The 72089-nt window shown below is 43.1% G+C and overlaps 1 protein-coding gene across 9 annotated transcripts; it reads left to right on the plus strand.

The window, feature by feature from the left end:
- Positions 1-3060: 3060 nt before the first annotated feature.
- Positions 3061-57700, plus strand: SEMA6D (semaphorin 6D). Of its 9 annotated transcripts, none has more exons than XM_045812050.2 (20): positions 3061-3491; positions 4447-4641; positions 43253-43415; positions 43813-43924; positions 44486-44546; positions 44657-44719; positions 44829-44930; positions 45154-45244; positions 45681-45800; positions 46501-46589; positions 47303-47520; positions 47630-47761; positions 48072-48227; positions 48319-48492; positions 49271-49411; positions 49505-49582; positions 50084-50184; positions 50542-50598; positions 52046-52213; positions 53980-57700. In XM_045812050.2, exons 3-20 carry the CDS (start codon positions 43307-43309, stop codon positions 55266-55268), a joined length of 3261 nt encoding a protein of 1086 aa, XP_045668006.1. In that variant the 5' UTR covers positions 3061-3491; positions 4447-4641; positions 43253-43306; the 3' UTR covers positions 55269-57700. The 9 variants fall into 9 exon arrangements, with proteins under 9 accessions (XP_045668006.1, XP_087715374.1, XP_045668005.1 ...); XM_087859248.1 differs by lacking the exon at positions 3061-3491 and adding an exon at positions 3515-4152; XM_045812049.2 differs by lacking the exon at positions 3061-3491 and having other exon boundaries at positions 3515-4641.
- The last annotated feature ends 14389 nt before the right edge of the window (positions 57701-72089 follow it).

Genomic DNA, 72089 nt, shown 5'->3' on the forward strand with positions numbered 1-72089 from the left:
TCATAGAATTGTTACGAGTTAATATTTGTAGAATGCTAAGAACAGTTGGGCGCGCATTAAGCACTAATGCTTTGTGCTGCAGTAGTTAATGAGTTGTACTCGTTGATGATTGATATACTTTCATTGACTATCACACACAGATTCTCTCTAATTTTCAGAGAGCTTTTATTCTGAAAACAGATTGGGAATGAAACATGGAAATTAAATTTGAACTTTACTCCTAGAGGAAACAAACAAACAAAGGATTGTGAATTAAATTACTACTTATCACTAATGGGAGATGTATGCAGATAACACTAAAGCATCATCACTAACCATCTACAGCAGTGAGTCCTTTAGGTATGAGCCAGGTATCTTCCTTACTTTCTTCTTTCTTTCTTCCTTCATTATTCACGCATTCAACCGACATCCCTACAGCTGCTATGCTTGCTCCGGGATATACGGGATACTGGTGAATAAATCCCTACTCTGGAAGAGCACACAATCTAGAGATGACTATACTCTCTGGTTTAGCACATAAAAGGGTATGAGAAAACTCTAGGCTCCCTTACCTGACCTGTTTTGAGAGTATTTATTGAGTGCCCAGTAAATGCCAGGCACTGTGCTAGGCACGGGGGCTATCCAGGTCTAAAGGCAAGATCCCTGCACTTCAGAAGCACCCACTAGGGAAAACATCCTAAACAGATATTTTCCCTTTAATGTGGTAAATTACCGAGATGAACTTGCTGGGAGAGCATAGAAAAGAGGTGCTTAAATCCATCCCTGGGCTAGTGGGAGGAGGGAAACTCTGACACCTAGACAAAATTTTTGGTAAAAGTGAAGAAAAGCAGAAATTAAAGTACCTGACATTATGGGGAAAGAGCAGCCCTAAAAGCAGAGACACCACAAGTGAAGACAGGGGACATGAAGCAGAGTGACGTGGTGGGGAGCTGCCAGGCGCCACGCGATGCTAGAGCCTAATGCTGACACAGGGTGGGACGTGGGACGACCGAATGTCGGAATGTCGCACTAGAGAAGTCAACAGGGCTGAAAGGTTGAAAGCCTATAAAATCAACTGAAAGGACCAAATGCTAACAAACCGCATAGAGTGAGCACTTTCCTTAGACTTCTTTCCACTAAAATCAAATTAAAAGAATGTCATTTTCCTGACTATCAAGATTCTGGGAACCAAGGAGATGATGAATCCTTAAGAGTAATGTCTTGGTCCCAACCAAAAGATAAAGGGTGTCTTTCTTTCCACGTCAGTGGATTGTCCACTTCCCTCCTTCTCTTCCCCAGCGAACCAAACATCGAGATTGGCTCAGAGGTCTAGACTGATATTTAGACTGAAAACGTCTAATCCTTGGCTCGAAATAACCTATTAGCACATCCTTCTGCAACCTCAAAGTTTTTTGTTCTGTTTTTTTTTTTGTTGTTTGTTTGTTGTTTTTGTTTGTTTAATTCCTGGATTTAAGGACTCAGCCGGGATAAACTGTACTCCCAGGGGTGGTGCTCTGTAAAGTTGGCCATCACAGAATTTCAGCAAAGAATTCAGGAATCTGAAGAATTGAACAGAACAACTCCTAAGCTTTCTGTCTCCAGGTGGATGGCAATTTGACTCTCATGGAGCCACTGGTCACCCCCTTGCATCTTCATGCAGTGCACAGAGCGCTCTGCCTGCAGCGGGGCCTGCTCCCTTGATGGAGAAAATACGGGATGACTGGATGCCAGTAAAACAGGCACAGCTTTCTGGGTCAGAAGTTGGCTGGGGAAGGGCCCTGACTGCCAAGTAACTTGCAATGATGTCAGAGCCCAGCACAACCAGAAAACACCAGCCAGCCAGCCAACAAAAGCCTTAACAACAACAGAAAAATCACAGAGCAGAGTTGCCAAAGCTGTTCTTTCCGCCCCCTACCCCTTTCTTCGAATAGGAAGAACAGCAGGAAGAGAGTTTGTATTTTAAAAGACTCTCCCTCCTCCTTCCTCCTTCTTCCTTTTGGTAACAAAGTGTTAACTAGCAAGGAAACAGTTCTCCGGATGAGCCCTGCCTCAGTTCCTTGGGGTGTCTTTTTTGAGTTCCTTTTCAAGGCTGTCAGTGGAAGTTTCAGAAACAACTCAGAACAGGGTATTTTTCCTAAATGTAAACATGTAACTTTGTGCAGGGCAGAAAGCAGGAACCATTGAGGAAAGGAAAATCCTTTCTCTGCCCCCTTTTTCTCTCTTTCACGGCAATTAACCATACTCAAATGAAAATTAAAAGTTTGGCGAAAAAGCTCTCTTCTTCTTCTTCTTTTTTTTTTTTTAAATAGGGATATCGTGGTTCATTCCAGCCATGTAGAGCCCTCAGTGATTCATAATTCGACTGGAAATTAATAAAACACAGCCCCCGTTCTTGGAAATGAAGTTTGGATTAAAATCCTCTTGTTTTGGAATATATGGCCTTTCCCCCCCTTTCATTTGTGACAGTCAATTTTAAATGATGTCACTTCAAGGACATTTTCATTTCTCCCACAACATATTACACGAAACACTTGCCTGTAAAACCGGCTCATTAGCCTGCAAAATTATACTGTACTGAATGGCTTTCATTCAAAGTAGAAATGGGGTTTTTAGTAGGCAATTTCTGTATTTTATAAAGATAAAGCAATGTTTGATTGCTTCTTCCCAGCTGTTTTGCTTAGTAGTTATAAAGAGAAATTGGAGGGGGTTGGGGGACGAGAAAGGTAATATGGGGGCGGTTTTGTAAGGATGTGCTTAAAAAAATAAATCTTAGATTAGGAAACCGAGGCCGAACTTTACAGAGCAACTGCGCCTGCAGCTCCTCCGGGCTGCGATGATTTGTCCTCTGGATGGATGGAGGAAAGCTCTGCAAAAAGTGAGGGAAGGAGAAAAAAGAGGGAAAGAGGGAGGAACGAGAAAAGGCTGCTTCGCAGGCTGCTGCAGCCACCGAGAGCTGGATGACTGAGGCTCTGGGAGTTGCTGGAAGGAGCAGCCCTTGAGAGGTGGGGAGAGGGAGGGTGCGCAGCAGAGCGCCTGGGAGGAGGGACGCGGGGGCCACCGAGGGGTCAGCGGGGCCGCGGCGCCGGGCTGGGGGCCTCCAGGCGGCGCTTTCCGCGACTCTCGGCCGAGGGTGAGCGCGCCGGGCCGCCCGCGCCTCCTGCCGTCCGTGCCCGGGGGTGGGCCCCGCGTCGCAAGCGGCCTGGTGCGGGGAGGGAACCAGCTCGGCTCGCCTGATGGATTGACTTGGAGATGGATCGAATTACACCATTTGCCTTGCCTCGATTTGTTTTGCTCCCGCTCCGTCCCGCTGCTGCTGCTGTCGCTGCTGCAAGGACTGGTGGTGGCGAGTTTCAGGATTATATCGAGGAAGCCAAAACCTAAAGAGAAAGACGGATTTTTTCTTTATTTTATTTCTTCCCTGCGTTTGACGAGCTGCTTTTTTTCTTTTTTTCTTTTCTCTCTCTCTTTTTTTTTTTTTTTTAACCAGCCGACCCCCACCCCCACCCCATGAGGTAAGAGACGTCTTATAATCTGCTAATGCTCTGGGCGCCTGGTGGGGATCGGACCCAAATGCTCAGAGCCTGAATCGCAGCCCGTGTGTGTGCGTGTGCCTGTGCGTGTGTGTGTGTATGTGCGTGCGTGTGTATGTGCGTGCGGGTGTGTTGTCACTGGAGAGTTGATTTCTCGTCCAAGCAGCCCTGTCCGCCTGCCGTTCAAGGGACGCGCAGCGGGCAGGAGAGGTTTGGCGGACCCGTCAAAACTGGCATTGCTGGAGGCTTAGGGGGAGGGGCATGTGGACTTGGAGGCCCCCCTCCACTGTGCACCCCGCCCCCCCAAAAAAAGCGGAAGGAGGGGGCAAGTAAAAGTTTCTTGCCAGGCAGAGCCGTCTCCGCGCTCTCCCCGCACATTATCAGCGGGAACCCGGGCTGCTTGGCTGCTCGGGCACGGCGTCTCCAGCCAGCGCGAGAGCCGAGCCAAGGCCGAAAGAGCCGGCCGCAGGCTCGGCCGCCCCCTTCCGCCCGCCCGCCGGCCCCGGAGCCGACGCTGGGACCGTCGGGGTCGCGCAGCGCCAGCAAGGCTAGGAGTGGACCCGCGGGCATTCGCCCGCGCTCGAAGAACGGGCGCAGAGCCGCCGCCGAGACCCCAGCTGCTCACCGTGGACGCCGGCTACCTGTCAGTGCGCCCCCGGCTCGGAAAGCCCCCGGCAGCGCCTGGGGGCGGGGGTGGGGGCTCGGGGTACTCCGCCACCTCCACCCCCGGGTCCAGCCGGGAGGGCAGCCACTTCCCACCCTCCTTCTCCCCCTGCTGGCCTAGAGCGCCGCGGTCGGGCTCTGGGGCCGGGAGCTGCCCACCGCCCACCCCCACCGCCCACCCGGCGCCCGGGTTTCTCCTGCTGGCCACTCTCCCCCGCAACTTTCCGTGCTTTGTTCTACGGCTGGAAATGATTTACGGAAGCGTTTTGGACAGGGTCTCCGCCAGGCGGCAAGAGCCCAGCGCTGAGATGTGTTACGTTCTCATCTACCCATCAATTATGGATGGAAACAAATAAGGAAGAGTCAATTTTGCATGAGCCCCTTCTCCGGCGGCGAGAGGAGTCCTGCAGCCGGGAGGGAGCCGCCGCTCGCGTCGGCAGCCGCTGGCAGGGGGATGGTGAGGAGGAAGGTAGGGAAACTTTTATTTCCCGTCTTGACAGCGATGATGTTTGTTCCTGGTCTGCAGAAACTGATACAGCAGCCGCCTTGGGTAATTTGGGAGGGCTTAAAGCTTCCTATCGTGTATAAGTCTTGGATTGAAATAAAAGGTCATAAAAGACTTGGTGTGGATGAGAACTGGGTTTTAAAAATTTCTGCTAAATCGACTCTCGGGACCACCGCTGTCAGGAGATTGTTGAAATCCTGAACCTGGTAAAGAGCTAAATGTCATGGAGCTAGAGGGGAATGAAATAGCAATATTAATTACAGCTTTAGAGGAACTCAGGGTAATACTCCCTGTTCTGAGATGACCCGTCAGCAACCCAAGTTCCAGCATCCCAACCCCTCGCCAGTCTCAGCTGGGTGACTTCCACACAGAAGGGACACTAGATCGTTATTATAGATATATGGACTTTGTAAACAGTAATTGGACCTTATGTCCACCACTATGGGCGGCTGCTTTCTGTCAAAAATAACGGTAGTGTTTCCAGTTACTTGGGAAAAGAAATGTCTAGGGTAATTTTACCAAGAACTTCTGGCTACTGAGAATTTTAAGTCTGCAGTAAGAAGTCTAGTTGCTTTTTAAAGATTGTACTTCCCTCTGCTTGATGTTTGGAGCAATAAAGTGGATTCTTTTATTTCAAGGCTAAAGTCCTAGGGAAAGGTTTAACATTTTTCTACACTGGTTTGGTCTCTGTCCGTCAGCATAGGAAACATTTTTGTTTGGAGAAATTTTTCCAGATTTTGTCCTTGTAGAATTGAGAAAAATCTCAGCTCCAGGTGAGGATTTTACTATCCTTTTGGTTTAATAAACAGTAGGTTTCGATGCTGGTTTATTCAAGTTGTAAAAAAAAAAAAATCCTATTCTTCTCTTAGCTATCTAACTCAGGAAATTAAGTTGTGTGTAGTCCTGTTCAATGTAGTGAGTGACAGGCATATTCTGTCAGGCTGGCAAATATTACACAAACATTTACCTGGCTTAGATAAATAGAAATTGTCAAGTAAGTCCTGAGATTTGGGCCTATATTATCATGAACTTAAAACATCTAAGGTAAATAAACTATAGCCCAGCCATAGCTGGGTTTTGTTTTTTGTAGTTACTGTCTATGCTCTGATTTAGGTCCCTAGAATGTGCTCTTAGAAAGACAGTTAAACAAATAACCCTAAGATTTCCAAAATGTGTTGTTTAGCAAACCATTTTCTTCTACTGGCACATTTAGATTAACAACAAGTTACTATGTCTTATTGGACCCTACAGAATATTGCTACCTATCTTCGCTTCTATTAGAGATACTACATAGATGACCTTTTGGAGGAATATTTCTGTGATGCAGGACAGTATGCCAGGAATATTGTGACTTCTCCATCACCAAACAGCTGGTTAACTCAAGTTTGATTTAGATTTGTGGGCATTCTGCCCTGTTTTTTCTTTCTTTCTCTTTTCTTTCTCTCTTTCTCTCTCTCTCTTTCTGTCTCTCTTTCATTTTTTTGGTGCCCACTAATAGCACCATCTGGTCATATCTCCCCTGGTTTGATGGCTTTGAAAGATGGCTCTGACGTAAACCTATTAGTCCTTAGAGTGAGGGCAACTTAGAAGTCCAGTAGACTTCAGTTCACTGGCTGCTTGCTGCACAGGAAGGATCTGTCCAGTAACTGTGCTCTGGGTAAGTGGGCCCGTGCATCCTCGAGTGGTGGTTTCCTTTGCTTGAAAGGTACACAGGCAAGGAAGCAGGAATCAGAGCTTTAATTTACAAAGATGCCCATAATTGTTAGGGACTTACTGAAACTGGAGAAGTTCTTCACTTCTTGCTGCTCCATCATATTAAACGCTGGTAATTAGCTTAGTCATTGTTCTTGCATGTGAGTTTCACTAAGTTACAAAGAGTGAAAAATGCATCTGAAATGGGGTCATTTTTCACCCTTCTGATGCATTTTATGCAGAGTTAAGAGCCTGGCTGAATGCCTAACCATTATTGGTGTAACCGTAGGAGGTGAACTCCTTCCCTCACACATTGCAGGATAAAATATTACCTTTTATTTCAATTAATAGACTTTAAGCCTGCACATTCTAGATTCATTTCTAGAGGAAGCAAGAGGCACTTGGGGTATGCCAAACACTCAGTATTTATTGAGTATCTATCATTTGCAAGAAGCTCTACTAGCCAATGTTCCCACACCAGGTGAGGCAGGCATGTTTCTGTATGTTCAACTTAAATAAGAATGCAAAGAACTAGAGCGTGGCAAAATGGATCACTTGGCAAGAAATGTAAATATGCACCTTTTTTGGAAGCATCTCGTTGAATCCTAAATTATGAGCACTAATGATTCGATATACTATTAGTGTAATTCACGAATTGAAACTGTCATTAGAACAGGACAACTCATGTGAATGGAGACTTTGCATTAAAATCTACCAAAGCCCATGTCTTAGGTTGCTGCTTATTTCATGAACAGCTGCCAACTTCTAGTTGGGGGGAAAAGAGCGTGTTGCAATTTATTCCCAGGACGCATAGAGAGAATAAAATGCATATAACGATATTAAGCCTAGCGTAACCTTCTTCAGTTAAGGCGGCTATTGTTGGGCTGACCTTTCCTCCTCAGACCCTGACAACAGTGGCAGTGCCGCTCATAATTTGGAGCCACTCCCATTCATCCAACAGGAGAACTAGGAAACGTTTTTACTGTGAAAAGCCACCGTTGGTGTAACCAAGGGCGATCAAATCCGTGGTCCACATAGATACCACAGGAGGCGTACTTATTTCTCAAACTTTTCGTTTCTATTAAGCTTTTGTTAACTCACCCAGATTAGCATTTTAACAGCCCTGAAGTGAACTTCTGCCATTCTCTCTACTTGGACACAGTATGTAGATCGTCCATCATCCTGTCCTTGGCTACAACAGGCTGCTGGCTCCGTCACCATTTGGAGCTACACAGAATCCATCCGACTGTGAACAGCACAGCTGGCTACAGCAATTTTTTCTTCCACACCACTGGCAGCATTGTCTGGCTGTGGTAACTAAAGTTAACACCCAGAACGGGAAGTTTCCATTGTTTGGCAACCTGTGCTGGGCCCCTCAGCCAGTTCCGGGGGCACACCTGCAGAAAGGCCCCGCCGACTTGCAATGGCGTGCCCCACTTAAGAGAGGAGTTGCCCCAGCCTTAGACAACCCACGGGAAAGCCTCTGTAGGCTTGATGCAATTAAACCCCCAGAGCTGCAGCATTAGAAGAAGTCATTCAGACACCACTCATCCTAGACCTTCAGAAGGCAGTCTTTCTGAGAAGGGGAAGGGAAGAATGAAGCAGCCTTTAGCCTGTGATTCCAAATGACTGAAAACAAAAAAAGACCTTGTCTAAGTTCCTTGGAGAACTGGACAGGTCATTGCTTCCTCCCTTTTCACAAAGAATATGTGATGTACCTAAATCTAGGACTCGTGTCTGATAGTACCCAGTGCTTTCTATCAGTATTTTTTTTTTTTGGTGGGGGAGGGGTCTTCTTTTTGCTAAGAAGGTATCTGTTACAGTAGTCATTGCTTGATAAAACAAGAATGACAGGAGTTAGGTGGATACATTTGTTAAGTTATGTTGCGAAGCTTTAAAAAGGAAACCTTTATGATTAGAAGTACTGTTTCTGGAGTTTGATGTGGGCGGGGGAGTCTGCCTTGTATTTTGGTGGGAGGTAGTCTTCTTGCTTCTTCCCCTCATATTGACTAATGAAATCAGCCACAAACCAGCTGGGATGATAGGACAAAGATGATGATGATGGAGAAAGGGGAAGAGGGGGAAAACAGCAGCAACCACACAATACCCAGCACTTATTGTTTGTCTTGATCATAATTATATCATGTAACCTTCAATTAACTGCACAAGGTGAGCTCTGTTATTATCACTGCTCTATCTAAAAAGAAAACTCAGGGACCTGAGAAGTCAGGTCACTTTCCTGAGGTCTTACCAGCAGGGAGGTGGTAGAGTCAGGATTTGAACTCACATCGGCCTAGCGTGTCAGCCCACACACTTTCATTGCTACACTGAATTGTTTCTGGGAACATGAACGACCCTACAATTTTGTGACTCCCTGTTTTCTTTGACATTTGGTCTTCAATAAAAGAGTCCTATTTTGAGGGAAAATTTTATACGGAATGAAATGCTATGTACAGTGTGGGTATCCTCTTAAATTTTAACCTTTCTCCAAACTAAATCATATTGTTATACACTTCTTTCACTTTTATTCCTGGTGGCCAAATAATTATGACACACACTTCTTTTCAAGTGTCCTAGAACAGCTTCTTCTCCCACCATTTTTCTCCATGGTAGGCTTTCCTGTCCAAGATTACAGTGGCATAGGACAAATGGCAATATTCATCACTCTCCACCAAAAAGTGCGTCTGCATCAGGGTGCGATTGACATTCATTTCCCTGATCTTGGCAGGTGAAGATCCATTATGTATCCTTGTCCCATTTCCCAGGAGTATTTATGGGCCCCATCAACAAAGACAGTGAGAGCTGCAGCTGTTCAAGCATTAGTGGCACCGGGATGGAAAGTGTGTTATTGAAGTTTGACTATGTATTATATTGTAATACACATTTTTCTTACTTACGGTTGCAGGAGAATCCTTTTGCCTATACGAGTAATCAGACACATTGTTGAGAAATTGTCACTCGCACATCAGCATTTCTTTCGGTATCCTCTTTTATTCAGGATTCCTATGGGAGGGAAAAAAAAAACAAATACACATTACCACTACATAGAATGCTGAAATTTAAGGTGTTCAACATATATTTACGGGAAAGAAATATGGGTTTGAAGAAGGCCAGTATGTTGGGACGTGTGTAATAAGGCCTCGGGAAGATCTGCGATTACTTAGCCTATTATTGGAGTAACTATTTAAAAATAAAGTCAGGAGTTTCTAGTCAGACGAGGAACTGGCACATATGAACCAGAGCAGATGAAGCTCTTTGGGAAAATAACACTTCCATTCCCAGGAGCCGGCTGTCAGCAGACCAGAGACTCAGACTCCCCCAACGTCTACGTTGGCCTAGGCTTCACTTGTCATTATAGGGGTCTCTGGAAGCTTTTTTGGTCTGCGGAGTTGTCTTCATCTATCAGTAAGTCCCCAGACCTCCTCCCCTGGGTAATTGGTGGATCAAATACATATATTTTTAAAAGCTATGGAAGAAGGAAGAGGAGGAGGAGGAGAGGCAGAAGGAGGAATAAAGAATGTTGCAGTTGTTTCTGTTTTTGTCATTGCTGGGGTAACCATTTGTTCATTCAGCCAACTTTTACCAATGTCTGCTCTGCACAAGTAGGTGCCAGTTGGGGGTGGGGGGCTGGTTCAAAGAGGAACTGACACGTAGTTCCAGAGCTCCAGGGTCTTGCTGAGTGGTGTAGAAAAGACAAGGTAAACACATAGCCCAAATAAAATGGCGCGCCTTTTTAGCACCAGAAAACATACACACAGACCTGTGGAAATTGAGAGGAGTGAGAAGTTATTTCTGGCTAGGGTAGTCAGGGAAGGCTTTGTGGAGCCGCTGATATTTGAGCTGGTCCTTGAACTAGGTAGGATTTGGACAGGTGGACTGTGAGGGGCAGTGGGGGAGGTGGTGAGAGGGAGGGCATTCCAAGCATAGAGAACAGCTTAGGCAAAGGCCCTGGGGTGGGGGTGCGGTTGGGGTCTTGATCAGTTGTCCACATTGGAGTCCTAACCTAGGACACACTTGCATTTCAGGTGTGAAGAGGCAGTTTGCCATGCAGTCCACAAATATTTATTGGGTATCTTTGGTCTACTCTACTTAGCCATTCAGCAGATGGCCCCGCTGCTTAAGCCATCAGAATGAATGGGATCAATCTTGTGGCGATTCAGTAGATTGCTCCGTGATCAGAGCTAAAAACCCCATATCAACTGCCAACTGGTTCAGCGTTGCACAGGAACATTGCAAGGGATAACATGATTTGCCTCAAATTACCCAGCAAGGCAGTTCCCCCACGGGGTTGTTTAGCAGAACCAAACTAGAAGGGTCCTGCTTCACTGGTTTCATCTTTTTTAACTTGAAGGAGCTCTAGACATAGACTCTATGGTAAGGAATAAATTTCATACATATATGGGGGGCTTGGGAGAGGGGGAAAGGGGATGTGGAGAGAGGAGGCAGAAGAGAGCAGAAACTTGTGAAAAATGTGGGAGTGATAAGAGCTGGACGCTCCGTGCTCAGTCCACACTGCAGGTCCCAGGAGGCTGGATTGCCTATTCCTCTCGGAAAGGCAGCAGAGTGAGCGACGCCCAGCAAACATCTTAGTAAAAACGTGTTGGTTGAGTTTAACATTTTATTATATTGCAGATAGAGCCTATCATGCCTGGTAAACTCTGCAAAAAACTGGGCTGGAGCTGACAGTTTTTTCCTAATAAAGTGAAAAAGTAGCACTAAACAACCTGGAAAGTTACTAATGCTTCCTTTTGGAAAATCCCATCCTCAAGAGACCCTGGGGATTAGGCTGCACTTTCTGGGTCTGTGCTTTCAGGATAAACTCACCTCCCAGCAGTGGCTCCCACAACCCCACCTTCCCAACTCCCTCCCCACCTCCCTTCTCCCTCCCATGCCCAACCCTACTCCAAGCTAGGCTGTTGGGTATGAGGGTTGCCAAGCCATCCTTCACCCCTTGAGTTAACACAAATTGCAATCAAACCACTTAATCACGGTTACGTTTAATAGTGGAGGTGATAAGCCTCACGGAAAGGAAGTTGGGACGTTCAGTGTAGTAGAAGCCTGCTTATTAGAACACATAATAAAAGAAAAATAAAATGAAAACAATTACATTAGGGAATGATTAAGCCAATTACTTTGCCAAGAGTTGCTCCAGTGGTTCAATTTTCCTTGGTATATTTAAGTCTTTTACAAGTTAATAGTTACATGACAGTCTGAGAGAAGACTTAAGTCAGAAAAATCACTGCCAATGAAAGATCAATCAGAAATTATAAAATAGGTCAATGGGGAAAAAGGATTAAGCATATACAAATTCACTATCGGGAACTTTTCAGGAATATTCCAGTGACATAAAGCAGAGAACCTGTTCTGTCTAATAATTAGTCTGGCTCCCACCCAGTTATTTTTTTTGAAGGACTGGCTGCCTCCTCCTGCATAAAGCACAGTTGCCTTCCAGACAGGACCTAAAATAAACTGGCCTGGCTCAACTCGGCTAATAATAACAGCTAGCACTTACTGTGTGCCGTGGCACTGTGCCTAACACTTCAAGTATGTTATCTAATTTAATCCTCAGGCTGCCCCTGAGAATGTAGGACCGATCGGTAACTGAGAGCTAGCATTTACTGAGCGCTTACTGTGTGCCTGATACTCTTTTCAGTGCAACTATTAAATGGTCTGATTAGCATTCTTGGAGGTAGGTACTATTATTAATAACGTCCTCCTTTGATACAGGGGGACACCAAGGGATGGGAGCTGAAGCAGTTCTCCCAGGGTCAACCCAGGGGGCTTGGATCCATGAGAAATAGCGTGGCAGGATACTGAACAGCATGAACTCTGGAGACGGCTTGTCGGGGTGTGAGTCTGGTGATAAGCTTGATCTTGAGCCCATTACTTCATCTCTCTGAGCCTCAGTGTCACCACAGAAAAGGTGGACAACAATGCCAGTACCCACGTAGAAGGGTTATAGTGAGACATAAATGAATTAATATTTGAACAGCACTTAGAATAGTGCTTGGTAGGTAGTGAGTGCTGTCTATGCCTCGGTGTCTATTAAACAAAAATAAATGCAGTCTGGCTCCAGAGCCCTCGCTTTTAGCCCTCATACTGTGCTGTCTTTTCCCATGGGATTTTATCATGTCTCTCTAACTGATCTGTAGCCCTTGAAGCCCGTTTCCCCACCAGGCTCCCTCTACCCTCATTAACGACACTTGCCACACATTCAGCCAGACTGGAAAGGGGAGTTTGGCAGGAGAGGTCCAGTGGCCTGGAGATTTACCCCAGACCTTGATGCTTAGTTGCATAAGCCTGACCCTGATGTCAGCAGTTTTGGTTCATGACTTCAGAAATCTGGCTTCTCATGTTGATTGTGTTAAAGGCCGATGGAGATGATTGGCGTATGTTCTGTGCTGGTTGTCCCCAGGCTGATGAAAAGCTGAGTGGTACCTGGGAAATCCAGGCACATTCCCAGACCATTCCTGTCATTACCCACAGCTTTGATCCCTACCGGCGGTCCTCCAGTGATAAAATTCATCAGTATCACGTAGGGTTAAAATGCAGATTCCCAGGGTCCCGGCACTAATAGCTCCATTCTGCTGGGTCCGGAGTATGCATTTTCAGCACATAACTCAAGTGACTCACACCTTGAAGTCCCTTGACCACACTTTGATAAATGATGCTCTCGTATGGCCAGAGTGCACATCCCCTCCGAAACAAGGCGTAGACTTCGAAGCTGGCATTGGCAGGCCATTAGGTATCAGATCTGAAACCTCTTGCCTACAGCACAGGGAGAATGGTGATGAGCCAGAGGTATCCCAGCTAGTTCATGAAAGAGTGAAGAAAGTAATAAAATCTATTCAAAGCTAAAGAGGCTTTTTTTGCCCCTTGTTCAAAAAATAAAATAAAATCTTCACAGTGAGCAGAAATTAAGAAAGAAAAAGGGCACTCACTTATTTCTGCTGACTGGCCTATATCATTTCATAAATGGAGTCCTAGGCCAGTATTCATAGCAACAGTTTTTGATTTAATGATAAACTGAGATAAGGGTAATCAAACTTCATGCTTCAGGGCATAAGGTGATTGCCTGCTGCGGTCAGGATGGAATTTTTTCCCTTGTGCTTTGCACAATTGACTAGATGCATTAGAGAGAGTACTCAGGCTGCGCTTGGAGGAGCGGGGGGGGGGGGGGGGGGGGGGCGGGGGCTGGAGGCCCTGGCAGAAGACGTCGCTGGGTGAGATCATATGGGAAATGGTCTGGTGTGCGATGAATAACCCCATCATCATTTGGCGTTATCATTTTTGTTTCATATTAAGATTCTGCATACCAGGCCTGTATATTTCTGTAAGCCACAGGATGAGATTGGGAGTATACAGTATTTGGAATCAGACGACCTGGACTCCAACTTTGGCCAACAGAGTACTCTCTGAGTGACTGTGGAAAGCCCTGTCCCCTCAGACCCTCAGTCTCTTCATCTGTGGAGTCACAATTCTACCAAGCATCACATGAGACAGCAGAGCTGAACATGCTTCATAAAAGCCAGATGAGTGCTGCTCAGATGTAAGGTATTATTATGATAAAATGAATTGCATTTCAGTAAATCACCATTTCTTATAATCAGCACTATATAAATCCCTAGGCTATGTGATGATATCACATGTATAATGACAGTGGGCATTCACTGAGTTTTTAAGCTTTGCCAAGCACTAACTTGTTTTCTTTATATTCTCTTAATATAATCCTCACATAAGCCCTTGGGGGCACATTCTTTTTTATTCCCATTTTATAGATGAGGACACATGCTCAGGGGTATCCGTTAGTTTCCTGTTGCTGTGGTAATGAATTCTCCTAGCTTCAGAGGCCTAAAACAACATGACTGTATGACATCACAGTTCTGGACGTAGAAAGACCCAAATGGGTGTCACTGGGCTAAAGGCAGGGTGTCCGCAGGCCTGTATTTCTTCCGGAGGCCCTAGGTAGGGGTGAAGCCATTCCTTCCTTCCCTTGTGGTCCCTTCTCTAAGTCCAAGCCAGCTGTCCCTGACTGCCAGCTTCTGTTTCTGTAGTCACAGCTCCTTCCTGGCTGTGTTCCTCCCCCTTCCATCTTTTCAGGACCCTGATGATTACATTGCCCCCCCCCCACCCAGGGTAATCCAGGAAAATCTCCCGATTTTCAGATCCTTTACTTCATCACATATACAAGTCCCTCTTGCCAGGTAGTATAGCCTCTTCACAGGTTCCAGGGATTATGAGGGTGTGGACATCTTTGGGGAGGGGTGGGGATGTTATTCCTGTCTACCACAGTTCAGTACCTCACCAGGAGCAGACCGTGGCAGAGTCAGGATTCTTGCCCACGCCTGTCTGACTTCAAAGCCCACAACTCAACCACTCACTCGAAAACCTCCTTGGTTCCATCAGTGGAAGAAACAATAAAATCATAGAACAGAAGTGCTCAGGAGGGCGCTGTTACTTTTAGAATAATCAATTGGGGGCTTTTCAAAATAATCATTATAGTGGTAACAAAACAAACATTCACCATACTGGTCTTCGTGTCCTACTCTGTACTCACCAAACTGTACCTAGTCTTTCATTTCTTTCTTGGGAGGATGAATATTATTTACCTGATTAACTTCATTTACAGAATTCCTGAATCCAGTTGTCTTTCATGGGGTGACTGAATAAAGGAGGAGAATTTGGGGGACCAGAGGGTCATTTTGGAGGACTGTAAGGAGGGCGTTTAATGGAGTTAGCAAATATCTACGGACAAGGCACTGGCCTTGCTGCCCTTAGTTTTCTCATTAGAACAAAGTGAGGGGGGATGGGCAGCAGAGAGTCTAGATAAAGTCCAAGATTTTTCTAGTAGTAGGATTCCTTAATGCTATATTTATTTTCATATTTTATTTAGCTAGGTGGTAGGATCGAATCCAAAGGTGATTTTTCAAAATATGAATTCACATCATGAATGTGCATATAGCTATCTGTAAAAAAGAGACAGACACACAAATAGTCCAACTTTCAAATTTATTATTGCCATTTATATTTTACAACACTTTGCCCTTTTCTTTCGGGATCACTTAAACTTCATTGCTGCTAATATAGTTTTTAGACTCAATTTTCAGAAATACATAGATAATATTTTCAGTTAGCAGTAATTTCCCCTCATTCAGCTCTCAGGGGTTGAGAAGTTAGCATGGCACAATTTCCCTGTAATTTCAGTTTTGTCCCTGAAGAGCCCTCCCCCTGGAACATGTAGGACACACGGTGCAAATGAGTTTCCAAGTTGAGAGCCACACCTGACCAACTGCTAGTGGCTGCCTCAGCCAGTGTTGAAGAAGCTGTGGGTCTACATCCAAGGTCAGGGAGAAAAAGAAATGCCTTGATTGATTAGGAAAGTCTTCTGTGAAAACGGAAGATGCATGGTAGCCCCCATCCAGCAAATTTGATCTTTGATTCGGTATTTTCTGTAGAGACACGTATCTCCCTTACGACATTCCTACTCATTAATGGTATCTATACAGGTTGATAAGTATTTAATGCAGATGTCATCTGCCACGATGTTGATGTCTCAGCTAGCCGCAAGAACAGAGCTAGAATTATCTGACCCATGAGAAGGAAAATAAGTAATCCCCATGGAAAAGGAAACCTGGTAATGATTACTTTTCCCAGAGCTTGCCATTTGCTTTATTTTATCACATGTTCCCTCAATTCTGCCTCACTCTTTTTAACATTTTATGTTAAACGTGTTTATGTTTAACCTTTTAACATTTCAAAGACTGAAAAATGGGATAAATGTTGGGCTACCACAGATAACCCCTTCACCACAGGTATATAAGTGTGGACACATATAAAAATTCAGTACTGCCACACATGTACACAGAGGCTTACAGAGATTTTAGAAGCTTTGGCGGGGGGGGGGGGGGCGGCAGAGAGAAAGGGAGAAAGAGAAGCTTAAGCAAGCTCACTCTCACAACCCTGAGATCATGAACTGAGCTGAAATCAAGAGTCAGACCCTTAACTGACTGAGTCACTCAGGCACCCCACATATAGAGATTTTAAATGATAACTTTCAAAGTCAAACAGACTAAGGTTGGAATCCTGTCCTATCCACTAACTGGATGTGAGTATATGCTTAGTTTCTCCAAGTCTTAGTTTCCTTTTCTGTTAAATGGAGAAAATATCCCTTAGCTTAGAGATGTGAAATCAATTGGAGATAATCCATGGAAATTGGCCAGAATAGGTCTTCGAACATGATAGGTGTCAGTCATGCTGCATTTGGCTACAAGTAATGGAAAACCCAACTCACAGTTGTTTCAACAGTGAGGACATGTATATTAAGTCACATAAAAAGAAGCCCTGAGATGGGGTGGCTCCAGGGTTGGTAAATTCTTTGTTAAACAACGTCATCAAAGACCTGGGTGCTTTCTGTGTTCCCTGCTGGTCCCATCCTGTCATCCTGTCCTTCTCTAGCTCTTTCCTATTTCCAGTAAAACTGGCATATTCCAAGTGAGTATCCAGCTGATCAAGGGACCAAGTCTAACTAAGAAACCTTTCCTAGTAACGTATTTCTCCTTGGTGTCTGTGTGTAGAGTCATGACACCTGCTCATGGCTGAAACCTAAAGTAGTCTTGGGCAGGGGAATAAGACCACACCCCAATAGACTTAGATGGGGGAGACTCTCTTACCATTGGATACGTGGACAAAATCAGCAGTTTGTTACAAATTATTTGTATGTATCACATTGTTACATATTCATACTATGTATACACAGTGTGTATTATGTAGACATATTCATGAATGTGCTCAAGCTATAAAACTGTGGTGTTTGGCCAGAAATATTTTTCTGCTGGTATTTGAAAATTTTGCATACCAAAAACAGACTTGTTATTTAATCAGGCAATTAAAAAATATAAAAAGTATGACATTGGAGGACGATGCTGCAAAATGTGAACAGAATATATGTAAAATGAATTTGCTTTTGCTACGCTTCCACATTTTTCCTTATTTTTTTCCGTAGCTTGTTTTAAATAAGAAATAAGATACTCCTGCCAGATTAACACTTTGAAACATCATAATAAATAGAAGCCATAATTAGGAAGGCACTTTTATCTCCTGAGAGGTAGAGACAGAAACACTAACTGTATTTTCTTCAATTCTGAGACATTTCATGATTATAAACTCACATTTTCTTATGATTCCTACTTCAAAAAACCATTAACCCCTGAGTCTCTAAAGTTAACGTTTCCCGTGTTTCTATTACACATTATAAATCTGTATCTACGGAGGAAAATTATGCACTTTTTTTTTTTTATCGTTTTCCTGTCTCTTAATGAAACATACTACACACTACCTGAGTGGAAATCTCAGCTTGGCTCTGAGCCTTCTTTCACTCTGCACTGTTATACCGTTAATCTCTTCTCCTGGTATAGTAATGCAATAAATCAGGCCGAAGGCCCCATAAAATGTGGGCAAGGAGGCTCCTCCTCCACCTGCCTTTGTACAACTGATCTGCCTTTGTAGTAAGCTGAAAATTAACCACCGAGATTTTCATTTCTGTTCACCAAAGTGAAACTTCACTCAGGCCTTATCAAATAAAAAGTCTCCTTCTTTTCAAGTCAAGCAATAGCTCCTGCTCTGTGGTTCTCGGTATGTCCAACTTGCACTATTTTCCTTTCAAAGAACAGTGAGACTCCAGGAATCCAAATAGTCCTAAGGTCAAATTCTGATTCTGCCACTCAAGCTTTCAGAGCCTGGTTTTCCTCGCTGGAAAATCAGGGTAATATACCTACCTCATAGAGATGTTATGAGGTCCTCTTCAGGAGGAAATACATTCAAAGCACTTGGCATGATATCTGACATAATAAAAACTCAATAAATTGTAATAGTTTTATTATTATTACTATTGTTTTTAAATCAAGGGTGCCTGGCAATGTATGAAATATTCATATCTAAAGGGCTTGTAGATTTTGCACATGGATGGGTTCCATGAAATGTATCTGGATAAATACTTCTAAATGCAAAAAGAGAGAAAAAATACAAACAGTTCTGGTAAGCAGTTGGCATTTCTTGAGCACATAATAGCACAGTAATGCCTACCACATGCGCACATGGCCACTCGCGTGCTGGACGTAGTTCTCGCAGCCTATTTGTGTCAGGGCTGGGAAGGTTGATTGTGTTATGTGGTATTTTCAGATTATGAATTGTGACACTTAAATAACAGACCAAGTTCTCATGATGACTTATTGCATTAACTCAACCTGCCCCTGAGTGCTAGTAGTAATTTCCTAGGTGTATTCTTTCCCTCATGTACGTAGTCGTTCATTCACTTATCTATGCGACAGATAATTTTTGAACATTTTCAGTGTTCAAAAAGCCTTTCTTCCCCTTTGCCTTCTGAGAGTCAGCATCCAGTAAATTATGAAATCATGGCACCCAGGATCAGTTTCCAGGGTGTGTTACCCGTGCAGTCATACTTGGCCCCATGCCTAGAATGCTCTTCTGTAGCTATCTTAAAATTCTTAATAATTTTTTAGTTAGGACCTCCACATTTTCATTTTGCACTGGCCCCTGCAAATCATGTGGCCCGTCCTGATGACTCCTTTTCACCAATGACATTTGTTTTCTATTGATCTGTGTCGACAGACATGAGTTGTAAAGAGTCCTAGGCTCTGGGTCTGAGTTCCCACTGCATCATATACTCAAACAAGCCACCTAATTTCCCTGGGCGTTGGTTCTCTTGGTTGTAAACTAAGGCAGAATAGACATGGCCTCCAAGGTCACTGCCAGCAATCCTCACAGTTCAGTAGACTAAGATACTAGTATAAAGTTATGTCAGGCCTGCATTTGAATTATAACTGTAATGATCACACTCTCAAAACTTGATATTAAGACATGGGGATTATAGGACCAAAAGGAAAAAAAAAGGAAAGTTGAAATCAGGGTTCTTGTTGAAACCTTTGACCTCTAGACTAGGCCTACATGCTGTTTGGTGGTTGTACAACATAAAATCAAATTCATTGAGCGCTGGCATTATTCTGCTCATTTCATTTGGATCTGTCCTTTCCTTTCTATAGATTTTTATGCTAATATCCCAGAGGAGACTTAACTCACTATAGTACTTTTGTTACACTTAAAAAGAAATCCATATCTAAGGCCTTAAAATTCTAACATACAAATATTGGCATCTTTGAGAACTTTCTAATTTACAATCCAAGAAGTTTGGTATATTGCAAGGTAGTAATCAGAATATTTAGCCAGCCCTTTGGCATGGGCACTGACCAATTAAAACAGACTCCACGGTGCGAGACCAAGTGAACGGCAGCTCAAGGTGTTTTCCATGTCATCTTACACTCAGTATTAACTTCTAGAAAGGTGCCACCATCCTCACAGCAGCCCCGATATCTACAGAGACCCCGTGTCTCCAAGGCATAAAAAATAAGGCACCACCATTGAATCTGCATTTACTCAGTGTGAGAACCAAGATCTTTTCTGGTTCAGTCATTCTGACACCTCTGAGAACACAGGTACGAATTCTTTATTAAAACTTACAGCTATTTCGTGGCAGGCACGGATTTCAGATACATTCATGGTTTTTTTTTTTTATCAAGTCGAGGTCACCGGCAAATTGCATTGAATAAAGACGTTTCAAAGAAAAAAAAAGCCCGCTAAATTAACTGAGATTCAGCAGCCATCATTGATACGCCGTTAGTTCTGCCTGAAACCACCTTCTGTTTTAGCAAATTTTAGATCACAAGAAAATTCGATGCTTCAAGTGTCTCTAATCACCCGCCTGCACATTTGCATCACCAAGTGGACCTCTTCACTTTATAGGCATGCTGTTGACCTGTTTGAGCAAAGAGATGGGGAGCCTGTCTGTAGTGTTAAAAGCCCACAAACAACTCCAGTGTAAGTCACAGTAGCAGGAGCCAATTAAGATCAAAGCCTCAATGCTTAGTGCTATGGATTTCATCACTTAAATATTAAGCAATTTTTACTTTGACCCTGATCAAGGGGTGTAAGTGTAGATTCTTTTAAACAACTCTAATAGTTTAGGGTGTTTGTGTGTGTATGTGAGAGAAAGAAAGAGAGAGAGTGGTCGTTTTTCTACTTTCAAGAGCTACAAGTATCCTGTCTTTGGGGCTCCTAAAAGTTATCCAGTTTATGGGTTTGTTTATATTTACTTATTTTAATTTAATTTAACCTTATTTAACTTTATTTTCTCCTGATGGAGAACATCTTGACTTCTGCCTGTTTCCCTGTGGCAATAAGGTGCTTAGCCTAGAAGCCTTGGAACCAAATGGGAGTTCACATATTAGCTCCCAAGATATTCCTTCAGGCCCAGGGGTTGGCAGAATGATGTGTTTATGTTTGCATTAGTGTTGAGTGGGCTGATTTGTAAAGGGCTGTGGAGAGAGCTGAAGTCCGACTTCCTGTTGTTCTAGCAACCAATGGCAGGAGTACAGAATTATCCTTATCTGCTATGGTATTTACTTTATGACTAAGAAAAATGGCTCAAGGTGACCAAATTCTGAAATAGATTCAGTGTTCCAGCAGCCATTTACCTCTAAGGTAACATATGAACAGTTCTGCTTGGAAATTAGTTTATAAAAACGTGTACTTAATGTTTTGCTACACATTCAAATAAAAGTTAATCTAACGCTTTGATGGTCACTTATTTGGATCGTGGTGAAGGAGGGGGATGACGACAGCAGTGAGCAAGAAAGCTGGCAGAGAAAGCGTCCTTACTTCCTGCCCCTCCACTTCAGGGCTGTAAGTGGAAATTTGGAATTTGACTAGGCCAGGCCTTCCTTCTCCACTTTCCTGTGCGTGTTTTTGGAGTCGAGAAAGGAGACCTTAATGCCAGTATTTGAGCCATTGGGGTAAAAATGGTGCTGGCTTTAAATACCCAAGTACACAGCTGCAATCAGTTTTCCATTTGTTTTTGCTGGTGTACATTTGACCACTAAGAAATCTAAGCCAAGTTTTCTTTCTCCTACGTGACTGTAAGTCTTAAATTTTAATGCAAAAGACAATCACTGTATTACTAGCACCAAGAGAAGAGCAGTGATTTTGAACTGGCATGGATCTCGGTAAAAATTGAATTAAAATTCACTCTAGAAATAGAAACTGTTGTTGTTGGTTTTATTTTAGCACTTTATATCCTGGAAGTCTAGGAAGGGAAAAGTAGAAGGTTGGGAGGGGAGAGGAACAAAGCCACAGATACAATGTGCTCGATTAACTGCAGTTTCTGGATCACCTCCATTTTCTCTTACTGACACCCAGAGGATAAATACGATTCAAAGTGACAGAGATACTTATTGTCTAGGAAGTTACCATCTAAAATAAGATATTTTCCAAGGGATCCAAGTGTTAGTTCTCGGTTTTATTCATCAGACGGGCAATAACAACCATTTTGACCAAGACAGTGCTCTGCTTCATTGAGCTGGGGGGTCATTTTAATTTTTTCAATGTATCAGCTCTCCATCCCACCTTCTTTAAATATTAAAAAATACAAAGTTTTCTTTCTAAAAGGGAAAAAACCTAATATAAACTATTATAAAAAATAACTTATTTCTTATCTTTTCCATTTTAATCTGTATTTATATGTATCTCTGTCTTTATAAAGTCATAGTCAATATATATATAGTTTTATATTCTGATTTTTTTCCCACTTAGTATTACATCATAAGCTGAGGATGTCTGGTCTTCCTTGTTATCATCTTAATGGTTGCATAATATTCCATGAGGCTGATGTAATATACTATTATTTTAATTTCTTCTCCATGTTTAGAAATTTAGCCTGCTTCCGATTTTTTCACCACGATAAATAAAACTACAATGAGCATCTCCCTCTATAATAAGTTTCCTTTTTTTTTTTTCTCACTTTATGTTATTTGCTTAGAATAAATCATTAGAGGTAAAATTACGGAGTCAAAGGTTAGTATTGCTAATGTACATGGATGGGAGCGTGTGTATTGCACATTGTCAGACTGTTTTCTAAATGGTTGTCCTAAGTTACCCCGCCATGTGCAATATATTGATCTCATCCCAAGTTCACCAGCATTAAATATTATCCTGTAAAAAAAAAAAAAAAAAAAAGCTAATCTGAGATTGTACCTCATTGATATAATTTGCTTTTCTACGATTAATAAAGAGAAGGGGCACGTGGGTGGCTCAGTTGATAAAGCCTCCCACTCTTGATTTTGGCTCAAGTCATGATCTCAGGATCATGAGATCAAGCCCCATGTCAGGCTCTGCACTCAGCACGGAGTCTGCTTGAGATTCTCGCCCTCTGCCCCTCGCCCTGCTTGAGCTCACGCTCTATCACTTAAATAAATAAGTAAATAAATAAATAAAATCTTATAAAAAATAACAAGAAGACGTTATCTTGAGAGACTGGGACAAAACATCTTAGGGACAAGTTTTGTACTGTTTCACACACAAACAGTCTGAAAACTGCTGGGGAATTGTCATGGCATCTGCATTCTGACCCAAGGCTCCCTCTGTTTCTACAATAGATCCAGCAATATCTTCCACTATATATCTGACAGCTAATTTCAGTGTTTTGCTAGCCTAAGAGGAGAAAGCAATATTTCAAGATAGAGAGAATACCTAGAAAGGATCCAGGAAGGGATTCTCCCCAAAACATGAAATATATAAGTTATCTAACTGCATTAGAAACCATGCCAAAACCAGACGTTTAAAACAAAAACGATCAGGGGTGCTTGGTGGCAGGTGGCTGGCTCAGTCAGTCAAGCATGCTCCTCTTGATCTTGGGGTCATGAGTTCCAGCCCCACGTTGGACACAGCATTTACTTAAAAAAAAAAAAATCATTGATTTGACTCGTGAATCTACATTTTGGCAGATACTACTCTGCTCCACGTAGTACCATCTGGGATGGCTCAGCCAGGCGCTGTAGGATCCAGTTCTGAGACGGCCCCTCACATGGGGGCCAGTGTTGCTCATTAGCCCTGAGAGCTCAGCTAGGACTGGCCCGAGTTGCTCTCTATGGGGGCCTCTGCACAAACCTTCTCCATGAGCATACAACGGTGGCTGGTTCAACATCCCGTGTCTGAAGAAGTAGGAAGTGGAAGCTGCCCATTTATTGATTTCTGGGCCCAGAAACTGATACATCACTTCCACCATATTCCATTATTCAAGGAGTCCTAGATTCAAGGGGAGGATATGTATATCCACTTCTAAATGGGAACAGTATAAAAATATTGCCATGTTTTTAAATTGCTATATGGAGTTTCTAGCCCTCTGAGAGTTTGAACATCTAGATTCTTGGAACATCATGGACTGGGATGTATTATAGCACTAACTTCCACCCCTGCTTTCCAGAATGCATCAGGAGTGAGTTCTCCATTGACACCATTTACCTTCCCCACAAAGGATTTAGTCCAGCGTCTCTTGGACAGCCTTTTCTGCTACTGGGAATGTACCGATATTCCTTCCATTATCCAGCCTTCTTCAGGAAACCAGGTCTTGGTGCTAGTAATCATCTGTTGTCATGGCTCTTTTCTATCAAGATAGATATTAGAGATGAGGTTGAGTACGTGAGGCGTCTCAAGAATAATGACATTAGGTATATTTGGTGCGCTTATATTGGCAAAATGCTTAACTTCTAATGTGCTGGCAGCCATCTTTATGAGAATCTTGCCTGAATGTTGAGTGGTTGACTTAGGTGTTTCTATTACTAGTGCCACGAAAAGGGAAGTAATTTGAAGTCAGTTTCTTTGTCCTGTCTTCCAAAGAATATTACAAGAGAGAATTAGGAACCATAACCTCTAGAGTTTATCTTCAGAATAGGTGAGATTATCGCAAGGCAGGGGACAGAGCAGAGAGAAAACAGAGTGAGGGTGATAATAATACTAACGGCAGTGACCATACTAACAGCTAATACTTACTGCACGTATTCACCAGGCACAGTTTTAAAGGGTTGCTGTATATTAAGCCTATAACCCTCAGAACAATCCTTTAAGATGAGTGGAATCATTTTCTATTTTTACAGATACAGGTGAAGTAATTTTTTGAAGGTCACACAGCTAGTGGTTGGTAGAGCCAGAATATTCTGAAAACTTGTTTCCTTATTGAATTGTATGAGGGTGTTTATCCTCAGGAGTGGTACAGAAATAGACCATCACCCGTTGTTCTTTCTTTGGGTTCCACACAATGACATCCCTTTTCCAGTCATTTTATGGGGTTGAGATGGGGTGTAGGTGAGAACTTCCCCTTTGCTGTTCTCTTATTGGTCCTTGAAGACAGAAAGTAAAAAAAAAAAAAAGGTAGACAAGCTCTCTAGAGGTGGAGACTTCCCTCGTAACGTGCTTCCCCCTGACATCTACTCTGCTGGCCCATCAGACATTTAATGGAAGGGGTTCCCAAGAGAGGCTTTCTTTAGCTTTGAAGGACCTAGGAGCAAAGGGGCCTGTCAGGCCTTCCACCCTAATTTGTGTCCACAGAGCAGCGTCAGGACAAGGAGATTCCCTGGCCCTGGGGGTGGGTCCCTGCTACACCCCAGCCCTGTCATCCCTGGAAACGGTTTAAAGCTTTTGCTGTTGTGTTAAGGATGGTAGGAGGAGGTCTCTGACCACTTCAAAGGTACAGATGGGAGAGGAGGCAGATCCAACTCCCGGGACTTAGGGAGGCAGGATCTTGGCCCTCTTCTGCCTGAGAGCCCGCTCTTATTATTTTATTGTTTCATAGAAACTTTGCTGCCATTAGCTGGTAGGTCATTAGACTAGAAGAAGGGATGTAAGGGAAATAGTGCCATTCATATCTTAAAAAGACAATAATGAAGTCAAGCTAAAAATAGGATATTCCTTTCTTAGTAAATGACAAATGCCTCTTTTCTTCTCTCTTTTCCATTTCTTCTGCATTATCTTTTCCTGGTGTAGTGATTAAGACCACAGACATTGGAGTCAAACTGACTTAAGCCCTGCTATTTAGTTTGGGGGCCGAAGGCAGATTGCCTCTTTTATTTGCTCATCTGCAAATTTGGGAAAATGGCACTAGCAGCCTGGGGGGCTGCTTAGCACAATGCCTCATGCCTCCTTAGCATTCATCCATGGCTTGTCGTGATCATTATCACCTCTACTCCTCCAGGCTCCAGCATGTGCAGATTACACACAACTCCAGGTGTGGGGCATGTAAACCAAATGATTCTGTTATCGACGGCAAACTTTGCTCCCTTAGAGGAGCAGGCATGGGAAACATCTCACGTACTGGCCTGTGAGCGTTTTTCCACTAATAAGTCATAGATCCTGCCTTCCAGGAACTCACAGTCCAGTCAGAAAGGTGAGCAAGTAGGTGAGCAGTGCTACCCACCATGGCACATCCCTAGTTGAACTGGATGGGGTGCTGTGAAAGGAGACCAGTGGGAGATAGAAAAGGGTGATGGAACATAAGAACTAGGAAGATCGGTAGGAGAAGAAAGGGATAAAGAAAGGGGGGATAATCAGACGGGGGAATGAAGCATGAGAGGCTATGGACTCTGAAAAACAAACTGAGGGCTTCAGAGGGGAGGGGGGTGGGGGAATGGGATAGCTGGTGATGGGTAGTAAGGAGGGCACGTATTGCATGGTGCACTGGGTGTTATACGCAACTAATGAATCATCGAGCCTTACATCGGAAACCGGGGAAGTACTGTATGGTGACTAACATAATAAAAATATTATTATGAAAAAAAAAAGAAAGAAAAGGGTGATGGGCCCTCAGGACAATCAGGAACTTGCCAGTCAGAGCAGCCTCACTCAGAAGGCCTTCCAGGTCCAGACAACAGCAGGAGCAAAGGGCAGGAGGCCCGGGGCGGGGCGGGGGGGGGGGCGCGGCTGGCAACTCGTGGAGCAGCTGCGTCTGTGGAACGAGGAAGGTTAATATGCATCGGAGCCAAAGCGTCAGCGATGTCAGTATACGGTGCTGATGCAAACTGCAACTAAATAAAGCACTGATAATAATACTCCTTCTTCTCGCTTGTATTGCACCTTTGCAATTGACAAAGTATTTTTGCTTCCATCTTCTCACTTGTCCCTTTCTTGAAAAAGCCCTGGCGAGGCAGTCAGCAGCAATGCTCCCGGATCTCACCTCGGAAGAGGCAACAGGGCTGGCCTGGGAGTGTGGGGGTCCACACCAGTCCACACATGCCCGTGGGGCCCTGGCTGCCCAGCCTTCGGGTGCTCCGCAGAGCGCTCTCTGTCCTCCCCTGCGTTGGGAGGTTGGGTTCTGCAGAGACGCAGGAAGCAGAGAAGGTGCTAGCCACTCACTTGAGATAGAGCTTAGGGCCTGGCAACTTTTGATTAGAGTGCCTCTGAAAGCGGTGCCCCCACCCCACTCGGGTGAGCATTGTGCCTGTGTTAATGGCAGCCTCTGCTTGAGTTCCAACTACCCTGAAGACTCTCTGGACCCTTCAGTATGTGCAACATGAAAGAGGCAGCTCTCCCTCTCGCCCCAGCTTGGAATAGACACAACTTGGGAAGAAACCTCAGTGTCCCTCCTGTTTTCTTTCCCCAAGTCCTGGTAGAGTTCTTTATTTATTCTTGTTATAATCCTACTTTGTCCCTGTATCCTTTATATAAAAGACCCCCAAACCCTCCACCTTCCCTAGTTTTATAATGCTTTTTACCAAGAGCTGTAAGTCTGTAATAAGGGTAAGTGGTGAAAAGGAAAGCCAGCCACACTTTTCTCTCCAAAAGCAATTAGGCTAATTACCCCCAATCTTTTCTCCACAATGTTCAGCCTGTCTGTGTGTGGAAAGCAACACCCTTTCTTCTGTACCTTCCCAGGGTGCTTCCATTTGCTGTGGCTGGGATGGAATCTGGGGCGCCAGGCCCAAGGCTGTGGTCGTTGTAGGAAATGGGCCAGACAGTATCACTGGAGCAGTGTGACTCCTGTGTGTCCATCCCTACAACTGCAACATCGACAGCAGCCCGTGTCTTCTTGTGGTCACCTCAGCAGCCACAAGAGAGAATGCCTTCCACACATTCCACAGCCTAATTTCGCGTTGGCCCTGTGTTCGTTACTGGTGCATATGGGTGACCTATTGCTACCATTTCATCATCAGTGGGAAAAGTGCTCTTAGGAGATTTTTCAACTTTTCTTTTCTCTTGATAAGGTACAGGGTTGCACACAACAATTCATTCGACCAACAACTATTAAAACCCTATGTACCAACCACATTTTAGGAATTTATTTATGGACATAAAAGACACAGTCCCTGTGCTCAAGAACTTAGAGTGTGGGGCTGGGGAAGAGAAAGGAAGTTGAGAAAATGAGGAAATAGAACATTGTGTGATATGTGCTCTGACAAAGGTGAGCTCAGATTTCAGTGGCAGAAGATCTTGGTGGAATGTGATATCTGATTAAGAGTTGGCCTATCGAGGACAAGGAGAGGACAAGAAGAAATTCCAGGAGGTAGGCACAGCATACGCAAAGGCAGGGAGGCGGGGAAGCAGGTTTGTTTTGGAAATTGGGGGAATCCATACACCCAGAACGTGGGGTGCTAAGAGAAGCATCATCCAGATGCTGCCCCCTGGTCCCTTTTCGGCCTTGCACTTGTAAGGTCCCTGCCGAGTGTTGTCATGGAGCATGGGTTTTATTTTTGTCGGCGCAAATCCATCTTGAGCCTCTCCGAGATTAGCCACTGAGGTGATAGAAAGAGCAGCAGACCTGGAGACAGATGATCCAGACGCCTTTTTCAACAACCTAACCTCACGCAGTTCTTTAATTTCTCGTCTGTATAGTGGAGATCCATTCACTAACTCAGCAAACATTCTCTAAGTAGGCGTCTGGTACCAGATAAAGCTGAGGGGTCGCCTGGATGGCTCAGTCGGTTAGGCATCTGACTCTTGGTTTTGGCTCAGGTCATGATCTCAGGGTCCTGATATTGAGCCCCACATCAGGTTCCATGCTCAGTGGGGAGTCTGCTTGAGATCTTTCTCTCTCTCTCTTAAAAAAAAATAGATAAAGCTGAGAACAGAACAGAATTAACTTCTGTCCTCATGAAGCTGACATGAAATTCAGTACAGATAATAATTTCTGTCCTAAACATTTAAGAACCAAAATAGATAAGGTATATTTTGCTTTAAAAGCATGAAACACTATAAAAAGGAAAACCTCATTGCCCAGCCCCTGGTGTAGGATGAATATCCCTGAGAGCTGGGGACTACTGTCACACACAGATGTGAATGAAATACCTGTCAACTGTGAAGTACGTGTGGGGACAGAGAGACAGGGGAAGAAACCTAGAGGTCCCAGGTGTATGTGAGCTGAGCTTCCCACAGCATGTCACAAAATGTAAAGAAGGAATTGGAAGCAATTTGTTGACTGGTGGACGGGCTTGCAATGCCTGATCCCCAGATCCAGAGAAGTTCGAGGCAGCACTTAAAGCTAGTATTTCCCAAAGCCACATGATTGGGAGGGAATAAATGGACCCTCTGCCATTTCATCTGGGAGACCATCGGAATGCCAGATCCACATTCATCAGTGCCACTGGAGACTCATTCCGTGTTCGGCACATCCGTTTGTACTGGGAAGCCCATTTGTGGTTTGGTGTTCGAATTACGAATCGGAGGCAGTGATCACTGCGCTCCCCGGTCTCGGGGTTCAGAGGGAGTACTTGCCCTGTGTTTCCTAGGCAACATCAATGCTATAGGACAAATTTAGAAGTGTGAAATGAGAATCATATTGCTTTTGGTAAAGAGCCCTTCTCAAATCAGGCACCAACCTTAGAATCATAAAATCTAGTGACTTGGAGGGGGCCTACGAGACCAGCGACATTCTAGCCCAACCCTCTCATTATAGAGAGGAGGAAACAGAAGCCAGACAGGGTGCATTGACTTTCTCGTGGCCTCTCCACTAGCTGAAGCCGAATCAAAAGTAGAACCCAGATTTCCTAACTCCCTGTTATCTCCAGGTGTGTTTGATGTCAGGGGTAAGCTTAGTACCCCCAAGGTGATTCATAAGGCAAGGCAAGAATAAATATAGATAAGGGTAATATAACGTGTGAAGCATAATTATCTCCAACACTAGTGATAGAAGCACAACAACCCTTCCTCAAGGTTGCGCCTTTAGTCTTGTACAGTCTTCCTGCCACTCATCCGGTCTCTAACAAGTGCTGGGAATTCTGTACGCTCAATCCTCCGAGCAACTCTGTGAGAAAGCGGCTAGCCTTATTCCCGGTTTACAGAGAAGCTGATGTACAGAGAGTAGTTAACCCCTGGCTCAAGGGCAAATGGCTAGTTAAGTGGCAACGCTGGGACTCGTACGTGGACATTCTGGCTCCAGAGTCCACGTTCCCCACTCCAGTATTGCTTTGCCTGGCACTTCAGGCAGGACCCACCCTTCAGAGAAGGAAAGGCCCCACTTTTTCTCATACCCTCTGGGTGTTGAGTTGATTTAGTAAAAATCAGGAATTGGCATGATTTACCTACGCTCTCAGTGTGCCTCTGTGAATGCAAATGTTTTAAAAACTCATAGATCTCAGATGTGGAGCTCAAACAGAGGTCTACGGGTGGGTCCCCAGTAAACGATCTCAGACCCAGGTTGGGTCCTCCCAGAGGTTTTGCTGGGCATGAAATTCACTCCGGCCCTTTATTCTCACTCTTGATGACACCTTCTTTTTTAATCCAGGACTGTTGGGCTAACGTAACGGACCAGGGCTCTCATTTCTATCAGTAGGACAAAACACTTTTTAAAAAAAGTATTTTGAACTAATTACAACCTCACAGGAAGTTGCAACAATAGTACAGAGGCCATGCACTCTTCACCCGGGAAAGGCATTCTTCCAACCAAGTAGAACTGAGTTTGCTGATGGAGTGTGGATAATGGTGATGCTTTGGGTCCTTCTGAACTTAGTAATCATTCACCACATGCACCATGGACAAGCAACTATTACTGTTTTCAAAGACAGAAGGCAAATTCAAAAGGCCATGTTTTTGGCAACTGAAAATCATAGGACTTGAACGAGGAATTTTTTTGGCTTTTAAAATGTAAAAAAAGACCACTTCTTTTTCTCTGGGTTGTTAGAATTCAACCCTTCTCTAAACCCTCCGACACCATTTGAAGTCACAGCATTGTCTGGAAGTCTCTGGTGAGGCGGTTTGCAGAATATAGAACATGGAGACCCCAAATCCTTAACATTGAACAACTGCTCTTGTTGTTGTCAGTGATGGTGAACTGGACTCTGGGGACTTCTAGGTTTTGCACTGGCTTCGCCACTCTTGAATCCCAAGTCCCTTAATTTATCTGCTTCTTCTCTTCCAGGAATAGTAGCAGCAGCTCGTCCTTAGTCTTTCCTTGCCTGGGCATTGTTCATGTTCGTCGAAAACTTGAAAAAGGCACCGCGGAGGCTATCGAGAGCTAAGGCTCCCCAGTGGCAGGATCAGACAAGTCAGTGGAGTCAGAACAAACATGCTCTACTTCTGTCATCCCAGCCCAGAGGGCAGAACCAGGCATGGACCCAGGCCCTATTATCCTGAACAGAATGTCATGCGCAGGCCATATGGCAACCCCAGCAGGTCATCTGCTAGAATAAGCCAATGTTCCAAAGACAGGCTGAGTCCTTTGGCATCTCAGTCATGCTTTGGAACCCTGAGCTCTTCCTTTGTCTAGAATGGTTCCTTTCCTGGAGGCCCACGGGGAGCAGCCGGGTCTAGCTGGGGCTCTGTGTACAGAGGAGATAACAAAAGAAAAGGCTTTTAATTTCTCTTGTCACCAAGTTAGCCTTGAAAGCCCTGCAGTCCTCCCTGGAAAAAGGACACACTGTCGTGTTAGTATCTGCCACAGCAATATTCTGCTATATAATTTTCTTGTTTCTTTTTCAATCGTAGAAGGTCCCTATGCTTTCTGTTTTCACAAAGCTAGTTCTTCTCTTGATCTCTTAAGAAGTTGATGTGTTTGTCATCTGCCTGGATAGCAGAGCCTCTCGGCTTAGATACGGGGCCCATCTTCTCATTACTTTCTTGTGTTATTTTCACATGAAATGAAGACTGTTTCTAGGACAATTTAGCTTTAAAACATTACCCAATTTGAGTCAGGATGGACAGGCAAAACTTGTAGACAAGTTGTCACTAGAATTCTGCTCCCTGGAGCCATGGTTCTTCTCAAAGGTCAAATTCTGAGATCCCTGTTTCTGATTTGCTTAGGATTTGGCAAAGACAGGTTAGGTCCTGTTTTATGTCCCTTCCTGCTCAATTCCTTTTAAGTTCATTTCCTTTTTGAATTATTAATATTTGACGAGAAGCATTACTGATGGAGATATCAGCGTGCTTTGCTTTAAAAAACTTCAGACTTAAACTGAAAACCTTACATAAGAGCTGCTTTAATTTTCAGAGAACTTTAAAAATAGCCAGCTTTCCTCATGCATGTAAAATGAAATTAAAATAAACAAAAATTGACCTGACTTTGGGGAAGACATCGATTATAAACGCAAGGCATTAATAGAGAACACAACAGGCTTCCGTACCCTGCAGTGTGCCCGCGTCTCCCTTCCGGGGCATCTACTGCCACCTTCCTTTTTTCTTCTATCATAATCTAGCCCAAAGGAAAGATCTTAGAAAGGTGTTCGTACTGATTTCAGACTTCGTTACGCTTTAGCACTACTTAATTTTAACTGGAAAAAAGGGTTTCAGCCAAAGGAAGGAATTACCCATTGCAGGATCTCTGCCTAATGGCTGGCTGATTTTTATTTTATTTTTGTTTGTTGGGCAGTGGGGAGTCAAGTAGACTTCCTGTCAGTCCCATAGACTCTCTTCTTTAATCTCAGGAACAGCTCTGCTTTCCTCTCCTTTGTTCTGGGAGAGCTGCAAAATGAACAGGAATTCCAGTGGGGAGTGACAGAAATCACTTATTCCTTTGGCCCGTGTTACCCATCATTCCCGGATCAAAGAGCAATTTGTTAATGATGGGTAAGTGTGAAAAGAGGCATCTGTTGCCATTTGTAAAGAACCTCTTGGTTCTGCAGCACCTGAAAACTCATGGACTGGGGGATAATGAGGATTGCGTGCCAATGTCATAGGAGAACAATTGTAGACTCAAGACTGTAGGTCTTTGGGGCAATGGTAGAGACATGTTTATGTGGCTACCTGTGCCATAGCTGAGTCCCATCGCATGTACAGACTCTTCTGTATATCTCCCTCTTCCTGTATTTATTAAATACTGGCTTAAGACCTCCCAGGTGCCAGTCCCTGTGCCTGATGCTGGGATACAGGATGACTAAGATCTTCTTTCTCTTTCAAGCCTCCCAGTTTAATAGAGAAAATGTGAAAACAAGTAATTACGATGATACGATAAGTTCTGTAATAGCAGTATTTATGTGGTAGTACAGTATGATTGGCCATCCTTAGGAGAACAGTGTGGGCAGAGGAGAGGAATTTGGGGTTGAGGGGAGGAATAGGAAAGAGGCAAAGACCAGGGACATTTTGAGTTGGTCAGTAGATAATTTCCAAGAAGAGCAGTTGAGAGAGAATAGTGTTCGCAGGAGATACTGCTTTGGGATCAAGGTGGGGAAGTATTGGTAGATGAAACAGAAGGTGGCAAGAATCAGATTGCGGAGAACCTTGTAAATCTTGAAAATGAATTTGGAGTTTATCATCAGGCCTTTAGGAACCATTAAATTGTTTTTAGACAAGAAAGTAACACGATACTTTTCTTTGGAAAGATCATTCTAGTGGCTTTTGGAGAATGGACTTAAGTCTAGAAGAGCAAAAACCAGTTAGTGTGTTCTAGAGCAATGAAGGGAAAAATCAATAGGGTGTGCTAACAGATTGGAGAAGATGATAGAGAGGGAGAAATCTAGTATGACTCTCAGGTTTAAGGATTAAATGACTGAGTAGGATATTAAAAATATCAGTAATGACAACAACAATAATAGTTGTGACTGTTGGATCCTTACCAGGTGTACAGGGTTTGGCGATATGGGTTGCATAGATTATTTCACTGAATCATTGTAATGATGTAAGTGCTGTAATTGTCCTCATTTTGGTGAGAAAACTTGAGACTCTGAGAGATTAAGTAATATATCCAAGGTCACATGGTTGGTAAGTGATAGAGCATGAATTTGCATCCAGGCACATTGAGCCCAGAACCTGTGCTTTGTAGGGAATTTAGCAGGAGGACGAGCCAGGGCAAAGTATATGAAGTTCAGGTTTGCACCTTCTGAATTTAAAGTGCTTATATTTTACTGAGATCAAAATATCTGACAGAGACTTGGACAGCTGGCTCTGCAGCTAAGACATGTGGTCTTTGCTGGACATGTGGATTTGGCATTTATAAATTAAGTGGTGGTAGTGAAAAATGTGGGTGTAGTGTGGGTGAATCGCCAAAGAGCCAAGTGGAACCATGAAGAATCACATCTAAGAGTGAGTGTGTTGGGACAAGTTGGAGAAGTTTGCTGAAAAGGAGTAGCTAGACAGGTAAGGAGATTACTATGAAAGCCAGAGGTGACATTCAAGAGCTGAGGAGAGACCAACATGATCAAATACCTTGGGGAGATGAAGGAAGATTTAGAATGAGGGTTGCATTGGGTTTGACAATTTGGTGGTTGATGGGCAAGAGTTGAAGTCAGACTGAAGTGGGTAAAAAAATAATAAAAAGTGAGAAAATGGAGACAATGTGCTCAGACCTCTCTTCAGAGAAACTTGGTGGAGGAGGTGAGAGATAGGGAGAACACAGGCCACCTCAGGATCAGGGGAAATACTGTGTGTGTGTGAGATGGGAGTCACTTGAGATGCTCACATGTTGAGGGGAAAGAACCTGGGGAGCAATGGGGATTACACTAGGATGTTTCTCTGAGTAGGTAGGAGAAGCAGTCCTCTCTCCTCCAACCCTCAGAAGATCATGGACTCTTAGAGAAAGAGGTGGTCCTACATTTCTAGTCTCCCCCACCCCACTTTTATTGCATGAAGAAACTCAAGCCAGAGACTTGTCGGGGATCACACAAGTCTGTAGCCCCAAATCTCAAGGTTCCTGGTCTCATTCCTCTCCTACTACCAGTGTCAGTGGGAGAAGAATCCCTGATATGTTCTTTATTCCAAGTCCCCAGTTCCCCACAAGGGTTCTTCTCTGCTCCTTGAAGATGCACATCCTTCCGGATTCTGATGTGTCAGCAGGAACTCAGCTGTGTAGAGGGTGAGTCAGAGAGCTGACTCATCATTTCCTCAACAACCCATGGGGCAGCGTTTGAGGTGGTTGATTATAAAGTGTCAGTAACATGACAATGCTCGAAGCCTCTTCTTCTCATCTGGGCACTCAAGTTCCCAGAGGGCAGAAGGGTCTCAGATCCAATGACCTTGCAGCCACCTCTTCCTGGCCCAGAGTAAGAGAGGATGTATTTGTTCATACATGGCACCTGGTCCCCAAACCTATGTGAAGGAGAGGATTGTGCAGGTATGGGTGGGGTACCACTAGAGATTCCTTAAACAGGAGAGTTGGTGCTCTTCCAGGAGATCCTATTGGTCAGGAGTCACTTGGCGAGCCTGATGCAGGGAACTACCTATGGTAGCTTCTCAGAAGTGCCCAGAATATCCACCTCAACTCTGCGTACGGGTCTTCTAGAGCTAGTAATGGTTCATCATCTCTCCCTCTCATTTTCTTATATTTAAAAGGCTGTGTTGTTGGCCTGGTTGTCATATCATTCTGATTAAATACTGATGTTGAGCACTTATTAAAATCTGCAGCCCTACATAGAACATACTGCCTAGAATCCAGACATGTCAATGCTATATAAACATGAACCTTTTGTAACTGACCTTCAATTACAACCTTCTGAGTCTTGGCAGGTTCCAACAGTGCCCCCCTGGAATTTCATAGACTGTAGAATGAATGGTGCCCCTTATACTACAGCTCTGGTTCCACCCCCATTCTTTCCTTTAGTTCACAGCATACTCAACTAAAAGAATGCTATTTGGGAGTAGAACCTAGGGTTCTCTGGGTCTGCTACCCATTGTTATAGTTGTTGTTTGCTTAGTTAACAGTATTAAATAAATCTAGATTAGACAGGAGTCTGAAAGGCTAATCTTGCCCTGAGAGATTCAGCGGGACTTGTGGTGATTCAGGGCACAGGATTAGTTTTGTTTCTTCCTTCTTTTGCTATTCATTCACAGTTGTCTCAAGTATAGTTGTCCCAAGGCACTGAAAAGAATCTTCCCCAGGCTCTAAAATAAAATTAGGAAGACTTAACTAGGCCAGGGATGGGAAACAAGAAGGGACATCCAGAGTGAAAGTAGGAACAAAGACTTGATGGAAGTAGGTGGAATGACACAGTCTGTGGCCAGACACAGGGCCAGGGTGGTAGAAGCACAAGTAAAGAAGGAGATAGGCTCAAAAAGGACTGGAGATGGAGACAGGACTCAGAACATGGAAAGTCTTAATGGCCCCATTACAAATATTAGGGCTTTCTCCAAAGAGTACTAGAAAGTTACTGGAGGATTATGAGATTATATGATAAGATTTATATTCTGAAGAGATAATGCTTATTGCATTTAGACATGATTGAAAGATAAACAAGGGGCAGAAAGAATAGTAAGAGGTCAAAAGAATGTGGTATAATGGAAGGCAGGGAATGGTGGTGTCTTAAAAAGCTGTGGACAGTCAACTGTGTCTAAAGCTACTGGGAAATTATATGAGACATGGCTGGAAGCATCCATTGCATTTAGCAACCCGGAGGTCATCATGCGTTCACTGAAAGGTGTTTTTGAGAGAGGAGCTAGAACAGAGGAAGTGGAAGAATGAGTGGGAGGTGAGGAAATGACAACAGTGAGAATACAGAACTTTAAGTGTCTGTGAATGGAAGGAAAGAGGAAGGTGGTGGCTAGAGAAGGATCTGGGGTCACAGAAGCTTTTTATTTCTTCTTCTTCTTCTACTTCTTTTTTTTTTTTTTGAGATGAGAGAAGCTTAGACAAATTAAGTGCTTATGGATAATATTTAATCAATAAAAAGTTAGAGACTATACCGGAGAGAGAAAAACATAATCCATGCTTTTTCTATTCCAGGAAAGACAGAAAGGGTTGGGTTTAAAGCACACGGAGAGGACTTGGGGGGGGGGGGGTGGAAAATTCTCTTAAAATAGGACGGAAAGAAGAAACACTAGATGAGGATGCAGACAATGGGTCTGACTGGTACTGGGCTGGGGAGAGGGGAATTGAGGAAGTTCCTAACTCATGGATTTTGCTTTCTGTGTGAAGTAGCTATGGGACAGTAGGGAAGAATGTAGTGGTGTGAGGAGAAGGATCAGATGAGGGCTTTGAGGAGAATAGCAAAAGTTTAAACTTATTCATTTGGGGTGTGGGCAAACCTGGTAGAGAAACATGGCGTCCCCACAGATTATAGTGCAACTTGTAGTCAGTGACCAAGAATCCTGTGATGTTACTACCAAATTGTCCCAGAGTATGGTTGTCTTTACTGGTCCTCAGCTGCTCTGGGACAGGTGCAGCAGGTGAAGGGTTGAGTTCATCCGAGGTAAGAACTTTTCAAGAAAGTCTGATAAGGATACAAAGGATGAAGGAGTCTAGAATATAGGCTAAAGTATTATTGAAATGATTGACTATTGACTGTTGCATCTAAGATGAATAAAGTGATATGTCAAGATCGAGGAATGCTAATGAATTAGAAGAAATGAGATCCGTTAGGAGACTGATGGCCCTGATGAGAAGAAGGAGCAATCACGGTGAAAGTGGTCAGACAAGCAAGCTAGAAGGACAAGAGATTGAGAGCAAAGCATGCAGTGCTTGACTTTATGCGTTTTGAGGTGAAGAAGCTAAAGCTGATGACAAGTGCCAGAGTGGAACCATAGACCAGGGCTACTGAAGTCTTTGAAAAGTCTTTCTTAGAGTAAGTGACTAGGACGCTATCAGCTGAAAAGGAGGAGGAGAAACAGGACCTCAAATAGAAAGGTTTATTTTGAAGATCATGAAGTTCCAAGATCTGGAGGAGTAACTGGGAAAGTAGGAGGAACCAACTCCACTTTCAGATCCTGGGGTATATGCAGTAGGAGAGTCTGAACAGCTCCTCTTCAAGAAGTGGCATCCCCAGAAGAGCCAGAGCTTCAAAATCAGCATGGTATCTTTCTGGGTTCTTTGGGCTGGGGATAAAGTAGGCCTATTCCATTTCTGATTTCTCCATTCCTTTGCACTAATATAATTTTCAAGGAGACAAAGACTCAATACCAATTTATTTATCTGGGATTCATTAATTTCAAATTTGGCCACTATTCTGTAACTATAAAAAGAACTTTTATCAACCAGCCCTATACATTATCCTGCTTAAAGAACTCCCTTTCAGTATTTCTTTTAGTCTGGATTTGCTAACAACAAATCTCTTGGCTTTTGTCTGTCTAAAATGTCTTTATTTTGCCTTCATTTCTGAAGAATATTTTCACTGGTAATAGAACTCTCGCCTGAGAATTTACTTTCTTTCAGCACTTTAAAAATGTCATTCTATGGTCCATTGGATTCCATCATTTCTATTGATAAGTCAGCTGTCAATATTATTCTCACTTCTTTGAAGGTAAAATATCCCTTAGCTTTTAACATTTTTTTTGTCTTTGTGTTCAGCATCTTGACTATGATGTGTTTAAGTATGTTTTTCTTTGTATGTAGAAGTTCTAGTTTCTTGAATGTGAGATTTATGGTTTGGGGCCAGTTTTGAAAAAAAATGCCGCCATTATTTCATCAAATGTTGCTTCTGTCCACATATCTCTCTCTTCACTCACCAGCACTCCGATGTTAGATGTTTTCATAAGATCCTGTGTGTCTCTTACTTTCTTGTCTGTTTTTCCCAACATCTTTGCTCTTCATGTCTCTGTTGATATTTTCTATTAGCCCATCTTCTAGTTCACTAGTCTGGTCTTCAGCTAAAAGGAATACATTGCTAAACACATCTATTATGACACTTTAATGATTGTGCTTTTTTGTTGTGGTAAAATTTCCATTTAATTCTGTATTAATAGAGTCCAGTTCTCTGGTGAAATTCTCCATTTTGTCATCTTTTTCTTGGACAAAATAAACAATAATTTTTTAAATTGATGTCTCATGACTCTAATATCTGGGTTACCTGTGGGCCTATTTCTGTTGTCTTCCTTTCTCTTTTGGTCTTAGTTCTTGGAATGTCTAGTAATTGCTGTTAAGCATTTTGTATAAAAAACTGTAGTCTCCAGGGGGCGCCTGGGTAGCGCAGTCGTTAAGCGTCTGCCTTCGGCTCAGGGCGTGATCCCGGTGTTATGGGATCGAGCCCCACATCAGGCTCCTCCGCTGGGAGCCTGCTTCTGCCTCTCCCACTCCCTCTGCTTGTGTTCCCTCTCTCACTGCTGGCTGTCTCTCTCTGTCAAATAAATAAATAAAATCTTTGAAAAAAAAAAAACTGTAGTCTCCAGATAATACTATTTTTCTCTAGAGAGGGCTCACCTTATCTTTTATTCAAGGAGGTAGAGCGGGAGGAGATTACATCTATTCGATCCTGGACTTCATTTTTTGGAGACCGAGTTGGAGTTTTATACAGTTTGGTCTACCTCATGTGTGTCTCCTCTCCTTAGAGTATTGATCGTCAGAGTCCAAAAGAAAGCCTGCAGATACTTATTGGGACAGCTTTATGGTGGGTCCTAAACTTGATACTGTTAAAAATCTGGCTCTTCTTTATAGCTACACTCTCATCTTTAGGTAGATTAAGAATTAGCAAGTCCTGGGGCATCTGGGTGGTTTAGTTGGTTAAGTGTCCAGCTCTTGGTTTTGGCTCAGGTCATGATCTCAGAGTCTTGAGACAAAGCCCTGCATCAGGTTCCATGTTCAGCGGGGAGTCTGCTTGAAGATTCTCTCTCTCTGGCCCTCCCCCCACTCTCTCTCTCTCTCTCTCAAATAAATAAATAAATAAATCCTTGAAAGAAAGAAAAAAAAAGAATCAGCAAATCCCATAATATGAAATCAAGTGCTAAATGTGGAGCTCATTTCCTGGCACCCTCCCTTCTCGCAAGGATTCTGCCATTCAAATGCTTGCTATCTTGGCAGTTCTGAACTGCTTTTAAGAAATTCCCTCATTATATTTAGGCTTTAACATCAGATATATGTGGGAGATGCCTATATTTAATACCCCAAAAAATGACAAAATAGACTCACTCAGTTACCCTGTTCTCTGGCTGAAAGGAAGAATCTCATCTAGGCGTGTTCTTTACCCTACCTTACCCATGAGGAAGGGGGTTTCCTCCTCCTCGGAAGCATCTATGTCTGTGAAACTGTATCTTAATCCTCTAAGAACACCCTTATCAGGGTTATGGTGATATTCATAAATGCTTTTGTGAATAGTTGTACATGATAAAAGAGTGAACATTTCTTTCCCCTTCTGGGGTCATTGTTGCCCAGTAAGATGTAATAATAATAGTTATAATAATACCCACTAAAATTTACTAGGCATTTACTATGGGCCAGGTTCTATGTTATGTGTTTTATATAGGTTGTCTCACTTAATCCTCAGAAGGGCCTAGGAGGTAGTAATGGTAATTTTCCTAATATACACTTAAGGAAACTGAGGCTTTAAGAGGTTAAGTCCACCTAAACGAGTTCCCAGAGCCAGGAAGTAAATGGCACAAACAAGTCTGAACCAGACTTTTCAAACCCCAAGGTATATATTCTCTTTCAACATTTTGTCCTACCTCTCGACTCGTTGTCCTTCAGCGTAACTAGTCTCACGATTTTACTGAGCCCTGGAATTCTGAGATATTTCCTTAAATAAGGTAAAAGCCAGATCGTCTGAGAGGTTTATATGCAAATAAATCTCCCTGGTTTCTCTCAGGTATTTCTAGATCCTTCCCTTCCCGACTTAGTCTTACTTTGATATATATTTTACATTAAACACTTCCATTTATAATTTGTATGGCAAATCTGAAAGTAATTTTTTAAAATAAAGCTTTATGCAGGGACAGGAAGCAATTAGTGGTGGGGCTTTATTTTTAGAGGATGAGATGGGTGGGGGTAGGGTATGAGGAGAAATTGCTTTCTGCAGTGTCAGATGAGTTGAGTGAGTTATAGGAAATGATAGCTCAGCCGGCAACTTGGTGCTTGCCAGTGAGTCAGCAGTGATTTCATCCTCGGCCTCAATGCTGGAATCACAGATGTGAGAGACACCCTTCCTGGTGAGGCCCCTCCCTGTCCTGCTGTCCGGGACATCAAGGTTCTGCCCCCATGATGTGAACCATTCAGTTACCTGTCATGGTGGAGAAAGAGTCACAGAACTGTCTGCCTCTTGTTTTCACACAGATATTCCTAAGTTTCTTTAGCATGGATTGGTGCTCCTCATTTTACCCCTGACACCCAAGAGAAGCACCCAGTGACTTTCCATCCAGAGGATGAAGTTTGGGATCAATGTCACAGCAGAATGTTGTTCTTGCAGCAACTTTTCATGTGTTTATACTACTTCGACTTTCCAGGGTCTGTATAAATGGGGAAACATGGAAATGTGGTGGAAAAGTGAGACAGGAAGACTCTGCCTCAGGAGAAGTCATACATTAAAAGAGGTCACCTTGTCATCATTGAGAATATGTGCATGTGACAAGAAGACTAGAACCAAATCATTATGGTTGTTGTGTTTGGATGGTCGGATTGACAGTGATTGTTTTTTACCTTCTTTTCTAGGTTTAATAAATAAGCTCGAGTTGTGAAAATTATTTTTAAAATAATCCTTTTGTATTTTAAAATAGCTCTCTGTTTGGGGGGGGGAATGGCCAAATAGCTTTAATATTTTAGGACATCTTTTTCCCAGACTCTGCCCGGATTCTTAGGTCAAGGTCATGTGCATGGTGTTCAGTAGGCAATGGGTGAGGAGGACCAACTTTGCTCAGAACTTATAGGAGCCAGACATTTACTTCCTTTTCACCCAGTAGATAAGGGGGTATTATCCCCATCATATAAATAAAGAAATGAACACTCAGAGAGACAGAAGAAGCTTCCCCAGGTCAGTCAGCTAACAATTGTGGAGTTCCAGCCAAGCCCAGTTCAGACTAATGCAACATCTGCTCTCTTTCGGGCTGAGTACGCAACGATGTTGCCGCAGGTCCCACTCCACCTGCTCTTGGCAGGGCATTTTCGATGCGTTGACTTACTGCTGCATTAATCCTCCAGTAAGAAAAAACGTATCACAAGATTATTCACTCTCTTGCAAAACTCGGATTCTAAAACTCACGTGTACTTGGCTTCTACCTTAGTCAGGAAGACAAACATGGGGAGCATTGCATAGCTTACATGCCTGTGCATCTGTGTGTTTGACATTAAGAAGATAAAAGAGGCATAGTAAGTACCCAGCTGAGTGGTTGGACTCACCCAGAATTTGAAGTGATTCTCATGATCTCTCCTCAAGTTCTTAGGTAGATGAAACTGGAGATACAGCTAACCGTTACACTGTTCAGTATAGTAGCTGTAAGTGATAATTATGGCCGAGGATGGGGTAGTAAAGTAGAGCCTTTACAGTTTCAAAAAAGCCAGCCCATTGGCCCAGCAGAGCCCTAGTTTTCTTTTTTAATAAATTAATAACAGCTAAAGATTTTTTAAATTTATTGATGGATAATATAGCAATTAATGCTATGTAATGCTATTGTAAATGTACAAGTTGATAAAATCTAACATATGCATGCAGCTGTGAAACATCACTTCAATAAAGATAATGAATATACCCATTAGCCCAAAAAGATTTTTTGTGGTGCTGTATTTTTGAAGGAAAAAAAAAAAACAGTCACTTAATTTCCTCATCTAATTTGATGAAAAGGGCCCGGATGGAGACAGAGACTCAGGTGATGTGAGTCTGTACCCTGATCATGCTCTAAATAGCTCCCTGAGATTCGGTGAGCCCCTTAATATTTCCAGCCCATGGTTTTCTCATCTGAAAAATGAGGGGGTTGGACTAGATGGTCCCTAAGGCCCCCTACGGTTCTGAAGTTCAATAACGCTAAGAGGACAGGCATACTTAGGGTATTGGTTTGTGTCCAGATGGTTTTATGTAAAAAAGTAGACTTCCCCAGTGGTCTGGTGTCAGCTGTGCTCCTTCAATCCTGTCCTGCTTAATTGATAGATCGTGAAATCATTTCATTTCTTTTAATTCTCTTTCACCCTGATTCAATGTCATTCACGTCCTTGCTTCCATGTTGGTCTTAGTAAGCTAAGGGAACTTTCTACTTAAGAATTTAGGGCTAAGGGGGCGCCTGGGTGGCACAGCGGTTAAGCGTCTGCCTTCGGCTCAGGGCGTGATCCCGGCGTTCTGGGATCGAGCCCCACATCAGGCTCTTCCGCTGTGAGCCTGCTTCTTCCTCTCCCACTCCCCCTGCTTGTGTTCCCTCTCTTGCTGGCTGTCTTTATCTCTGTCGAATAAATAAATAAAATCTTAAAAAAAAAAAAGAATTTAGGGCTAAGGCTTAAGTAATGCTGGGAATTTGGCAATGCCTTTAGTAAGGATCCGATGAGGGGCAACAGGACCATCAGCTCCCTGGACATTTGCGAGACAGCTTGGGCATTTTATTGGGGGGGTTGTGCAGAGACAAGCTGTACTGGATGTTTTTCAGGCTGGGGGAAGGGAAGCAGATTGGAGTTTAATTAAAATTCTAATCCCAACTTAGCCCATCTTCTTGCCAAGTCAGCAGCCAGCATTTCTGTTTGTGGTTCTGGTGATCTTGCTGTGATGACATACATAGTTACCTCAAAAACTCTTGCAAATGTGCCTCAAACTTCAATATGCTCACCAGATGCTTCCATCAGGCCTGGCCTGTTGCCATCTTTGGCCTGTGTTTTCAGAGATACCTCACCCACCACTGCCAGGGCTCCTGGTGGGAGGGGGCACCGGAGAGAGCCCGTGGTGAAAATTGAACTGATTACAAATGAGAAAGTTTCATCACACCATGGAGATCTTTCCAAACTGTTTCTGTTTTCCAGGTAGCTAAGTGGGATTTCTGAGGAGGGGCTGCTCTGACTTCATCTTGGCCCACCATGAGGTTCTTCCTGCTTTGTGCCTACATGCTGCTTCTGGTGATTTCCCAGCTGAGGGCAGTCAGCTTTCCTGAAGATGATGAACCCCTCAATACTGTTGATTATCACTGTAAGTCATCTAAAGAACATTCTTCTTTTCCGAGAAGGGAGCTTTTTTGGTTTCGATCCTCTAAGTATATTTGTTTTTAGAAAGAGAGTTTTATATGTCTTCAAACTGTTTTTGCATATTAATTGATCCAGAGTCATTTCTTACTGTTTGGAGAAAATGGGACAGCTTTGTTGGTTGCTTTTCTAAAGCAACCCATGTATGGGTTATATATTTTCTGTTAAAAGAAAAAAGACCATTTGCTAACATTCACCGTCTTTTATTCATTTATATTCAAGACCTTAAGAGAGGAATTTAGTTAAAACCCTTCTACAACTAGTATATACAGCTAATCAATGCTGTATATTGATTCTTCAGCTCCATAATCCTGACTGATGGTTTAGCCCATTTTTACTTGCAGATTCAAAGCAATATCCGGTTTTTAGAGGACGCCCTTCAGGCAATGAATCCCAGCACAGGCTGGACTTTCAGCTGATGTTGAAAATTCGAGACACACTTTATATTGCTGGCAGGTAATTTTCCTCTCGTTGGTTTATTAGATTAAAATTCTTTTCTCTTGTGGTGCTTGCATTAATGTGTCTAGTTCATGAAAAACTAATATGTGATTGTGATCAAAAATTGCAAGTAGCCAAAAATATTCTCTGAGAAGAGTCAGTGTTGTGTACCAGGAACAAAATACAGAGCTAAAGCCTTCAGCGGTGCTATTTTATTACTGCCATCAAGAAATCATACACCATTCTTTATTCCTAAAGCAGCAGGGAAAAAAAATCTTTCTTTATTCTTTTTCAACTTGGAATTATTCAAGCAAATATTAGAAATATGCCTATGCTAATAGCAAGTAGCAGTTTGACCCATGCCTGAAGAGAAGTGCTTTCTTTGCTCCCTAACCACAGTGATATATAAAGCATCTCACTAATGAAAAAGTCCTCTTTGTTGACTTTGTTGGAGACAGAGAAAAACCTAATGATCTCCAAAATACAATAAAGGCAGATCTGTAAAAAATAAAATAAGAAGCAGCAGCTTAACATTTTTATGCATTCACCTGATATGACTTACTGCCTCGTTTCCAACAGGGATCAAGTTTATACAGTAAACTTAAGTGAAATCCCCAAAACAGAAGTAATACCGAGCAAGGTGAGCAAGTGAAATTTATTTGCATTCCCGCAGAACTTGGATAATGTCTCCCTCTCCTCCAAAAATTTTCAGTTAAAATACTGAACTTTGGTTTTGCTTGATTAATACAGAAACTGACATGGCGGTCAAGACAACAGGACCGAGAAAACTGTGCTATGAAAGGCAAACATAAAGTAAGTAAAACAGATAAGTTATCTGCCAGACTTCGTCTTTACGTGGGCTTCATCCCACAATGTCAACATACGGAATGTCTAACAGTAATTCAATTATTACTTTCTTTAGGATGAATGCCACAACTTTATTAAAGTATTTGTTCCAAGAAACGATGAGATGGTTTTTGTATGTGGTACCAATGCATTTAATCCCATGTGTAGATACTACAGGGTGAGTATATTTCACATGGTGTGCTTTTTTTATCAACTTTTTTTTCTTCACCGTCATGCTGTTAGAGTTGAATCCTTTCTGCTCTAACCCATTTATCTCTAATGCTATGGAAGAATAAAGACAAAATTCTTCAAATAGAATTTCAGTACAAATAAAAGCAGTATTGCCTTCAAACAGGTCCATTGAACAGATGTGACACCAGCTATTTATTTTTCTTTTATAGTTGAATACCTTAGAGTATGACGGGGAGGAAATTAGTGGCCTGGCAAGATGCCCATTTGATGCCAGACAAACCAATGTTGCCCTTTTTGCTGGTAAGATCCGTTAGTGTAATGAATATAAATGATTAATGACATTGAAGGTAAAAGGGAATTTAAAGGAAGAAAAAAGCTCATACCCGGGGTAGCTACCTTGATATAGGTGTTTCACAGTCAGGAGCTATGAAAAATATTTCCGAAAAAGAGGATTTAAAAGTGAGCATAAGTGTTCTGACACTTAGCTCTGTTGTTAACTCGGTCAATGACCCTGAATGAGTTGCTTAACTTTTTGATACTTAGATCCTTACGCTGTAAAATGAGGTGATACCATGGGGCAACCTGTCACAGGTTGATCTTGAGCGTCAGGTCTGGGTTTATTTGTGAACATAGGGATAGCAGGTGAAAGCACTCCGAAAGCTATAACACACTACATAGGATAACACACTACAGGATAATTATGGTTATTTTACCCAAATTATAACTCTGGTTTCAGATGGAAAGCTATATTCTGCCACAGTGGCTGACTTCTTGGCCAGCGATGCTGTTATTTATCGAAGCATGGGCGATGGATCTGCCCTTCGTACAATAAAATATGATTCCAAATGGATAAAAGGTACCCTTGAAAAGTAGCGTTGTGGGATTGCCAAGGGTAGTGGGATGGCCACGTGGGAACAGGAGCTGTGGCATCAGAGGCTCAGTGCATGACTTTATATTGTTTATTTAGAACAAGGACAAGTTGCTTGGGTTGTAAGCGGGAGCGTTGACAAGGAAAGAGGAAATTAGTAGCCATGTCAGAAAAGTAGACTCATCTACGATTTTATCCCGGTTGACCTCAAAAAAGAGAGACCTCAGTTCTGTGTGCCAACTTGCCTGCCTCTAAATACACATAATGTTCCTTGTCCACTCCCATCTACCTATCCTGCAGAGTTGACACTGAGAATTGATTGGCTCATCTCCGCGGAGCCATTTCGTTCTTTGAAGTCTAGATATCAAGATCTTTTATTCTCCATGCAAGAAGTTTTCTTCCCTAGTTAAATAGGTTAATGAATAAATCTGTTGAAACAAAGACCTTTGCTGTAGGTTTTTTACAGTTCCCGTAGGTTTTTTACAGTCCATTAGCTGACATGAAAGGCTATGGGTTCCTTGAAGCTTCGGCACACCCACATTGGGACTCCTTGAGCGCCTTGGTGTCTTGGAGTTCTCCCTGGCTTGTGCATAGCTGTGCGACATCTGTCAGTCATGCCTAGGAGCTGGGGTCTTGTGCTAATTGAATTATCCTTTAGGAACCAGTTTGTTTTCGATTTTTCTTTCAGAGCCACATTTTCTTCATGCCATAGAATATGGAAACTATGTCTATTTCTTCTTTCGAGAAATTGCTGTAGAACATAATAATTTAGGCAAGGCAAGTATATGCACTTGACTTGTATTCTGGACTTGTACTGCATGGAATCGAGCCCGCTTTGGTAGAGTGATGCTCTTTGCATGTTTCCAGCACTCGGTGCATTTAAGGCCAAGTGCAGAGAAGTGATTTGCTTATCACGAGAATAATTGCTGGAAAACACCTGAACAATGGCCAGAGTGAGAACAGCAGCCTTGGGCCTTGAGAAGGTTTCCTTTTTTCTGTCCCTACAGAGAGTATTCTACAGGCACCCTTGAGCTACCCTTTAACGCTTTAGAAATCTGTTGATCGTTTATTCTTTCTCAGTATCAAAAGGCAGGATGGAAGGTAGAGACCCCTATTCAATTTTGAGTGCTTCAGTGAAAGCCAATATAATTTTTAAGCATCACCACCTCGTTTTGCCAAGTGTAAGGATGGCACATTTCATTAACGATAGAAGAGACAAGGTGTGGGGATGGTTTGCATTTCCCCAGGCTGGTCAACAGCTCACTTCTTGGGGAGCTCGTTCGGCAGAACAGGAAAATGGCCCTCTTTTCTCCCAGGTAAATCTAGTTTACATTCTTTCTGGACGAATCCCTAGAGAGAAGATTGCTAGATTCTTTTGAGCCAGACGTATCTTTAGCACTTTTTTGCCCCTCCCTTAAAATAGCAGCTTTTCCTTTCCATTCCCAGTCCGTGCGCGTAACCCTCTGGCTTTGCTTTCGTCCCCTGGTCAGGCTGTGTATTCCCGTGTGGCCCGCATATGTAAAAATGACATGGGTGGCTCCCAGCGGGTCCTGGAGAAACACTGGACTTCATTTCTGAAGGCTCGGCTTAACTGCTCTGTCCCCGGAGATTCGTTTTTCTACTTTGATGTCCTGCAGTCTATTACAGACATCATACAAATCAACGGCATCCCCACTGTGGTCGGGGTGTTCACCACACAGCTCAACAGGTGAGAACAGAGCCCTGGAACTTCGCAGGCTGCTCTGCACTTGCTTCTGGGACCCAGGAGTGGGCCTCCTGTTGCCTGATACTTTTCCTGATGCTGTTCCCCTTTGCAGCATTCCTGGGTCTGCAGTGTGTGCATTTAGCATGGATGACATTGAAAAGGTATTCAAAGGACGGTTTAAAGAACAGAAAACTCCAGATTCTGTGTGGACAGCAGTCCCCGAAGACAAAGTACCGAAGCCAAGGTAAAGAAAAAAAGACAGAAAGTGGTTTTTGTCTTTGACAAAACCCTCTGGTCACTGGAAGCCTCCATCCTCCAAGAGCAGAGGGGCCAACCTCCCGTGCCAGGAAGGGGTCCCCGGGGGGCACTGCACACAGAGCCGGTCCACAGAGCCCTGCGGGGGTGAATGTGGAGAGCCTGCTGAGTGCAGGGAGAGAGCGCTGCTGCTCTGGTTTTGCTCATTCTCCTTTCTTTCTTGGCCTCTTCTTTCAGAATGGACACTTATCCCTTAGATACAGTTTGTGAGGGGGAAAAACACACTGTTTTCCTTTCAGGCCTGGCTGTTGTGCAAAGCATGGCCTTGCCGAAGCTTATAAAACCTCCATCGATTTCCCTGACGAAACCCTGTCGTTCATCAAATCCCACCCACTAATGGACTCGGCCGTCCCACCTATTGCCGACGAGCCCTGGTTCACAAAGACTCGGATCAGGTAAGCCTGAAGGCAACAGCCACCCACTCCCCTCTAACACCTTCTCTTCCTGTTGGCCTCCCCCTCTGACCTGGCCTACCTCCTCTGGCAGGTACAGACTGACGGCCATCGCTGTTGACCACACTGCTGGGCCCCACCAGAACTACACAGTCATCTTTGTTGGCTCTGAAGCTGGCGTGGTGCTCAAAGTTTTGGCAAAGACCAGCCCTTTCTCTTTGAATGACAGCGTATTACTGGAAGAGATTGAAGCCTACAACCATGCAAAGTAGGTGTATTTTAACGAGGAGGCTTTTCAGCGCGGCTCAAAACTTTCCGGCATGTATTTCATCTAGGAATTTCCTTCGAGCCCCGAGAAATTAGCAGTGGTTTGGCATATGAGTGTTTGGGGGTTTTTTTCCTTAGTGAAATAAATCCTGAGTTTGTTGTTTTTCCTGAGTTCGCTAGACCTAGGATGGTGGGAAATGGATGAGTTTAAAAATAATTCGCCCTCGTTTTTCATCTATGGGCAGTGAGAACAGGTTAGCACCCACCCCTGATACCCTGCAGGTTTATTTTTGGCTGCTATCTGCAAGTATGCACAGGAGCTCGATCGCAGTACAATTCTTCCAACCGCTGATATAAAAGATAACTGGACCATTAAAACAAACAAGAAGTAGGTGAGAGAAATGGAGCAAAGGAGACTAAAGAGAGATCCAGAAACATCTAGCACAGCAAGATTTAAGTGCACTGAAACACTGTCCTTTTTCTTCCCTATGGTCTAAAATCGTCTTCACAAACACAGTTGCCTTGTCACCAGAACAAGAAAGCAATCTTAAAAAAAACTCTTTGTCCAACCTGAAGTTTAACCAATTGTGCAGAGCAGCAGAAGATCAAACAGATTATTACTTCCCAAACTGTGTACTTAACTGGTTTGCTACTGAGAAGATTCCTCAGGACCTCCAGCTCTTAATAATTGCAAAACCAAACCCCCGCTTGCTTTGTATATTTCATGTAGCTTTCGACTTACTAAACATATGGCTTCAAAAATGTATCCCCAAATACAGGTGTAATGCTGAGAGTGAGGAGGACAGAAAGGTCATCTCATTACAGTTGGATAAAGACCATCACGCTGTGTACGTGGCGTTCTCCAGCTGCATTATTCGCCTCCCCCTCAGTCGCTGTGAGCGTTATGGATCCTGTAAAAAGTAAGCTGACGTTTCTTTCCTTACCATGGGTCTTGCAGCATCGTGACGTTTGATGATGAGAAAATCCAAGTTTCATTCTTTGGTTTTATACAGGTCTTGTGTTGCATCTCGGGACCCATACTGTGGCTGGTTAAGCCAGGGGGCCTGTGGCAGAGTGACCCCAGGGATGCTGTAAGTATGTTCGTGTCACCTTAGCCAGGATCTTCAGAGAGCTGCCTCTGTCTTCTCTGGGGTCTCTAAAGCTAGACATTTTAGAAAAATTCCAATAGTACTATTTTTGTTCTTTTCTTCCTCTCTTTTCTTTTTTTGATATGGGGGAGGTAAAAAAGAGGGAAGGGAAGGGAAGGGAAGGGAAGGGAAGGGAAGGGAAGGGAAGGGAAGGGAAGGGAAGGGAAGGGAAGGGAAGGGAAGGGAAGAGAAGGGAAGGGAAGGAAAAAAACCCGGGGCTGTAAGAAAGAAGGGAGATTGTAGACAAGATAATACCTGAGGGAAATGGATGGAGAGAACAAACAATTCTCTCTCCTCCCCTCAACATTCTAGTGGCCAGATACTGAACAGAAATACTCGTTTTAGCAAGCTGTGTTGAAATGTCCATTTTTTCTCTGTGTCCGTTCTTACTAATCGGTCTGTGTTCTTGGTTCTGCTCTGGTTGTCACTTGTGTCCCTATGAAGGCTGTTAACCGAAGACTTCTTTGCTTTCCATAACCACAGCGTTGGAGGATATGAACAAGACACAGAATACGGCAACACGGCCCACCTAGGGGACTGCCATGGTAAGCCCGGACATTCCTCCCCCTTCTGGCAATTCTTTTTGACCACATTTGCACGTGAACATTATTTTACAATCAGCCTTTTAATGACTCAGGACACATACCACCTAGCATTTAACTTAAACTTCGCAAAAGCTGAGCTGTTTGGTCATGGGGATGCGTTAGAGAAGAATCTTACTTTTTTTTTTTCCTTCACCACTTACAATTTTGTAGAAAATCTAGAGAAAGGTAGTCTAACCAGTAGGTTAATCTTTTAATTTGTAGTCTTTTCTTTTGACTTTTTTAGTTAATTGGAATTCATAAATTTTTGCTTTCTTTTGGTTACTTTTTACTGATTACTTGTTCCTTTAATTCTTTTAGAAATTTTGCCTACTTCAACTACCCCAGATTACAAAATATTTGGCGGTCCAACATCTGGTTAGTTTTTTTTAATTTTTTTGAATTAACAACCTTTTCTTTCCTTCAGTTCAGCATTTTCAGCCCCTTCTCCCCTCCTTTTGCGCAGTTTGGCAGTCCCTCATGTTTCTGCTTTGACTCATAATCCCACCGATGGTACTGAGAGACTTTTTCTTACCCAGCACTCCACCCCTGTGTAGCATGTGAACAGTTCATCATTGACCAAGGCACATCCCGTAAGAAAAATCGAATGGATTCACATAGACTGCATTCCAGCTGCACGCCCGCCCACCCGAGCTTTTCTTCTCTCTCACCCCTGTGCATTGTGGATGCTCCCTCTGGCCATCGATCCTGAATGGATGGCAGAATCTCATTATTTCCTCCTTCTCTCCTCGCCTTTCCTAAGACCTAGTAAACAAATACGCATTTCCCTAAAATGTGTATTTATACATTTGAGACATCTTTTTTTGAATGGTTTGCGGTGAGCCCAGGAATCTTTGAATGCTGTGGTCTCAGTGGTGTGCAGAAGGCTCCCGCTGGAGGAAGCTGGTGTCTGCTGTCTGAAGGTGTTCAGGGGGCTCTCCGTGCCCGTCTGTCTGTATCTGTTCTGGAGTCTTCATCTGCGACCATTGCACCAGTCTGAACGGGGGTCTCCAGAATTTTCACCTAAAACCGTATGCTTACATTCTGAGGGAAAATCTCCTTTGTGGAAATCAGTAACACACGTGTGAAGAGGTTAAGTCACTTCTGGTCCTCCCGCTGCTTCTAAAGGTCGCAGCAGGAGAAAAGGATGGCCGATCTCATGTATCCGAGCATCCTTATTCAGCTTATAAATGCCATTTCTTTTGCATGAGTTGCTGCTAATTCTTTGGAAGAAGTTCCCTGAGCGTGTTGAAGGCACAGGCGAGGTTCCCCCGGCTTTGGTGTTTTACCGTGGATGGCGTGAGGCCTCCGTGCACGGATGGATGGGAGGTCTGTGGTAGAGCAGAACGGCGTGCTCTATCGGGTCAAAACTCAAGTGTTCACGTGCACTGAGCCAGGTGTTTCCTGATGGTGACCCCGTAGGTTCCCCAGCGAAGGACATGCAGTCTCCAGCCGTTCAGGAAAATGCTCTTAGACATACACACAAAAAGAAATGAACTGACGCCGTCTCACAAAAAGACGAGAAAGTAGCAGATCATCTTTGGCATTTGTCTGACCTTTTCCACAAGGGTCATTAATCACCCTAGGGGCTTTGGTAGGAGCGTTTTCAGTGTCTCTAGTTTTGAAATCTGCTTAATTGGTCTTTATGGTTAATTTTTAGGTTTTCCTTTTCTCTTGCAAGAAAGAGGTTCGGTGTGTTTTTTCTGAAATCCTAGAACAGGCTTTCTCATAAAATTGACTGAAACGTTACTTAGAAATGCAACAGAGCAGTCAGAGAAATCCGCCCGCACTACCCGCGTTAATAAAAATCTGTTTGCCACCACAGACATGGAGGTATCTTCATCATCTGTTACCACAATGGCAAGTATCCCAGAAATCACACCTAAAGTGATTGATACCTGGAGACCTAAACTGACGAGCTCCCGGAAATTTGTAGTTCAAGATGACCCAAACACTTCTGATTTTACTGATCCTTTATCAGGTATCCCAAAGGGTAAGGCCTCACCAGGGAACTCATCTCTCGCTGAGTGGAAACCTGATTCCTGATATCTCTGAGGAGCCGGTGGGCGTAGGGCTTCCTGGAGGTGGGCTGGCACAGCTCTGCCGCTGTTCACGCCACCTCCCCTGGCGGCCCTCGCTCCCGTTTCTGGGCTTGTAAGCAGTGCCTTCCTGCGCAGACCAAAGAGGTGGGAAGCCGTGAAAGAAAGGGGTGATAAGATAGCCACTCGGCCAGTCTAGTCTGTGTTGGTTTCTGCCTGAAGACGCTGAGAGTCTGCTCCACGTCAGAGAATTTCCAGGACCACCCCAACAACATCAAAACTCATTAACTGCAAATATCCTGGTATCAGATGTTTGGTCTAATAGGCTTTCCCAGCCGTCTGCTTAGCTTCGATTCCAAATGCAATATGAGAAGGATAGGCAAGGGGCTAGCGAGTTGCTTGCACGTCACAAGCAATAAAACATAACAGAGCGCTTGTCCATAACTATCACTTTCAGCCCTTAATAGAAGCAGTTATAAAACAGCTGCCTGTTGAGTTAGTTTATTAGACATACTACTCTGGGAAAAAAAAAAAAATCTCTTCTTTGGTGCTTAGTAAACTATGGTATCAGGTTTCCAATCAGTTTTTATGCCAGTACATTGTCATTTATGATTTACATCTGTTGATTTGGGTTTTATATGTTTTCATTGTAAACAGTTTTATAATCATTCCTTCTGTTTTGTTGCCTTTGTAATATCATTTCTTTCTACTTTTCTTTCTTTGTCTTTCCCAATGCCACTGAATTCCATAATCCTGAACATTGATTAAAAGCAACTAATGTTCAAAAAGCCTTAGTACTAATCTCAAGCAACAGAATCTTCAAAATTATCCTGACTTAACCTTATCCTGGGATAGCTGTGCTTGTAGCATGTAACAGACTTGGATACCTCTTAAACTAACATTTCTTTGATTGACTGTTATAGATGTCTGTGGTTGCATTAAAAACCCCAATAATTACAAACTAATCACTCTTCTTCTAGTCTAACTTAAGTATTTCTTAAATATCTCAAGACAGTTGGATAATATCACTTGACTACTACATATTATACTTCTTTAGACCGTCTGGATTTCTTTCTTAGCAAGCAATTCAAGACTACTTCGCTCCAAGATGGAATGGGAAAAACAATATCAAAGCAAACATGGAAGTCCATATTTGTAGTTAGCAATGACCAAGCAGGCGCTTTTCGTTTGTGAACCAATTGTGTGCCTTTATTCTAGTTAAGATAGCATAATTATATTAGCATAATTATTTTCACATAATGTACATTTATGCCAATCCATACATTTTCCTAATTCCTGCAGTTGCCCTGTAATCCTGATGTATGAATTAGGAGAAAACCATGAGACAAAACATTTTAAAACATTTCTAAATTGGCCACTTAGAAAATACGTACTTTCTGACTCTAATTTTTAGACCCCAAAACTCTACAAATTTTGAATATTAGGTAACAACTACTTAAGAGGGATTTGGGGGGGAAGGCACATACGGATCAGTGGGAGATCAGAGTTATCCTGGCATTTGCAGCAATCTTATATGTCTCTGGGGATCCGATCATGACTCGAGAAAAATATATAGATGGAATTTTAGAACTCTCTGACCCTCCGGGCTAAGCATATGGACCATGTGGAGGTAGTACTGGCTCAATGGAAGCCATTTGCTGGTTAATATTGTTGGAAAGAAGCACCTCACTCAGACTCTTTTCCTGAATGTCTGTTGCAGGTGTGCGATGGGAGGTCCAGTCGGGAGAGTCCAACCAGATGGTCCACATGAATGTCCTCATCACCTGTGTCTTTGCTGCTTTTGTTTTGGGTGCGTTCATTGCAGGTGTCGCAGTATACTGCTATCGTGACATGTTTGTTCGGAAAAACAGAAAGATTCACAAAGATGCAGAATCTGCCCAGTCGTGCACAGACTCCAGTGGGAGTTTTGCCAAACTGAATGGTCTCTTTGACAGCCCGGTCAAGGAATATCAACAGAATATCGATTCTCCCAAATTGTACAGTAACCTGCTGACCAGTCGGAAAGAGCTGCCACCCAATGGAGATACTAAATCCATGGTCATGGACCATCGAGGCCAACCACCCGAGCTGGCTGCTCTCCCCACGCCTGAGTCTACACCTGTCCTTCACCAGAAGACCCTGCAGGCCATGAAGAGCCACTCAGACAAGGCCCATGGCCATGGGGCTTCAAGGAAAGAAACCCCACAGTTTTTCCCTTCTAGTCCACCACCCCACTCCCCGTTAAGTCACGGGCATATCCCCAGTGCCATTGTTCTTCCTAATGCTACTCATGACTACAACACGTCTTTCTCAAACTCCAACGCTCACAAAGCTGAAAAGAAGCTTCAAAACATTGACCACCCACTTACAAAGTCATCCAGTAAAAGAGATCACCGACGTTCTGTGGATTCCAGAAATACCCTCAATGATCTTCTGAAGCATCTAAATGACCCAAACAGCAACCCCAAAGCCATCATGGGAGATATCCAGATGGCCCACCAGACCCTAATGCTGGATCCTGTGGGACCTATGTCTGAGGTCCCACCCAAGGTCCCTAACCGGGAGGCATCACTATACTCTCCTCCTTCAACTCTCCCCAGAAACAGCCCAACCAAGCGAGTGGACGTCCCCACCACTCCTGGAGTCCCAATGACTTCCCTGGAAAGACAAAGGGGTTACCACAAAAATTCCTCCCAGAGGCACTCTATATCTGCAATGCCTAAAAACTTAAACTCACCAAATGGTGTTTTGTTATCTAGACAGCCTAGTATGAACCGTGGAGGCTATATGCCCACCCCCACTGGGGCAAAGGTGGACTATATTCAGGGAACACCTGTGAGTGTTCATCTGCAGCCTTCCCTCTCCAGACAGAGCAGCTATACCAGTAATGGCACCCTTCCTAGGACGGGACTAAAGAGGACACCGTCCTTAAAACCTGATGTGCCACCAAAGCCTTCATTTGTTCCTCAAACCACGTCTGTCAGACCACTGAACAAATACACTTACTAGGCCTCAAGTGTGCTATTCTCCGTGTGGCTTTATCCTGTCCGTGTTGTTGAGAGGATGATGTTGTAAGGGTACCTTAAGATAAGAGACTCCCTTGTATTTTAAGAGAACCAAGTGGCCAAAGAAACTCTTTCTAACTTTGGCAACATCAGAACTTGCCACATGTAGCTACTACAGCAAAGCTTCTGTGTACTTGCCCGAAAACAAAGGAAGGTGCTGGTCATTCCATTTCTTTTGTTTGAAGCTAAAGAGATGTGTAGCTCCCAGGGGCTACCCTACCAGTATAGAGAGCTGATACAGTACTCAGAAGGATCTGTGAGCAAATACTTGAAAATGGGTTCAACTTAGACTACCATTATGTGTGGTCTTCCCATTAAATGTGAACATTTTAATTGTATGCATTCACCTTGCCTCTTGCACAAATGTCAAAAAACATTGGTAATGTCTCAAAGAAATGAACTTGTAGATTACCAAACAATTTGCTAAAAATTCAGTCTTTGACCCAAACTGTAGCATTTTTTTCAAGGGTGGCATTTTTTTTCATGCCACCAATGAACTGTGGTGCGTGTGCGTATGTGTGTGCGTGTGTGCACGTGTGTGTGTGTGTGTGTAAGTGTGTGTGTGTTCTGTACCCACTAGGATTTGTTTTGGTGCCCATTGCATCTTTTTTGTGCTATGGACTTGTTTACATTGAGCATGACTGAACAAGAGACAATAACTTCTTCCCACAGCAGTCCATTGGGTTCAGCTTTGAGAAAAGAAATAAAATCAAGGCTGATTTGACCATCAAAATGATTAACTTGACTCACGTGGTCCCCAATGCCAGAATGTAAGAGTTCTAAATAATTTTGTGCTGCTATTCATTAAAACTTCTATTACAGTCTTGCCAGCTCAAGGAGATAGAGATGTTAAGAGGTACCCTTGATTTATCCACCAGTATTCAGTAGTACAATTTACCTGTCCACTGTGAATCCAAGCCTGACTCACTGTATTTAACCTTGGACACACTAATAAGGTTTTATTTTGATGTTGTTTGGTTTCTCCCAAGTAGTACAATTTCTCTTCCTTTAACTCCTCCTACCCCCAAGATAAAGAGCAAAACCAAACAGAAGACAAAAGAAGGAAATGTGAAAGGAATTCGAATTGGCCTAACAGAGAGATTCTCTGAAAACCGAACAGTGGTGCAGTCATGTTGTCTGTGTTGTGTTCTATTAGAATTTTCTTCTAAGTCATGCAGGTAATGACAATATACTGTAAATATTACATGTGAGTTTACCTGAATCTGTGCATTTTGTGCCTTATTCATGAGAATGATAGAAGTACTAAAATATGTCAAGTGTTTTCAGTATAGCACATCATTTACTGAGTGCCAGTTGTAAATGTTTTTCAACCAGCACCTGAAAAGACTTTTAAAAACTCATAAAAACAACCTAGAACAATTAATTGTCAAACAATCCACCCAAATAGCAGCATTACAACCTTTGCCATGATAAACATTCCACTCCTGCTTTCCCAAGGATGAAACAGTGATAATGTGAAGTCAAATGAGGTTTCTCGGGTAATGTGACATCTGCGGGAACCGTAGAGTCATTGATTCATAGTTTTGCAGAAGCCACTTACAGTTGATGATGTGTAACCCTGAGGACTGTTTCAGTTAATATGCTGCACACCACACCATGGTTTATTGAACCTAATCTAGAAAGTATCAAGGCAGGGGAATGCTCCCGACTTAGTCACACAAGTAAATTCAACTGATTTCTTGTGGTAACACTGATGATCTGTACCACTTGGGGGAGGATGGGTTGCAGAAGACCAGAGCATTTTTATGCAGATTGTAGAATACTGATACAGTTATTCTTTTCCTTTGAGAATATTGTTTTATAAAGAACGTGATTCCCTGAGATCTCTGGAAACTCAAAAACTAGAACGTCTGTTCTTGAAACACGTCAGCTTTGCAACTAAAATATTACAGATTAATAATAAATTAAACCAACCAATGATAAACACTACTCAGTCCACCGCCAACACACGTGTTTGAATTCACCTTACCAATATTAATCCCAGCGTGCGGAAAATGGCACCGTAACTCTATGTGAACCCGGATAACATTTTGTAACATTGTGCTGCCTTGTAGTTTGTAATGTGAGTTCTATCAGTATTTATGTTGAAATTTCTAACATAAAATCTAGTCTCTATCCTGTTAATTTAATTTTTAAATGCTTTATCCATTTGTGCAAAGGTAAACACAGATTGTATCTTTTTTAATGGTACGGCATAAAAAGTAACCCTAAAGTGAAGTGGCTCTATACTGTTTTATAGAGTACTTTAACATGTATAGATATCTTGTAAACTTGTATTGTGGATGTGTAAATAATATGTACTTTGGGTTTTTAACACCGCATGTAAAGTCAAAATAAAATATACAAATCATTATAGCCTGTCTTGATATTGAAGAGGTTAATGACTCACCATGTTTAAGATATTTTTTATGGTCAATCAACACCACTGAGAGTTTCCTTCAAAATATACTTATCTGGAATACCTGCTACTTGGTCATGGTTCCGCCACCATTCTCTTCTCGGAAAGCTGATACTGATAGGCAGAGGCCCCGAAAACCTGAGAAAGGAGTCAGAAAGCCCGATGAACTGCACCTGTCGCAACAGGCAAACGCTTCAGGCTCACATGCCGGCGACTCGCCTGGTCCACACACCTGGCGCGGCAGGCATTTTTAACGTGCATGATTTGTATTCCCGCGTGAAAATTTTGATGTCATCTTAGTCCAGAATTACAGCCGGCAAACCAGGTTCCTGTGAACGTTTCTTGCTATTGGGTAGACGGCATTTCTCAGTTACGTTGTTTTCATTGACTAGACTATGTTGAGACACCTTCCCCAAATATCGAAATGGAAGACAAAATTATGACCCCATTCGGTCCTGCCTTTAGCATGGGGTGAGCTGGTGGCCGCTGTCCTTGCCTCTTGTGGGTGTTGAGGGTGTCACAACACTTCCGGGAGAGACAAGAGGAGTGTCTGTAGCAATCTCTGTGCCCTTGGTTCTAGCTGCTGCTCCTGACCCAAGCCCCTCCGTACCTCCTTCCAGAGCCCCAGCAGCATCTCTGCAGAGGCAGAAGCCGCCATATTCCTGTCTGGGCCTTGTTCTCCGTCATGGTGTCATCACATTAGGCTGCTGTATTAGTTATTAGTTCAGTGGTATTCCGGGGTCTTTTTTCATTCCTATCATGGCATACTCTCATCTAGAGATGCGAGGGAGGGTTTGCAGGGACCCTCTCCTGAGAGGGAAAGACAGGTGGGAGGCGATTTGCCCCTTTTTACAGCTACCACCGCTGTAGCTGGTACTCAGGGAGGCGGTGCCTGCCACAGGTCATGGAGGCTGGCTTGGCCCTCGAAACCCTGTCCCACCATTGCGGGAAGTCTGGGTCAGCCTGTAGCCCTCTGCAGTGCTGGAGAAGTGGGTGGAAGGTTTTCTCCCATCCCACTGACTTGCAGAAGTTGATTTATAGCTCTTATGGTTTGGACAAATGAGGGAAGGAAGAGACAATTAAGGAAACTCTATCTTCAACCTTGTTTCTTCCTGGGCTTCCTGGTCATTGATTTCTCCTTCATTTACATTGCCTATTTCTATTAAATTGGCATTTATTATGCCTTATGGTCATCATGCCAGTTTTCCTGGGTTTAGTGATTTTTTTTCTTCTAAAAGGCGCATCTTTCTTGGGGCGCCTGGGTGGCTGAGTTGATTAAGCGTCTGCCTTTGGCTCAGGTTGTGATTCCAGGGTCCTGGGTTCAAGCCCCCCATCGGGGTCTTTGTTCAGTGGGGAGTCTGCTTCTTCCTCTCCCTTGGCCCCTCCCCCTGCATGTGCTCTCTCTCTCTCTCTTTCTCTCTCTCTCTCTTAAAAAAAATAATAATAAAGTACATCTTTCTCTTCTCCCTTTATGGCAGATCTTTCTTAGCTTTTTGCAATCACGGATATCTTTGATAATTTAATGAATACAGACTGGGAGCTGAATTTCATTTTCCTTTTCAGGGGATTTACAGACCGCTAAAACCACATACATGAATCCTCAAGATAAATGCTTAAATGCCATTTGAGACAAGTGGGTTTAGAGAACTTGGAGCTTTTCATATCAAAGACATCATAAAGGCACATTCAAATTAACCAGGACAAACCATCAGTGCTGTCATTCCAGAAATCCCATTCATTGGCATTTAGGTTACTCTGGGAAATGGCAATTTTGAAGCCACGTGGAACACTTGAGATGCCCATGTAGGCTAAGAAGAAAGAGTGTCTCCCATCCAAGATAGTGGGCCTTGGGTGGCCTAGGTGCTGGCCAGGAGGACTCAATTTCCTCCATGTGAGAGTGGCCATCTCTCTTCCTTCCCCTCCCAGCTTATCTTCTTCATCCCCTTTGTCACAGCAGGTCAATGAAGGAGGTATCCAAAATAGCCCTGGCTCCCCATGCAGGAGCTGGGTTCTAATCCTGACTCCGTCACTCAGCAAATAACTTTGTGACACTACACTTCTCTGGATTTTAGTTTTCTCATTTTTGAAAAGAGGTGGCTCAGCATCTATTTTGTTGACAGCTCTATGGTATCTGTCAACTCTACAATTCCATTACATATTTTATGAATGCTATGCTTAAATATTACTCTTTCAATAGCTTGGTTTGTAGGCTTTTTATGGATGTGTGAGGCCTGTTCCCTGTTAGATGTGAGATATATGTGAGATTAGCAATAAAATAAGGCATGATAAACAATGCACTTTAAGCCATTCAGCTTGTGTCTATAGTTGATGTTTACCCTTTTTGCATATATAACATGCAAAATACTTAAATCTCTGCCAATGTTACATTCTTTATCAAATAGATGTGATACCATAAACAAGAAGGAAATGGACCTATAATAAAATCAATCTTTAATTCACAGAGGAGTGGGGGAGGTGAGAGGATGGGGTGGGGGGGAGTCAAATCCTGGATATTCAGACCATGACTCAATTGGAATTCACATATAAAAGAAAGTAGAATATTTCTAGACCCTGGCGCATGATATAATTCTTTTTAAAATTAGGTATTGATTACTGGTTGATAAATCTCTTTGTAACATGCCCTTTGGTTTATCTTTGTCTCTTATGCTGGGTGAAGGAAAGTATGAAAACATGGCATTTGGTACATAAGCACCGTTACTTAGGACTATTCTTCATTTGTATGAGATGGACCCACATGATGCTACCTGGTTTGAGTAGACAGGCTCCTCTTGGGTTTTCCTGGTGCTTTTGAGCCCTATGCAGTTAATCCTCAACATGCTTTTTGCTGAAAAGGGATAAGATTTGTCATTCACATTTTCAAGGTACAGAAATTGAGGTCAACGGGGCTGACAACTATGGAAATGTAGATGACAGCCAATTCACAAATCAGGGCTAATTCACATATTCTCACACTCATACCCTGTGCACAAACCAACACCCTCCATGAAAGGGCTGAAAGCAAATATCAGTGTTCAATCAGAAAGGATGGCCTTTCTCCAACACTTCATGTATAATGAAGAGAAACAAAAAAGGTAGAATAATTACAGTATCCAGGAGTAGGTGCCAAACATCCAGTGAAAAATGAAACATTCACCGAATCAGTCACATGCCGGGCCATTGTAATGAACACGCCAAATCAATTACTTGGAAAAAAGTCCATGGATTGAGTTGACACAGTGTAGGCTGAAAGCAACCAAAGAGGATGAAAGCATAGATGTTAAAAGAAACTAACCCGATGTGTCCAGATTGTACCCATCTAAGTTTCTGGGCATCCTGCCAGATCTACATCTGTGGAGTGTCAGAGTCTCAGGGGAGAATTCACTTCATTTCTTATTGTGAAACGGCTTCATATTGAGCTGGGGTGACATATTGGGAGTTAAATATGGCTGTAATTTTTTGCCTGCTTCCTATGGTTGGGGGAGCTGTAGGAGTGAGACTTTACCTTAAAGGAGAGTGTTTCCTGAGGATTTGAGCTGCCTGGCCCTCCATGAGGCATAGAGTAAGCATATCGACAAGGTCTGTTGAAGGACCAAATTTAAGGACTGCCCCAGAGCTTTGTCCTAGGTCAGGTGGCACAGCCTCGCGGGACATTTGCAACTGTTAATGTTCACAAGCATAGTAGAGGCATACACCCCTTCTTGGCACTTGCAAAATCAGTTTCCCAAATAAGACGATAGAACTCTTCAAACATTCTAAAAGGCACATTCCATGGGTTTGGGGGACAAGTTTAGAAACTGTAAAAAGAAAATGGAACCCTTGGAGTACTTTTGCAAACGTGAAAGCCTCTAGTGCATTTGGGATTTGAGTTAGGCTCCAAAGTTCAATAACAGCTCAGGGTGAAAAATAAGACTATTTGCTGGAGGCAACTGGCTGTTTGTTGGTCATTATGTACCTGCAGCAACTCATAGAACTGAAGTCAAAACTTAAGATTCAACCTGACTCGATGACTGACTCTTCAGTTAAGGCTGCCCCTTAATAAGTCCATCTGATCACCAGGACTTACTCAGAGATTATTTCCAATTGCGTTCGCAATCTACATTCAGAGAGGTGGAAACAGTGGAACTCTTGATGTTTGCTTAATTAACATAAATATTTATTATAAATTTATTTAATGAAAATAGCAAAATACTAACCTGAAGAAAGCAATAGAATTCAAATCAATTTAAATGTAAATATACACATATAGAAAGGACTCTAGAAAGAAACATACAAAAATATTGAAAGCTGGTTATAATCATTAAAACTAACATATCATTTTATTATGTGCTCCACTCAAACACATATTTTGGAAAAGTCTCTTTAAGTTTGACTCTAGAAAAGAAAAAAAAAATAACCTTGGAAACAGCCTCTGACTTTACTTAGTTATCTGGTCTTGAGAAATGATGAAGTCCACGGCCAAAAACAAACTCCTAGAAGGTATAATTTAGCTACAAAGGAGATGTCTGTGATTACGATAGACCTCGATGTCCTTTGGCTTCTAAAGGGTCTAAGCAGTATTTCTCTTTTAGTTGGATATGCTAGGACTGAACGGTTGAACTACGGGAATTGTGAAAATACTGAAAGGCAGAAAAGAGGCTTCCAAGGGACAGAAATATGACTGAGGTGAAGTAACCAGAGCAGCAGTGGCTGAGCGGCCTGAGGCCCAGAGCAGGAGCTCAGAATGGAGAAGCTGAGTCAGCCTCAACGGGAGGCACAGGGAAACCTGCAAAGCCCCATTTGCTCCTTTGTCTTCTGTCCCTGTCTTCCAGAGTAACAAAAAGGAAGGAAGCTGATGACTAGAGAGCAGGTAGCTCTGAGGACGATGAGATTATTATGGTAATAATAACTTGTGAAAATACGAAGTAATTAGTAGAGCGAAATCCTCTCCTCTGGGCAGGTGCCCGGTAAGGCTGTCAGGAAAGCCACACCCCCTTCCAAAAGTCCTGCGTTGCCTCCCTCCCCTACTTTAAAAAAATGAATTTGAGGGCTCCTGGCTTGCTCAGGGGGAGAAGAATGTGACTCTTGATCTCTGGGTCATGAGTTCGAGCCCAACATTGAGTGTAAAGATTGCTTAAATAAATAAAACTTTTAAAAAATGAATTTTCTCAGTTTAACAAGTTCTCTCTTTGAAGGGACTTTGCTCCTCCTATCTGTCATAGCTGCGGACCACAGAGATTAACGATGCCAACGCATCTTAACCAGTATAGTCGGCCAAAATGGAATTCAGCCTCTAAGTTGTCATTTAGCTGTATATCATATTTTTTTCTTTTTTTTAATTGAAGAATAATTAACATACAGTGTTGTATTTGTCTCAGGTGTACAATATAGTGATCCAACAATTCTGTACTTTACTCAGTGCTCACCACAGCAAGTGTGCTCTTAATCCCCTTCACCTGTTTCCCCCATCCCAACCCCTCTGGCAACCACCAGTTTGTTCTCTGTATTTAAGAGTCTGGTTTGTTTGTGTGTCTCTTTTTTCCTTTGTTCATTTGTTTTGTTTCTTAAATTCCACATATGAGTGAAATCGTACGGTATTTGTCTTTTTCTGACTGACTTATTTCACTTAGCATAATACTCTCTAGCTCCATCCATATTGTCGCAAATGGCAAGATTTCATTCTTTTTCATGGCTGAGGAATATTCCATTATATACATATCTTCTTTATCCATTCGTCTACTGATACACACTTGGGCTGCTTCCATATCTCGGCTATTGTAAATAATGCTTCAGTAAACATAACCATCTATATGTCCTTTCAAATTCATGTTTTGGGGGTCTTTTTGGAACAGAGTGGTAAATACCTAGTAGTGGAATTATTGGATCATATGGTAATTCTATTTTTAATTTTTTAAGGAGGCTCCATATTGTCTTTCATGGTGGTTGCACCAGGTTGCGTTCCTAACAGTGCAAGAAGGTTCCTTTTTTCCCACATGATCACCAATGCTTGTTTTTTCTTATCTTCTTCAGTTTAGCCATTCTGACATATGTAAGGTGATATCTCACTGTGGTTTTGATTTGCAATTCCCTGATGATAAGTGATGTTGTATTATCATCTTTTTTCATTGGCATTTCCACTGTCCTAACTTACATCAAGAGTGTCAATTAGCAAGACACTTCAATTTCTTGTTCTCTGAAAATAAGCTTCATATGTAAAAGGGAGAATGAAGCCACTATGGAGAAAATTACCCTCAGCATGAAAAACATTTTATTTTATTTTATTTTTTTTTTTTTTTAAAGATTTTTGACAGAGAGACAGCCAGTGAGAGAGGGAACACAGCAGGGGAGTGGGAGAGGAAGAAGCAGGCTTCTAGTGGAGGAGCCTGATGTGGGACTCGATCCTGAAACGTCAGGATAACGCCCTGAGCCGAAGGCAGACGCTTAATGACTGCGCTACCCAGGCGCCCCAAAAAACATTTTAATTAGTCTCATAACTGGCCTTGTCCCTTGATTTAAATTAGTCACCTACTACCGGGTAATTAAGAGATATCTCTCAAGAAAGAGTACTTTTCCCATCTTTACCTATGAAATCACCCCCACTGAGTAATTTTAATTTCTAAATCTCCACTACCTAAACCAGGTCACCTGGGCACACTGAAGATGAATTGATTACAGCTTTTCGAGACCCCTGCTGCTCTCGGCCTTATTCACATTTGGTTAGAATCTGGTCAGGCCCGATCTGACAAAGCCCTGTGCTTGAACTAAGGGTGGCCGGAATCATATTTTGCTGTAATCCTTTTTGAATGGTTTTCTGTCTTTTCCAGTGATCAGCTCTTTTGCTTCTTTTCTTCTCTCCTCAGACACCAGTATGTGGAGGGAGTTGTTTAGAAGAAACGCATACAAGATTCAGGCTAACTATGTTTGACAGAAATCTATAACATAACTCCTCTGTAAATTTGTCTAACAACTGTTTGGTTCTGTTCACATCTAACTAAAAAATATCAGAAAACCCACAGCTCCCAAAAATAAACAACAATAAAGCAAAACAGAAATCCTTGGCAGGACAGTTGAATTTTAGGACTTTGCGAAGAAACCCTCTGTTGGAGTAAACATGGAAAGAGAAGGAAGGGAGTCTGAAAAGAATGAATTCCTCTCCAGCCTGCAATAGGAAACCTCTACCATTTGGGTAGCAAAAGTCATGGGAAAATGTGGCATGTTTGGAAATGCAAAATATTATCCCGAAGTTTTGTATTCCCCTAGGAGATAATGCAGCTTCCAGAAGCTTAGGAAGGACAAAATGAATGACAGGAGACCCAGAAAACTTCTCTGCATGTGAGCAGCAAGTTAGATAAAGTTAGTTAACAATAGCTAGTTAAAACTAGAGAGGGACTTAGAGAACACTTGGCTTCATAACTGTTGCCCTGACATCCCAAACAACAAGTATGAGTTAGGCTAGAGAGTTCTACTCAATCTTAATTGGGCTCTTTGATAAAAGTTGAAGGAAGCGGAGAGTTGAATCAGAGGGAAAATGGGGGGAAAGTTGGCACTAACGGGCAACATTTAGAGATTAGTAGTCAGACACCTAAGCGGTTGTATGTACCTGACTTAAAAGAATTGCCAGAATGTACTACGTGATTCTATTCTGTTAAATAAATGACACCCCCACCTCCATCACAGAACTGTACGCATTTTTATGCTTTACATAAGCACTGAGGGAATTATTAAACGATAAACACCAGGTGAGAGCATTTGTTACCGGGGTAAAGTGCAGTGAGTCCAAAGTGTAATAACAATAATGCAACGTGAGAGGGAGGATGACCACAGTAAAGGACAGTATGATATAATCTCATTCACATGTGTATATCTATATAAGTAAATATACGCAAGTATTTTTATGTGAGCATAAAGAGGTGCGTGAAAGAATTGACATGGTTGTTAGTCTACCCAGTAACCATCCACCCACCTTCCCCTGCTTCTAACTTGCTGGGAGAGCCCACCCACTTCCCACTACAGAGGCTGAAAACGCCAAATACGTCTTTTCTATTCTCTCTTACAGTGAGGACATGGATATATAACCCAATTCTGGCCAGGAGAACCAGAGGGAAAGTATGGGGAGACTTTGAGGAAGGTTTCCTTCCTTAACAGAATGAGAGTACATGAGGAGAAACTTCAGCCCTTTGGATGACGGCGTGACCTATGCTCCACGGACCAGCAGCCACCATCCTGGTGCGATAAAGGCAAAGTAGGAGAAAGGCCACATGCTGAAGACAGCAGACCGAGGGATGGAAAGCCCTTGATGGCTGCATGGAGCTCCTGAACTAGCCAACTATAAGCCCCCCGGGTCTGGCTTTTCTATTAAGAGAGGAATTAATGTTCTTGCTCCCCAGTACTGATGTAATATTGTTTCTTCAGCTGAAAGTCCCCTAACGGTTGAGGCCATTGTGATACTGTGATTTGTAATAAGAAATATATATGTGGTCATCCGGCTCTCGCCACAAAGCTCCTAAAACCCCTGGAATTTCCAGTAATGAGAAAGATAAAGATGTCTTTTTTTTATACAATGGGGCAGCTTTAGGAAAGCCCTTAGGTAATCTAAGGGTGGGGACTGTTTGCCAGTGGAGTCAACCATGATGAGAGAGTTGGATCTTTCCGACCTGCCACTCTCCACACCCCCTCTGCTCCCCCCCCCATTTCCAGGTAGGGGAATGGGGTTAGAAGTTGAATTGATTGCCAATGGCTGATTATTTAATCAACTGTGCCTGTGTGATGAAGCCTCCATAAGAACCTAAAAGGATGGGGTACAGAGAGCTTCCAGGCATGCCTGGAGAGGGCGTGGAAGTCCCACACCCTTTCCTCACACCTTGTCCTGTGCATCTCTTTCATCGGGTTGTTCCTGAGTTAAACCCTTTTATAATAAACCCATAACCTAGTAAGTAAAATGTTTCTCTGAGTTCTGTAAGGCACTCCAGCAAATTAATTGAATTCAAGAAGGGGGGATGGGACTCTGCAATCTGTAGCTGGTTAGTCAGAAGCACAGGCAACCTTCTGAACTAGTAACTGGCATCGGAAGCAGAGAGACGCAGAGCCGTCTTGTAGGACTGAGTCCTTAACCTGTGGAATCTGACACCACCTTCAGGTAGGTCCTGTCCGAATTGAGACGAATTGTAGGACAGCCTGACAGTGTCCCCGAGCTGCTGGGTGTGGGGAAAAAACCCACGTATTGGAATTGGTAGTAGAATATTAGTCACCAGCATATCCGAAGGTGGTTACCTCAGCGTGGAGGGGGATGGGGGCTGAGGGGCTGGAAATCATCCCCTCTCGCTCATCTATCTGTCCATATATATTTTGTTCTGTATTAGTGGTTTCCAGTTCCAGCTGGATATTAGAATCACCTGGGGAGCTTTTTGAAAATACCAATGCCTGGGCCACATCCCAGAACAATTAAATCAATTAAATCAGCATCTCAGGGGTGGGCCCACACTTCGGTATTTTTAAAGCGCTCTCCACAAGATTTCGATGTGCAGCCAGAACTGAAATCCCTACTCTGTCTCGCGTCTTTCCAAGTGTTGTAAAAATGTGAGTGTGTTCGTCATCTAGGCCTATGAAATAAACTGCTTGTACACATTTTCTACCATTGCATAACAAACTAGCACACACATAGGGACGTATTAGCACGCGGTTCTGTAGGTCAGGGATAATGTGGGCAGGCTGGCCTGGGTTCTCTGTTCCAAGTCTCACAAGGCTGAAATCAAGGCTGTGGTTAAATGAAGCTCTTCTGTGGAGGTTCTGGGCAAGAATCTGCTTTCAACTCTCTCACGCTCTGTAGAATTCTATTTCTTGTGGTTGTATGGCTGAGGTCCCAGCCCCCTTGCTAGCTGTCAGCTGAGGCTCTGCTAGGAACTTCCAGAGGCTCCCATATTCCTGTCTCGTGGCCCCTTCTATCTGTGACTCGGCAAACGTGCAACAACTCCTTCTCATTCTTTGAATCTCTATGATGTACCCTTTTCTAACAAGCCAGAGAAAACCTGACTGATTTTAAAATGCTCATTTCAGCATTTTAAATCATCATGTCAGGGCCCTATCACAAGGTCAGCTGACTTGGGGCTTTAATTATATTTGAAAACTCCATTCCCAGCAGTATCTACTTTAGTGTTTGATTGAATAACAAAAGAATGGGGATCTTGGCAGGAGGGCATCTTTAGAATTCTGTCTACCACAATACTCCCAAATTTACTGGCTGACAACAATAACCATTTATTTCTCACAAATCTGTAGGTCGGCAGTTGGGCTCAGTTAGGACAGCTCACCTCTGCTCCACAGGAGGTGAGCTGGGATTACTGGCGTGTTTGCAATCAGTCAGTTAGTAGAGCTGACTGCGAGGCCGGCCGGTCCTGGATGCCCTCACACTTCTCGGGCCTCAGCTCGGATGTCTGGGACGGCTGGACCTCTATTACTACATGGTCTTTTTCTGCTTTTCTCTCCACAGGCTCTCTCATGTTCAGACAGGCTAGCCTGGGCTTGCTTCAAGGTGTAGAGCTCCAAGAGAGGGAGCATAGAAGCTCTAAGGTCTCTTAAAGCAGAGGCCTGGAAATCACACAAAATCACATCTGCCACTTGCTTTTGGTCAAAGCAAGTCATAAGGCCAGTTCAGATTCAGGGAGTGGGAGAAACAGACTCCGCTGCTTTATAAAAGGAACAGTAAAAAAATTTATAGCCATATATAATATGTCATAGTGAGTAATCAATATTCATGATGATACGTTAACAGTAAGGTGTTCAGTGTGGTTTTAGAGCTACAAGAAAGCACAGGTAGATGGATCTGAGCTCTTCTCAGCTACAGCCCCAAACATTTCAGGTTACTCTGAGAAAATCCCAAGTGACTGACCGAAACTGTGTTAAGGTGTGACCGTCAGGGGCAAGCTACTCAGATGATAGAAACAAGACAATCTGCTCCTACAAGTCTAACCTTTCCCATCTTAGAGTGACCACATCGTGCAACTTGATGTCCGGCACCTTGGAGGGCCACTGGAATCAAAGAATTCTCTTTCCCAGCGGGATGTTAAACGTGAGAAGAGGAGCCTTTCTCTCCCTTCATTTGAGGATAGTCTTGATCGCCATTAAGGATCTAGGAGGTCCCTGTGACTCTATACTTCACCAAAATGATAAATAATTGTACACATTTACTTTATACTAGTTTTGCGAGGACACCTCGTCTTTTAAAACTATACAACACTCTGATCACGTAAGGTGAGTAAAGTATATTTATTTCCATTAAAAGAAAAATAGATACCTATTTCCATTAATGGAAAAATAGATTATTTATTTCCATTAATAGACAATAGATTTAAAGCAGCCACATCTGTGTTTAAACTAAAAAGTCCTTTGTTCACGGAAGTTCCCATTGTCACCCTTTGAAATCGACAGTAACTTAGATGTTGCACCACAGCAATTAGTCTTTTACGTAACCACCAGAATGATCTTTCTAAATAGGCTTGGTCACTAAATTACTCCCTGACGCCTTTAAAATCTTCAGTCATTCCCTAGAGCAAAAAAGTTAAGTAACAAAAGCCAACCTCCTCAGTCTTGTATACAAGGCCTTTGCCAAAATGGTCTCAAGAATGGGACCTTATTCCATCCCCTAAATCATGCTCGGAAACCAGGATTGTTCATTCATTAATTTAGTTACTCATTCATTCAAACAAGTATGCATTGAGGACCTATTATGAAGCTTAGATAGTCTTCTAGCTCCTAGGGATTCAAAGATGAACAAAGTATTGTTTCCCCAGTCTGGGCAAGGCTCACTGGAGGGAAGCAGGAAGATAATAAATGGCAATTAAAGTGGACACAGTGGGGTGATTATGATGGCTCTTCAACCTTGGTACCGTTTCGCAAACATTCAATGTACATTCAGTGAGCATTGTGAAAGCACCTAGAGAAACCAGTGGGAAGGCACTGAGTTTAAACCTTCCGCTTTAACTGGGCCGCCATGGTGAATGCATGGTGAATGAAGAAACAAACCGAAAAAAGAAGAAAGAGGAGGAGGAGGAGGAGGAGGACAAGGAAGAGGAGGAGAAGCAGAAGAAGAAGAAAGCATACAAAGGCAGCTGCAGGACAGTTTCTCCACCTTTCCTTAACACTGTCCTGTGAGAGGAAGAGCGTCTCGCCTGGGTGGCTGTAGAGCAGGTTAGAAAGGGCTGCTGCCCTGTGACCAGTGAGAACGTTCCTGACTCGAGTGCTAGCCCACTTGTCCACATAGGTGGAGCTGTGAAAGGGGCAGTGGAGACTGAGGACAAAGGACAAGCTCATATTCTCTATAGTCTATTTCCCTTCTATTTCTCCACGTTTTCTGCTTCTACTTCTTAGAAAATAGGCAGAGAACCAGGAGAATTGGGTTAAAGAGACAAATAAACAGCTTCGTCTGGGGTCATTTTGTTTCTTCTCCCTGTCATTTCCCATCCTGTCAAGTGATGTCCAGTCCCAGACTAGGTCTGAGCTAGAGCTTGGGAAATCTAGACACCCCATGGAGCCCCTCAGCACTCCCATTCACCCTTCCACCCAAAACCTCCTCTCATAAAAGAGACCAACAACAGGATAAGAAAAATGAGAAAGTCCACGAAAGATGGAGAGAGAAGGTACAGGTTGAAAGAGGAAAGGAGAAAGGTGAGGGGGTGAAGATTGGACAGATGCATAGAAATGATCTAAATCCCTTTCTCGTGCCAGGGGCTCCAGTCAAACTCAACTTCCCATTTTCTGCGCCTGTAAGTTTTCCCACTGCTCCTCACTGCTACCTGTGTGAATCCCATCTCTGCTTTAAGGTCCAGGACAAACACAGTCACCTCTTCTCTGGCAATTCCTCTAATCTGTTGGCTGAAGCAACGAGCCTCTGAGATTCCCTGGTCTTTCTATGAACTCCTTTGATGGCCCTTATTATAGTCCACATCGCAATCAAATCTCACACTCGTGTCATTTCCCATTCTTGACTGTAAGCCTGTTGGTGGCAGACTCCAGTACCTAGCACACCTTTGTAATGCGCAACAGTGCCTAACCTAATTCTGCACATAATTAGACCCAAACGTCTCAAGGCCACGAAACTGAATGTTTTAGCTGGGTCTGGCTGCCTGCCCCACATAGCTCTCTCTGCCTCCGAGTGCCTAACCGCACTCTGTTCTCTCCCATGGGTCTAGAGCTGATAATCATGTCTGCTCTCACTAGGCCCCAGATACTGCACTTTCCCTACACCCCATCCACAGTTTTGTAAATTCTTCCCCTGTGAAACTTTCCTCAAATTATCCCAATATGAGTGTGCCGGCAATTTCTTGCTCAGATCCTAACTGACATAATATTTTGTCAATGACAGTAATAACAGCTAGTATTTGTGGGACTACTTTATATATATATTTTTTCCTCCCCTTTGTCCTTATGATAAACTAAGAGCTGGGGACTTTTTTTCCTAATTTTACCCTCCAGAGACTCAATAAGGTTAAGTGATTGATCTAAAGTTACATAGCTTGTAAGATCTCAATTCAAGTGTTGCCTTCCCACAGGAGTCCTTAGTACTTGAAATAACCCCTTCCTCCTGAGCTTTATCCCTTTTACGACACCTTCAGATATTCTCTTATTTGTTGGCATATTATCTGCTTATTTTATCCAATCAGAATGTGCACTCTGCAGGGGCAGGACTTCATTTCATTCAGAGATTTACCCTCTGGAACATACTGGATACTCAGTAACTATGTGTTGAATGAATGAGAGACACTCTCTTCTTCAATGCTGTAAACCTCCCTTTACACTATGGGTAGCCTGGGATTATTTCCTTTCCATTTGCATCAAGAGCTTCAAACCCAGAGTTTAAATCACTACCTTCTACCCACATCAATTCTTTGGGCCCAAAATAGGGAGTCTTGAGTTGATTTTGATACTTTAAGAGAAAAATTAAAGAGCCTACTGAGAAAAAGCCAAAGATGAGAGAGAGGTAGGGGCGGGGAGTAGGAGAAAACACTTCAAAGACTGTTGATATTGTACCTTAAAGCAGCAACAAAGTAAAAATAGTCCCAATTTAATAAATAAATAACCCTCGTAGAAGTCCAAAACCAAATAACCCACTATCTTAAAAAAAATCAATAGAGACTAGAGTTCGTGTTCTGTAAGTACTATACAATTTAGTTCCCTGCAGAAAAAATTTCCACATGCTCTACTAAATTTACTGCTTGTGGACTATAGTCAGATACGCAGATTCACATTGAAAATATTTTAAAATTTCGAATGAAAGTATTTCAAATCCATATGACCCTTCTATACATATACATATATGTATATCTATATACATAGAAGTAGTTATCCCCACCCCCCACCCCAAATCAATTTTGGACT

The sequence above is a fragment of the Ursus americanus genome, chromosome 36 (assembly GCF_024610735.1).
Source record: "Ursus americanus isolate L20-20 chromosome 36, mUrsAme1.1.p, whole genome shotgun sequence".
Lineage (NCBI taxonomy): Eukaryota > Metazoa > Chordata > Mammalia > Carnivora > Ursidae > Ursus > Ursus americanus.

Bases quoted from the DNA above. Each gene is read 5' to 3' on its own strand.
- SEMA6D (XM_045812050.2), top strand. From the start codon at position 43,307: ATGAGGTTCTTCCTGCTTTGTGCCTACATGCTGCTTCTGGTGATTTCC. The intron at 47,762-48,071 runs GTAAAGAAAAAA...TTTTCCTTTCAG, and splicing joins GACAAAGTACCGAAGCCAAG to GCCTGGCTGTTGTGCAAAGC. The intron at 50,185-50,541 runs GTAAGCCCGGAC...TAATTCTTTTAG, and splicing joins CCACCTAGGGGACTGCCATG to AAATTTTGCCTACTTCAACT.